We start from the raw sequence: 72,089 nt of genomic DNA on the forward strand, positions 1-72,089 counted from the left end.
TCCTAACCATGTCTAGTCAAAAGTAAGTCCTATTGAATTCAATGGAGTTTAGTCTGGGTATGTGGGATTAGCATTGCAGTTTTACTCCCAGAAAAGTGAGTATTCAATTAAAGCTTCATATTGGAAAGGTTTTCAAAACACTGCCCTCTTCAACAGCCCAGGTTTGGACTCCTGCACACAAGAGAAAAAAACCCTGAAAGCTATATACTTACTCAATTTATAAGATTTTCAGATAAAAAGGGGGGGGAACCAACCATTTTCTGGTGTTGCAGTGAGGTCTAGGCACTGTCTGGAGGTCAACAAATCACAACCCTGACTTCGCTTATTGGCTACAAACCTGAAAGGGAGGGGTTAGAGCAGCCAGTTAGGAGATCATTTCACAGAAGTTGCGGTGAGGGCAACTGACCTTTTGGCAGAGCTTGGGAAAGTTACTTTTTTGAACTAAGAGGAGAGGTCCTCTTGTGGATAAGGAATTGGTTAAGAATCAGAAAGCAGAGAGTAGGAATAAACGGACAGTTCTCCCAATGGAAGGCTGCAGAAAGTGGAGTCCCTCAAGGATCGGTATTGGGACCTGTACTTTTCAACTTGTTCATTAATGACCTAGAATTAGGAGTGAGCAGTGAGGTGGCCAAGTTTGCTGACGACACTAAATTGTTCAGGGTTGTTAAAACAAAAAGGGATTGCGAAGAGCTCCAAAAAGACCTCTCCAAACTGAGTGAATGGGCGGAAAAATGGCAAATGCAATTCAATATAAACAAGTGTAAAATTATGCATATTGGAGCAAAAAATCTTAATTTCACATATACGCTCATGGGGTCTGAACTGGCGGTGACCGACCAGGAGAGAGACCTCGGGGTTGTAGTGGACAGCACGATGAAAATGTTGACCCAGTGTGCGGCAGCTGTGAAAAAGGCAAATTCCGTGCTAGCAATAATTAGGAAAGGTATTGAAAATAAAACAGCCGATATCATAATGCCGTTGTATAAATCTATGGTGCGACCGCATTTGGAATACTGTGTACAGTTCTGGTCGCCTCATCTCAGAAAGGATATTATAGAGTTGGAAAAGGTTCAGAAGAGGGCAACCAGAATGATCAAGGGGATGGAGCGACTCCCTTACGCGGAAAGGTTGCAGCATTTGGGGCTTTTTAGTTTAGAGAAAAGGCGGGTCAGAGGAGACATGATAGAAGTGTATAAAATTATGCATGGCATTGAGAAAGTGGATAGAGAAAAGTTCTTCTCCCTCTGTCATAATACTAGAACTTGTGGACATTCAAAGAAGCTGAATGTTGGAAGATTCAGGACAGACAAAAGGAAGTACTTCTTTACTCAGCGCATAGTTAAACTATGGAATTTGCTCCCACAAGATGCAGTAATGGTCACCAGCTTGGATGGCTTTAAAAGCAGATTAGACAAGTTCATGGAGGACAGGGCTATCAATGGCTACTAGCCATGATGGCTGTGCTGTGCCACCCTAGTCAGAGGCAGCATGCTTCTGAAAACCAGTTGCCGGAAGCCTCAGGAGGGGAGAGTGTTCTTGCACTCGGGTCCTGCTTGCGGGCTTCCCCCAGGCACCTGGTTGGCCACTGTGAGAACAGGATGCTGGACTAGATGGGCCACTGGCCTGATCCAGCAGGCTCTTCTTATGTTCTTATGTTTAACTACAACTCCCATCAGCCCCACCCAGCATGGCCACTGGATTGGGCTGATGGGAGTTGTAGTTCAAAAAAGTAACTTTTCCAAGCTCTGCCTTTTGGTGTATATCTTGTGAACCAGACCACCTAGACAGGGCCGGTTCCAAAGGGCGGCCAGGTTGCTCTAGGAACCCCTGAGGGGCCCTCTGCACCCCTTCCATGATCCCACGGATTGCAAGACGAGCTTCTGAGCCGCCCGCCATCCCCCGCGCTTCACCTACCTTTCTCTGCTGTTCGCGCAGGGTTGCCATCAATAAAGATGGTGGCCAAGGTTTCCATAAGGGACTGAAGCCTCTGCTGCCATCTTGGCTGGGGATGGCGGGGGATGGCGGGCGGTTCGTCTTGCGATCCGCGGGATCGCAGAAGGGAAGCAGAGGGACCCGGGGCAGGCTAATGCCCAAGGCCCCCCGCATTCCTGGAGCCGGCCCTGTTTGACCTAGAAACTTAATTTTTTAAAAAAACTAAAGCAGAGAGTCTGGAGATTAAGGTGACTCACTCGGAGACCCAGAGAGGACCCCCAAAAGCCAGAGTATCCATCTGAAAACAAGATACCTGGTAACCCTAGAGCAAAGCATGTTTTGTACTGTCTCTTGGACTATAATAATTCTGATGGAGAAAATAGATTTTGGAAAAGAAATAAATATCTGGAAAGACACAGAGGGTTCATTAATGTGAAAAGTGGATGTTATTTAAAGTTACTCTGAAAGTGGAATGTTAAATTAAATCCCAATGGAAAACATTAGGTAAGAATACTGGACTGGAGGTCAAAGCAAGGTGAAAATAGAAATGTAGGGTTTTTTGTCTAGAACACTATAGCAATGTTATGCTTTGTCACTCTCTTTTAGAAATCTTTTACATTTTTTTTAAAAAATAGAAAATAACAAACATCAGTTGAAGCTACTGAGATGGAGGAGACCTCAAGACTGGCACTGTTTTGTGGGAGGGAGTCAAGTGGACACCAGAACTTTAGGTTTGCTCAGTTAAAATAGATTAAACGGCTCTGTTGCCTTGCACAACAAATCCACTTTAAAAAATAATCAATGTTTGTGGTTTGGGAAATGATGGAGAAACACATTGAAAAGTGTGGGATGGATGAATTAAGAGGAAGACTAAACATCCCTGCATGCAAAATCAGGATGAACACAAGACAAACAAAGACTGGATATAATCTAACCACCATGTAAGCTTTGTGCAAGAAAGTCAGGTTGAACAGTGAATTAACAGGTTGTCTCCCAAAACATACAGTTCCCATTTTAAAATGTAACACCATGATCAGAAAAATGGTGACATCTTTCCCCTTCATTATCTTTATTGTGAAAAAAATATTTCATTATATTTAGAAAAACCTTAATGAAGATTCAACCACACCATTACAATATCTTAGACCAGCCTCCACCAACAACCAGGATGTCCTGGCTGGGACTGATGGGAGTTGTAGTCCAAAACATCTGGAGGACACCAGGTTGGCAAGGGCTGTCATAGAGTATCTAGCATGAAAAATATTCTAGAAGGGAAGCCCTCTTAGTCTATGGAAGCAAAAGCAGCAAAGAGACTTGTGGCACTTTTAAGGCTAATACATTGATTATGTCATAAGAAAGCTTCCTTGAACCACAGTCAACTTCATCAGATGCATCAAAACACTTTTCATCAGTTTTGGAAAATATTCTAGCCCCATGCAAATGTTACTCAATGCAAAATCCAATACACATAAAACATAGCACTGTGCATTTAGCCTTGCTCCTGAAGTCTTGCTTCTGGTTCTTCCTAGTCCTTTGTATGAAAAGGTAAATTTTTGCATTGGAAAGGCTTTTGTATCTGTGGCTGTGCCATTCAGCAAATCAGGCTTCTTAACCATTCAAGGACAAAAGGATCTTCACAACAGAAGTTCACTTGATCACATGAGGGACCAGGAAGAATGCGATCTCACTAAATGCACAGCCCTATAGTTCTGTTGTATCAGTGTTGTTTCTTATGCAACCTGACATCTGAATAGAACTTCTGTTAACATATCCTTCGCTTGCTTCCTGATGTGTTCCTTGGTTGTGCCTCATCTTGTCTCTGCTCCTGTGCTTTCCCTTAGCCTTCTCATTCAGACCACCTCTGTGGAAGCAGCCTCCGCTTGTTTCCTTAACCACAATTCAGCTTCTTGCCTTCTCAGTTTGCTTACTGCAGCCTTTCCCAACCAGTGTGCCTCCAGATATTGTTGGACCACAACTCCCATCAGCCTCAGCCAGCATTGCCAATGGCTGAGGCTGATGGGAGTTGTGGTCCAACAACATCTGAAGGCACACCGGTTGGGAAAGGCTGGCTTACTGCCTTTACTCCTTACATACCAATCCTGCAAAAACTCATGCAAGAACCCTGATCCCTAAAAGAGGTAGGGTGGCCATGTCTACTATACAGAGGACAGTCCTGTGATTGAAGAGCTATCCAGTCCAAGTCTGTTTTAAAGATAATAAGGGAGAACAGAGGCCTTGAAGGCCTTGGGTCACAATGTTCCCCAATATAGTGCAATGTATTATGTTTCTATTTAAATTATAGTAATTATTTCTAAAATTACATTGCTACACATATATTAGCATATGCCAGTTTTAAGTCTTCTCTCTTTTTTTAGTGATGTTCTATTTCACATTTGTCTCAGGCTTTCCATTTTCAATAGCCTTGCCCCTTCTGAGGTGCTCATTCTTCGAGATGTTCCCTTTCAAGTTGTTTACTCAACCCTTAAAAAACAACCAAGGTTCCATAATTGCACAGTTGAGTAACTGCAAATGCAGAATTTGTTTCTCTTTAATGCAAAATATAAAGTTTGTCGAAGGGAGGGTGAGATGCAGAATTGGGGTACACAAAGTGGTTGTTTAATTATGGCAATTCTGGAGTGGATACAGTCTCTCTTTCAGGCACAGGATGGCAGTAGAATGCTTTAAAACATATGAGCTATTATTGTTTTAAAGGCAAAGAAAGGGTTTTTGTTAATCTCACTATGACGAAATCCTTCTCACCCTGTCCTTGAAAAGATACACTGATGAGTATCTTTATTGGTCACAGGAAGAAGAAAGGAATAGGTAAAATTCATTTTTGAATTTTATAGGTTGGGTTGAATAGAAAGAATTTTGGGAGGAACTGCAATATCTAACAGGATCTCACCTTCCTCAACTTATCTGTTGGCCAACTACTATTTATTAGGGATTTCAAAACTCACCTGGAGCATGTGACACAGGTCTACATGCTGTCTTTTTGACTCTGCTTTTGCTCTAATCCTCAGAGCACTTCACTTGTTTATTATACAGTATTTAAACATTCTTCTATGTAGAGCCACAAATATGTAGGGAACTCCCTGTTGGTCAGCTACTTAGATCGACATCAGAGAGGGAATTACACCTTCCATTTTCAGACCATTCTCTGATCTTTCCCCATCCCTGAACAACATCCAGAATTCTGGAAGCCCCCTCTTTCCAGGAAGTCTTTGGCACAATCTTCTAGTCCTACTGTAACTTGCTCTCTAACAAAACCTAAACTCATGTAACAGTTGTGTATTATATCTCTTGATTTCTTCTGTTGCTTCTTTTTTAGATTGTAAGCTCCTTCAGACAGAGAACTGTGCCTTATACTCTGTAATGTGCCGTGCACATTGATGGTGCTATATGAACAAACGAATGAGTACTTAACGTTGCAAGGACTGTTTTATATTATAAATAGTTAATAATTTATACATATCACACAACCTTCCACACTGGGAAGAAGCCATTTGTGATAATGAAATTTTATCCAAAGCCTGATTGATGTTCAAAAGTTAAAAAAACCCTTAAAATATTTAACAATAGATGGCAGTGTTGCATTTCTCAAAGTACTGGTTTAGTGGGAAAAATAAGGTACATTGTTATTCATAGAGGTAGATAGGCCTCAGTAATTAATGCTATCTGTAGCACATTGTAATTAAAATATATGTAGATTATGAAGTGACGTGATGTAATATTCATCATACATTTTTTTCTAATGCGTATTAAAAGTTGAAAACAAAAAGGCTGACAAAATCTAGCAGTCAGCTGTTGAAGGACCGGGTGCAGAATGCAACTGATTTCTTGTTGAGAGAGGGAACAGTCCTGGCTGTCAGAAAAGAGGCAGTAGTGAGAACTCCCTGGACTTTGAAGATGTTAATAATTATCTTCCCGTTGCAGATATTTCATTCTTGGGCCAAATGATTGAGCAGTGGGTGGCTGGACAACTGTAAGCATTCCTGAAGGAGACTGTTTATGTAGACCCATTTCAGCCTGGCTTCAGGTCTGCTTTTAGCACAGAAACTGCTTTGCTTGGAGACAGACATGATAATTCTCCTGCTTCCCTCTTGGTTTTCTTCTGGATAGGCTGTCCAGGTTGGGAGTTGGAAGTATAGGTTTCTAGTAGTTCCATTCCTACATAGAGGCCAATTCCAGACAATGATGTTGAGGGATTGCTGCACAGCCTCTTGGCATTTATGTTACGAGGTTCTGCATGGTTGCATCTTGTCTTTCATGGTCTTTAATGTCTACAGGAAAACACCAGGGAGAGTTGTGGTGTGTATGTAGATTGTCTACTAATTTTGCATTTTCATCTAAGTCAGTGGAAGTGCTCAGCTGATATCTAGAATCAGTGATAGTCTGGATGAGGGGCAATCGGGTGTAGTTGTCCAGGGTCACTGTGGGTCATACGCCCCTTACTTTTTTGGGAGCAGGTTCCCAGAAGGGTCCTTGTGTAGGAGCCAATTAGCATGAAAGGGAGCATGTTAGCCACTGAGAAGAGTCTTCTCACTCGGTTAACAATGTGTTTTCTTGTCCTTTTGTGCTGATTGGAGCCAATCAAAGTGAAAGGAGGTGAGTCAGTCACTGAGAAGACTCTTCTCAGTAGCTAACACACACTTTCCCTTTCATGATGATTGGCTCCTAGGGTAAGTAAGAAGTGAGGTTCATGGCGAAGTACCTTGGTTTTCCAAATCCAATCCAATCCAAAACAATACAATACAATACAATACAAGAAATAAAAGAAGCAATAAAAATACATTTAAAAATCACACAGTATCTTGCACAGCACATTACAATTGCCACAACAAGCAGAAAAAGAATTAAGTGGTCTGCCAAGACGATCAGCAGTTTTCAAGTGGTCCATGGGGGGAAATGTTTGGGAACATGACAGAAGCCTTTTTTGGTGGTGGCTCTCCATTTATGGAATTCCCTCCTTAAAGAGGATCATCTGGCACCTAGGTCACCAGTGAAGATCTTTTGGCACTAGTTTTTGGCACTATCTTTTATTATTATTTTTATTCTCCAAGGCTTGTTAAGTTTTGAGCTTTTGTTGTTTTGATCTGCTAGTGTACTGAGTTTTACTGATTGTGTTTGATGTTGTACTGATTTTATCATTTTGTCTTATTACAAACTACCTTGAAACCATTTGGTTGAAAAGGCATAGAAATACATAAAATGAATGATTGAATAAAAATCTCCTGTATCCTTCCTGACATAACATGTCTTCTCACACAAGTAAGCAGATTTAAGTAAATAATGTGAGAAAATGCTGCTCACTTTATCGAGAGTTGTAAATGAGTAACAAAGGCTACGTTTTTCTAAGCTGACCTCTTTCATTCACTTGCTGTATGTGTGCATATGTGTATGTATCACAGAAGAGTGTTCCCCTAGGACCAGCTATCTAGTTTCTTTATTCAAAGAATTTCTCAATTCTAAAGGTGACAAAGGAGTGAACTTCACTTTTATAGGTCAGTATCCTGTTAGAAGCCTCAAATATATTGGCTGCCCTTCAAAGTGGGGTTCTTAAACATGGGTTTGGGATTATGACATTTTGCTACCTAAAACTTCCCTGAGTAAGTGTTGAATATTTAGCAGTCATCCTCTGCATAGTATCTTGATTTGGCCAGGAGATGGTGTCAACTTAACCTTTCTTTATTGCAAAGCAGGAGGTTATATACTTTTGTCTGATGATATTCAGTATGGGTAACTCTTGGTTCTATAGCTTTCTAATTCCAAAACATTAAAGTATATGAGCTCAAATGTCACCACTTACCTCTAATGATGATGGGGGATAGCAAAGTCATGTATACCATCTATTTTTTGTTTTGTCCAAGGGCCAAACTACACTTTACATGGGTGGATCATGATTGGATCTCCTGTCCTGACATTGTTTTCCTCAATGCAGTTAATGTAGTTGTTTCAATCTGCTCTTTAAAGGTTTCATGAAGATCATAGAAAAGAATAGCTCTGACAATATGTGCTACCTAGCAACTCAGGGCTAAGTACTAACCAGATATTTATTCACTAGGAGTATGAGCATCTCCTCGTATGGACAAATGAAGAGTCTGCAGCGCTCAGCTCTTCTCAGTGATAGGGCAGAGAGCTGATGAGCTAGGCCTTTCATAATCTATGTATAATTACAAACATTTCCTTCACAAACATTGGGTAGCAAATATGGTTCCTTTCAGGACTACAGTTCCCATCATACGTGGACATTGGGCTGTGTGCACACCATACACAGGAACATAGGAATCTGCTTTATACTGAATTAGACCATTGGCGCATCTAGCTCAGTGTTGTCCAATCCACTTCCTGTGTAGCTTGGAAGAATTTGGTAACATGTGCCTCTGAGCATATGACGAGTGGTGGCAACACCTGCAATCAGCCCAAATAACAGAAACAAGACATGTGCTCTGCTGATCTTGTCTTACCAGGGAGGAAGCAACTATATTAAAGCAGTTGATATTGTTCATATGTTTGATTTACTTTGCAATTTTAGTGAAGTTTCCTATAGTAAATCATTCTTTTTTGCTTCTGTTTCTGTGAATATGTGAAGTACAGCAACACTTTGCAACACTAGAAAAAGCTCCAAAAACAATTCTGGAATAATAGCACTGACTGTTCTGCAGAATAGTTTCCAATGGACATGAGGTGTGTCTCAGTTTGCACCAGATAAAACAGTGGGAGGTGAAATATATTATAGCAAAATTCTAGGTGTGCTCTATGTTTTTACTTGACCATGCCCACCCTTCTTTAAGTGGAGTAGTTTAAGCATAGCAGGCTGAAAACATGCCTCTTGGGCAGGCCAAGTTTATTTTTTCCAACAACTAGAGTCACTGCTTAAGTAGCTACATGTTGTAATCAATCTGATTCTACATCACACTGCAGTTTCAGATTCAACTGTTAATGCGCCCAAATTACAAATAGAATATAACCTCCAGTTTGAAACACAAAAGGCTGTCTTCACCATCATATGAGATCAGCCAATAACAAGGCTTTGAAATGAATAAAAATAAATTTGACACAGATTTCTACAATGAATAATGAGAGAAATATAATTTTCTAGGTTAGATTCTCTGTAGAAACAGTAGTAATACAGAAAAGAAGCAAAGTAAGAACACCAACGAACACACAAAAATGTAATTCTTTATCTTTGGAGATGGCAGGTGTTGCCACCACTCACCATATGCTCAGAGGCACATGTTACCAAATTCTTCCAAGCCACACAGCAAGTGGATTGGACTGTGAAAGACCAACCCAAATGGTGTTTGCATTTTCACAACTTTGTAGGGCAGTCCAATATCTCAGAGAGAAGTTCAGGTCTCCTGCTCCCCTGGTGCATTCAATTTCCCTGCTTTTAAAAGTTTGATAGAAATATCTGTTGGCTATAGGTATGTTCTTAAACTGCAAGGTTTTTTGCCTATTAGTGATGTCTCATCAATTTCAATGGGTTTACTCTAAACATAATTAAGTCCGGATCCAACCCCGATTCAATTCCTTGTTTACTTATGAGGTGAATTCACAGTGTTGTCTTGGGCAAACAGCTATTCTAGTTCTAACATAGCATTCCTGATCTCCAAACATGCCATGGGGTCACATGGTTCCTCCTCCTTCCCTATATATGATTTTCCTTCTCTCATCCAGTTTCCTGTAGCATGACCATGCCATTCCCTGTCTTGAAACATCTGTCTTGAAACATCAAAACCAGACCACTGTCTCTGATCCTGACACATTTCACAAAGTTGTTGTGAGGCTAAATGAGAAATGTGTTATAAAGCACAATTTAGAGTAAGAAATGCAATAGTAATGATTATGACAGTAACCAATGAATTTGTATTGATGAAGGTCTAAAGAAGAGAAACCAGACTTGCCCAGTTAAGACATTCTTTGCTTGGCAAATATTGTGCAACTGATGTGCTTTAACAAAGTGTGTACCTACCATATTTGAAGCACTTTTAAAGCACATGACTTCCATCAAAGAATCTTGGGAACTGTAGTTCACCCCTCACAGAGTTACAATACCCACCACCCTTAACAAATTACAGATCCCAGGATCCTTTGAAGGAAGTCATGTACTTGAAGTGTACAGTGTGTACACAGCCCGAATTTTCCAATAGTCATATTGGGCAGTGATGGCTAACCCTTGCAGCACAAGGGCTACGTGCCAGTGGTGGGTGTGACCAAAAGTGGGTTTGGCCACCCCATGCTCTGGAATACACATACACATCACATATACTGTATAAAGGACGTACACACATACAGGACAAACAGCACTATTTTCCACTCATCAAATGATCAATTGGATGACTGTAAATGTAAACGTACTGCCGATTCCAACATATGGCGACCCTATGAATAGGGTTTTCATGAGGCTGAGAGGCAGGGACTGGCCCAAGGTGAGCTTCATGGCTAGGTGGGGATTCAAACCCTGGTCTCCCAGGTTGTAGTCCAACAACTTAACCACTACACCACACTGGCTCCCGTGGATGACTGTAGAAGAGTGTAGAAGAGGCAATTTGCATCCCCATTGGTTTAAACCTCTCCCTCACCCATCCTGCCAGTGTTGTGTCTTTTTAATTGTTTTCTTTTCGCTGCCATTGCAAAAATTGGTAAGGTCTTGGTGGAGGAGGTAGAAATATTTGCTTGGAGATGGTTAGCACCAGTGATCTAGGGAATCTAGGCTATCCACCCCACTCCTGACCTGTGCTGGTTAAGTTGGCAGACAAGATAAACATTGGGGGAAATAGGTTGCATTTACAACCATGGTATGTAAGTCATACAGTCAATTTACTTTGAGTAAGAGCAACATACTTAACTTTAAAAAAGCACAATAATTCTCAGGAATGACACTATGTGTAGGCAATGGAAGCATTATAGACCTTATCTAGCTTTTTAATAACCCAATCCTAGACAGGTGTACTCAGATGTAAGCCTCACCCAGTCCAAGGGGATTCATTCCCAAATGGATGTGTATAGGGTTGCAGCCTGTTTTACTGTGTTGTTTATTCATTTAATTTGCATCCCGAAGCAATTTACAATATAACATATATAAAACAATTACATTTGTAAGTATGGCCCCATGTGCAATATACATGGCTTTTCTCAAGGAGTCCCGGGAACTGTAGTTTGTTAAGGATGCTGAGATTTGTTAGGAGACTCTGAGTCCCCTCACAGAGCTGCAATTTCTGGAGTTCTCTGGGAAGAGGGATTGATTGTTATACTACTCAGGAAATTGTAGCTCTGTGAGGGGAATAGGGGTCTCCTAACAACTCTCAGCACCCTTAACAAACTACAGTTCCCAGGATTCTTTGGGGGAAGCCAGGCCTGTTTAAAATGGTGTAATCTTGCTTTAAATGTATAGTGTAGATGGGGCTTATAAAAAGAATTTAAAGCAACAGCAGCATACACATAAGATCAATTAAAATCCAATATAGAAACCAACTGGGATAAAGATTTTAGAAGGTCTGTTGAAAGAGAAACGTCTTTAGAAGGTGCTGAAATTACAATAGGAAGGTGCCTGGCTGATATGCAATGGGAGGGATTTCCAAAGGATAGATGTCCCTACATTAAAGGGCTGATTCAGACATCATATAGAATGGTCCTTGTGATTGTATGGTATCTAGGGTTGCCAGGTTCAGGGGCTGAGACTGTTCCTGTATCTTTAGGAGAAGGGATAGTCAGCCAAGTGCAGGTGTTCTTGCAACACCGTAATGGGAAAAACCACAAGGTGGAATTCTCCCTTCCCCCTGCACAACTTTTAAAGATACAGAAGACCTCTTGGAGGCCGAGCCTGGCAATCAAAAGGTCTTCTGTATCTTTAAAAGTTGTGGAGAGGGAAGGGAGAATTCCACCTTGTGGTTTTTCCCATTACAGTGTTGCAAGAACACCTGCACTTGGCTGACTTTCTCTTCTCCTAAAGATACAGGATCAGTCTCAGGCCCTGAGCCTGGCAACCCTAATATCTGCAGGATGCCCTCTCCTGCACAATGCAGTGATCGGTTGGTTATGTAGGGGGTAAGATAATCTTTAGGGCTTTGTACGCCAGTACCAGTACCTTGAACTTAGCCCAGTAGCTAATTGGCAACCAGTGCAATTCTTTCAGTAGTGAAGTCATATGATGGCAATATTCCTTCAAGAGTTGCAGCAGGGATGGAATGTCTCTTTCCGGTCTATGTCAGTTTTGCACACATTCCTTCATAAGTCCATGCCATCCCATTTACATCAATCTTTTTTTAAAAAAAACAGATTTTTTTAGCCCTCCCCCCCAAAATACACATTTTATGCAAACATATACATTCTTATATGCATTTTAATCTAAAGCACACATTTTTATATGCCTATTGCTATTGTTTTTGAGCTGAGAACTGTACCACAAAATCTGGAGGAATGCAAAAACCAAATGATAACTGAGTTCTGATCCATGTATTAGTGTGGAAAGTATGAATCAAGTCCACTTACAAATGAGGGCCGAATGAACTCTTCAGCCATTCCTCCAGATACAGTCATGGGGTTTTTCTTTCCTATGTCTGGATTTCACCAATGCCCCTTCTACTGCAGCATTTTACCATCCAACAGTGACAAACCAGATGTTTCAGAGAGGTTCACATGCAGGGCATGTTTGTGTTATCTATCCTTTCTTGTTAATCCTCAACATCTGGTTGTCAGGAGTAACCTGTCTCTGAAATTGTTCATTACCTGTCCAGTTGAGAAAGTGACTGCCATTCAGAAATGCATTCTGCCCACAGATAGTGATTCTAAACAGATTACATGGATGCAAGAGTCATGAAAAACTATGGGACCTCCTTCCGGTAATCTGCTGGTTAGGATGGAATCATTTGGTCTGTGGTACCTCTTTCTTCAAAACTTGAGCTTGTAATTTCTTTGAAGACTAGGGGGAAATCAGCTTGCTTTCTCTATTACTTCCCATTTGTTTTCCCTTTCTTACATATGAGTCAGAAGTATAATGTGTGTCAATTTCTGTCCAACATTTGTTTCGGTGTCACAAAAGCATTAGTGTGTGTCTTTTTCTTGACACCCCTGATTTCTATTACCTCCGCTTCAATCACTCTGGACTCAGTCTGGAGAAAATTAGGTATCCTATTTCTGTTGAAAACTACTTACTTTCAGACAGGGTTCACTCCTTCTCAAGTGGTCATTTCATGGAGCCACATTGCATCTTTTCTGTTTTGTACCGTTGTATTAGTCAGTAATAATTTACCTTCTGAGGACTGTTACTGTGCCAGACCCCTTGAAATGTTGAGTTTGACATGGGTGATTAAAAGTGCTCTGTAGCGAGATAATATCCGTGCTTATTTAGCTGTCTTCAAAACAGAAAGACCCAAAGGTCTCTACCACTTCTGAAAAAAAGTCTTTGAAGTTGGATAATTAAAAGAAAGCTGATAAGACTAGAGGGTGATCCAAGCTGGCACTCAGCAGTAACTAAAAGATATCAGAGATTTTACACAAGAAACGTCTGACATACCCCCCCTTGCTTTTCTTGCACTGTTAGCATAAAAATTAGAGTAAAACCAAGGTTGTCTCTTTGCTTGTCAGCCTCCCCCTGCTAATATTTTTCAAGCCATAGCACTTGTGGATTTGCCTTTATAACAGTTTGTTTCATTACAAAGGAAATTGAAGGACTGTGCTTTAGGTTTGCAAGCCGCAGGAATGGGTTATGAAGTGACTTTAAAAGTATGGTTTCCACTCTGCAACAGTGATTTCTTAGGAATCAGAGATGGCTAGACAGCAAGAAGAGAGAACTTGAGTTAGATCTTTTAGGTTGGATGCAGTTTTCTTCTTGCTTAGAGTAAATCTTCTGAAGACAATGGAACTTTGGTTAGCCATACAACAGGAACATGCCTTATACAGAGTTAGACTATTGGTCCATCTAGCTCAGTATTGTCTACACTGACTGGCAGCAGTTCTCCAGGGTTTCAAATGAGGTATTTCTGGTCCTCCCTGGAGATGCCAGGGATTCAACCTGGGACCTTCTGCATGCAAAGTAGATCTTCTGCAATACTTGAGTCTACTCTAAACATGACTATGTCTGGATCCAACCCATATGGGCAATAGCTTTCCAACGTCCCAGGGAGAGGTATGCCTGGCCCTGATCCTTTGAACTGGAGATGCAGAGTTTGTATCTGCAACCTTTTGTATACCAGCATGTGTTCTACCACTGACTAGCCCTTCCCCAAGTGACTTGAGTCACTTGGAGATACTACTCTGCAGGCACATTGGTGTGGTGCCCTGTGTTCGTGCCTTTGGCACTCTGTGGTCCCAGTTAACTGGATAAATCTGAAAGAGGTTATCCCTCCAAACCATTGCCTTCAGTTCTTCTGAATTAGCTGTATAATTACTTCTGTAGCATGACCCTTCACAATTAGTAACTATTGCTGTTTAGAAAGTTGGTACTGTAACAGTGCTTTCTCCCATCACCTACCAAGTAGCAGTATCGCTTACTACATTTGCTTGGGTAATGCGTCATGGCATGTAGAAGTACCACAGCAGAAGGAATCGGTGAGGAAGAGCAAAGAACAAAACTGTGAGGTAGAATGAACCAGTGAATCTGCAGTAAGAACATGAGGAGAGCCCTGCTGGATCAGACCAAAGATTCATCTATTCTGGTGTCTTCTTTCCCACAGTTGTCAACCAGATGCCGATGGGAAGTCCACAAGCAGGACATGAAGATAACATATCTTCCCTGCTGTTGCTCCCCAGCAAATGGCATTCAGAGGCATACTGTTTCTGAATCTGGAGCTATCGTGACTAATAGCCACTGGCAAACACATACTCCATATATTTTTCTAATGCCCCCTTTAAAGGCATCTAACCTAATGGCAGTAGTTATGTATGATAATGCACATATATATGCACACATCTAATAATTCAGTGCAGAACTGAGGAGCTGCCAAGATAACGTTGGTTCACTTGTCCTAATTCGGCTAGCAGGGATACTACCTTGCTAGTAGCTAAATATATTTTTGCGGCCCAATCAGCTCGGAGCGTATCTCTCCCTTCAGATGTTCCCACTACTCCATAGTTTTATAACTGTTTTATTGTTACATAGTTTTTACTGTTTTATTATGATTGTTCCGCTATTCCATGTAACTGTTTTATTGTTCCATAGTTTTCTACTGTTTTATTTACTACGGTTGTGTTTTTGTACTTTTGTTGTAATTGTTCATGGCTTTATACATGGACGTTCTGGTCTACGACCGTAGCAATAAAGACTAGACTAGACAAACAACAAACTCAAATACCAGCCTGTTAGGTCGATGGAATCCTTTCAAATTGGGACTGGCCAATGGATCCCATCCCTAGCAGTCTTCACATTAATTCTTCTGTTTCATGGCTCTGTAACATGCAGCAATCTCCTCCTTGGCAAAGGAGGAACCAGAAGGGATCAGAACCTGACTCCCAGGAAGGAGCTGTCATGCTGGGAAGGCAATAAATGGAAACAAATAATAAATATAATGTTGAAAATTATAGGAGTGAGATTATCTGAGTCTTTATCTGACCTTTGGGAGTCTCCCCACAGCCCTCACTGGCTCTGCTCTATATTCTCCTCGAGTGCGATTTGCCTGGCTATTATTATTTTTAGTAATAGGAGTAGGAAAACAGCTATGGCCATTCACGGGTTGAGATAGGCTAACCACTGTCATCCATGTGCTGGTAATCTCCAGAATGGATAACTGCAATGCGGGGCTGCCTTTGAGACTGACCCGGAAGCTGCAGCTAGTGCAAAATGTAGTGGTTTAACTGTTCACTGGGGCAGAATATCACCATCACATTATGCCCCTGTTGAAAGGATTGCACTGGCTGCCGATTAACTACTGGGCTAGGTTCAAGGTGCTGATACCTGTGTATGAAGTGCTATACAGCTTGGGAACAGGATAACGAAGAGATTGCTTCAGCCCTTAAATATTGTTTTGTAGGAGGGGGCATCCTGCAGATATTGTTCTAGCGGGAGGTCCATTCCTCATGATGTTGTAACTGGGTCTTTAGTGTGATGGCACCTACCCTTTCTAAAATCTTTATCCCAGTTGGCATCTGTCTTGTCCTAATAAATCTTAATAATTTAGAGGGCCTTAGTAATCATAATAACATTCCTGCAATTTGTGGGGGCGGGTTTGCCGCCACCCTATTTCTGGGAAGACTCGGGAAGGTTCGAGAAAAATTTGTAATAGGTCAGGTGGGGTACTTTGACCAATAGGGAGAGGGATGGAGCAGCTATATATAGCCTGCTCCTCCCTAAAAACGTGCCTTTTTTGCCTTGCGGCACGCTGTGAAACTACTCTATGACCTAGATTCTTCTGCTCATTGTGCTTAACCTTGCTTCTGAATCGTCACTGGTGATTGTATTATACACGGTTTCTTTGCTTTCCCACGCTTGGTTACCTGTACTTGTTTAGGTGTGCCGGAGTGGGTGGGGGGGTTTCCCTTCCCCCTCCCCTCCTTCCCCTCCCCCCCTTTTTTCTTTCATTCACGCATTATCTGGGGATCAGGGGTCGGGTGGCTTGCTCCCTGCCTTCCGGCATTGTAATAGATTGAGGCACAATCCCTATTATTAAGGGCTTACTCTGCAATCTGGGCAGTGGCTGCTCCTTTTCACGTTTGGGATCGTTACCGCGGGTCAGCTGTGAAGTGTGGGTAAGGCCGTATTTTCGGCTAGCTTGATCCCCAGTGCAGGGCAGTGCCGCGTGTGATTGCGGCGGCCTGTGATGATTGTTGTTTCCCAGCCAGGCGGTGCGTGTGGGGTGGCTTTTCTGGTTTGCCTGCTGCCGCTATAGTCGCGGTGTGGGGCCTGCCCTCCTGGCTTTGTTTTGATCAGCGGCCCCGGTGTCAGTGGTTTTCGCTCAGCATTGGGCCTGCCTCTGGTAATTCTGTTTAAATTTCCCGCCTTTCTGTATTGGTATCCTGCGTTATAGAATCAGCCGGTAGTTTGCGAGTTTGGAGTGAGGCAGGGGGCAAATTGCTCCCTGTTGTTTTCATTTCTTTAATAAGTTAGCCCCATCCACCCTCATTTGATATATAAAAATTAATTGGTTTATAATTGATTGGTAATTTTGAAATAAATAAATAAATAAAATTTAAAAAATCAAATTTAATTTAGGTTTGAATATAATCCACAATTCCCTTCTCTTTTAATTAGTTAATTAGTTAGGCCATATATATATTTAATTATAATTAAGTGAAATTGTTCCAACATATAAATAAATAAATTTGGTTTATAGATACATATATATAAGTATAAATAGATTGAATTGATTCGCCTTCACCCTTACCCCCCCATTTTAATTTCCTTGTGGCTTATTGATTTGGCCAATTGGGTTGTGCCTGTGCTTAATTTCTTCACATTTGAGGTTGCTGTCGACTCAGTTTCTAGGTTATTTTCATAAAGGCGTTTAGTTTGCATCGCATATTGCTAATAATTGTTGTTGTTGTTGTTGTTAATATTGTTAAGTTTAGCTGGAATTCAACATGTCAGCAAAGAAGGTTCAGCAAAAGAGAGGGGTTCGAGTGGTGAAGCAGGCGACTAAGTGCCCCTCGAGGCAAGAGTGCCTGTCCTCGGATGATGAAGACGATATGGGGACAATTTGTGCTTTGGTTGCAAGGGTTGAGGCCCTTGAGGGAGAGCGCAGGCACCCATCAGAGCCTGGGGCTGGGCCTAGCACCGCCCCTTCAGGTAAGAAGTCGGCCCGCTTGGCTGCTAAGGCAACTAAATCAGGTATTCTTTCTGATTTGGTCGCCAGAATTGGTATTCTTGAAGCGGCAGCGCCCAGAGATGAGTCTACTGATGCTGCGGTACAAGCCTGCCCATCTGTGGCATCTTTGGCATCCACTTCCTCCCAATTTCCAGTCTCCATGGGCACTGGTCTTCCCCAGGAACAACTTCATCCTGTCCAACCTGGCATTCAAGCTCTTCCTACTGTTCCTTCTGGGGTGGCCACACCTGCAGTGGTTGCGTCTCCAGCTGCTTATATGGGTGAGTGGTGCAGAGCTTGGAAGTAACTCGTTATTTTTAACGAGTTACTTGTAATTAGTTACAATTTTAAATAACGAGTGGGTAATTCCATTACATTTGGCAAGTAAAGGAACGACTAGTAATTTCCCTACTTTTCAGCTGCAACTTTAACATTTCCACGTTAGGTTGGACGTTACTTGGGGGTGGGAACAAGGGGAAGTCAGCTCCTGGCTGTGATTGGTTAACACAAGACATGTGCCTCACACTGATTGGACCTCTGTGCAGACTCTCTCTTCCCTCGTGATCTGTGTTAGGAGGCACGAGGGAAGAGGTGAATAGGCAGGGCCTGCTGCTAGCGTCTGAGAGGACAAAATGGACGCCGGAGGAAAAAGCCAGTTGAAGGACAACGGAGAAGGCAGCAGCAGAATGGAGAAGAGCTGTGGAGGTGAGTGACGATGATTTGTGTGTGTGTGTGTGCCCCGGTGTGTGTGTTTTTGGCTGGAGTCTCTGGTTTTGGGGGGGCATCCGGCTCTCTGGCTACCACTCCTTACTCTCCGGACTCTCAGCTTCAATTTTTTTAAAAAAGTAAGTTTCTAGGTGGTCTAATTCCCGAGATATACACCAAAACGTAAACCCCCACACACAACTTTTTTTTAAACAGATCCATGCTCTAGCTACAACTCCCATCAGCCCAATCCAGTGGCCATGCTGGCTGGGGCTGATGGGAGTTGTAGTTTAAAGAAGTAACTTTTCAAAGCTCTGGCTGTAACCCCGCCCTTTCATGATTGTAGCCAATGACGCCGGAGTTGTGACTTGTTGATCCAGGCATGCCTAGGCTGAACGTCAGAATATGGTGGCTTTGAGTTTTTTGCAGTTTGTGTAAGTAATATGGCTTAATGTTTTTTTTCCTCTTCTGTCCAAGAGTCAGACCCTGGGCTATGAAATATGAAAGTATTTAATCCAATATCTGCTTTTCTGGGAGTAAAGCCATTTCTGGGAGTAAAGCATGTACCTGGAGTAAACCCCATTGAACTCCATTAGGACTTGCTTTTGAGTAGACATGGTTAGGATTGTGCTGTAAATTAATGGGACTTGTGAGTAAACATAGTGCAGACTTGTGTTTGTGTTGTAAATCTCTCTCCCTCCAACCCTATTTTTAAAGAAATTAGGCAGGGTTTATCACAGTTTTTATTATGTAGGAAACTAATACTCATTTTTTAAAAAAATGAATGAAGTTTATTTATTTATTTATTTTTATTATTTGATTTATATCCCACCCTTCCTCCCAGTAGGAGCCCAGGGCAGCAAACAAAAGCACTAAAAACACTTTAAAAATCATAAAAACAGACTTTAAAATATATTAAAACAAAACATCTTTAAAAACATTTTTAAAAGCTTTAAAAACATTTTTTTTAAGAAAAAGTTTAAAAACATATTAAAAAGCAATTTCAACACAGACGCAGTCTGGGATAAGGTCTCAACTTAAAGGACTTGTTAAAAGAACAAGTTCCTTATCACTTGAGGCTGCAGTTTTCCCTGGTTGAGTAAGCCCCATTGAATACATTGGGACTTGCTTCTGAGTAAACAAACATAGGATTGCACTATAAATATCTTTACAGGTTATATAAATAAACATATTTGATAGTCATGCTTATATAAATATTTTCATAGAATCATAGAATAGTAGAGTTGGAAGGGGTCTATAAGGCCATCAAGTCCAACCCCCTGCTCAATGCAGGAATCCAAATCAAAGCATTCCCGACAGATGGCTGTCCAGCTGCCTCTTGAATGCCTCCAGTGTCAGAGATCCCACTACCTCTCTAGTAATTAGTTCCATTGTTGTATGGCTCTAACAGTTAGGAAGCTTTTCCTGATGTCCAGTCGAAATCTGGCTTCTTGCAACTTGAGCCCATTATTCTGTGTCCTGCACTCTGGGAACATCGAGAAGAGATCCCGGCCCTCCTCTGTGTGGCAACCTTTCAAGTACTTGAAGAGTGCTATCATATCTCCCCTCAGTCTTCTCTTCTCCAGGTTAAATATGCCCAGTTCCTTCAGTCTTTCCTCATAGGGCGTTGTTTCCAGTCCCCTGATCATCCTTGTTGCCCTCTTTTGAACCTGTTCCAGTTTGTCTGCATCCTTCTTGAAGTGCAGAGACCGGAACTGGACATAGCACTCAAGATGAGGCCTAACCAGTGCTGAATAGAGGGGAACTAATACTTCACATGATTTGGAAACTATACTTCTGTTAATGCAGCCTGATATAGCATTTACCTTTTTTGCAGCCACATCACACTGTGGGCTCATATTCAGCTTGTGATCAACAAACAATTCCAAGATCCTTCTTGCATGTCGTACTGCTGAGCCAAGTATCCCCCATCTTATAACTGTGCATTTGGTTTCTTTTTCCTAAGTGTAGAACTTTGCATTTATCCCTGTTGAATTTTATTCTGTTGTTTTCAGCCCAATGCTCCAGCCTATCAAGGTCCCTTTGAACTTTCTTTCTGTCTTCTACGGTATTAGCTATGCCCCCCAATTTTGTATCATCTGCAGATTTGATAAGCATGCTCTATACCTCCTCATCCAAGTAGTTAATAAAAATGTTGAAGAGGACTGGGCCCAGGACTGAGCCCTGTGGTACCCCACTCATTACTTCCACCCAGTTTTGTCATGCTGTGTCCCTATAAGTATCCAATTGCATACTATGGTTGTACAATACTTCCTTTACATTTTAAGTATGCCTTGGGGTAGTCATGGTTCTCCATTGTTTTCATCCTGAGGGGCAGATAGGCTGAGAAATGGTGAGTAGCCCATGGTCACCCACTACACTTTATAGCTTATTTCCATTTTGAAAAATTAATTAAAACAATTTACATGCAGGCAAAATTTATTAAGTGGATTCACACAATATGTGTAAAGCACATCCAACTCGCATTTAAAGTGCATGACTTCCCCTAAAGAATTCTGGGAAGTGTCATTTCCCCCTCACAGTTATAGTTCTCACCACTCTTAACAAACTGCAGTTCCCATGATTCTGTGGTGGGATTCATGTGCTTCAAATGGGTGTTGAATGTGCTTTAAAGGAATGGTGTGGATCTGCCCTAGGTATGATGTTCATTCAAGAGTGAATTGAAAAGAACAATTTTAAAAGATACTCTTACTCGTTTTTCAGACCTCTTTCTGAAGTAAAGGGTCAAATCTGTAAAAACATTTGGAGCAGCCACATTAAAGATAAGGGCAGGGTATTCCAGGCAGGGGGTTGCCAACCCTGCTTGGATATGGATGTCTTTGCAGAAGAACCCTAGTCAAGGTTTACCAACAGCACAGTCCAAACTATATCTACTTAGAAGTCAGTCCTGTTGAGTTCTATGGGGCTTAATCCCTTAGTAAGTGTGTTTAGAATTGCAGCCTTCAGGAGCCTCCATCTTTACTCCCCAAAGCTCCCATCTAACATCTCCACAACACTAGGCTCCTTTGTCTCTGCTGTGGCCTTCTGGTGAGTCCCCTAGCCTGAAGGCACTTAACCCTTCTTGCTGAAAGCAAGTAGGCTAGATTAAATGTTCCCTACCCAGGCTCATATATATAAAATATAAAAGATAAAAGATAAATGGCATTTTGTCAAAAGTATTTTTGTCTACATTTTATACCTCATCCTTGGTTTTCCAAGCTTGGCATGGAATGCTTCTCATACAGAATTAATTTGAAATGCTGCATATTTATTATCATAATCATCATATTCAAAATAAAAAAATATATGTACCGCCTTCAAGTTGATTCCAACTTATGGTGACCCTATGAATAGGGTTTTCATGAGGCTGAGAGGCAGTGACTGGCCCAAGGTCACTCAGTGAGCTTCATGGCTATGTGGGGATTTGAACCCTAGTCTCATTTTGTTCTCACAACAACCCTGTGAGATAGTAGGTTAGACTGGCCCAGGCAGGGTTATTTAGTGAGCAAAAATTATGCAAATAGGATCTCTTTTAATTGTGCTATCGACCTGCTTACTTCCACTCTGACTGGGGGATCTTGCAGCATGGGGAAGAGATGGGGGCACATCACAGCTGAAGTTCACCCATATAGGAGCATTATCTCTTGTTTATTACAGAGACGCCTGTTGCAGGTTTTGCTGCTGAGAGCAGCAGTCAGTTAGTGCGGCCACTTGAGTCACAGCTTGTTGATCCTGAGGAGGCAAAACTAGAAAGTGAGGTTCAGAAAGGAGGCCCTGTGCACGAGGAGGAGGAGGGCATGAAGCAGTGCCAGTTGCCCACAGCCACATCTGCAGAACAGCAAGTACCATGGTTTGGCTTTGAGAAAGCTTGTACATTTGTGAGCCAGAGTGGGAAAAATGTTGTTGTACGATGCAATTACTGCCTTCCAAGGATCAAAAATCTGAGATCAGCTGTTTCCTCCTCATCCAATGTGAAGAAACATTTTGAGGTAAGCCTTTGTCATGCTGGTCCTCAAAGAGTGACCATTGTCTATTTATGTTTAAATTGTGAAGTTCCTCTTCCATTTTTTCTTGGATTCATGCTTTGTTCTTCTTCCTCAGAGGGCACACCCTGAGAAGCTGAGAGCAATTGAAGAAGCAATAAAGGCAAGGAGACGTGGCCTTCCTGAACCAATGCATGACACCCCTCCTCCCAAAATGCTGAAGCAGCAGCAGACAACCCTTGAGAGGTGGGGATCTGGCAGGGAGCCTGTCACCCAGAGCAGTCTCGACAGGAGAATCATTGATTTCATTGTAGAGGAGACATTACCACTTCAGACTGTGGACAAACCATCATTCATTAATCTGGTTCGCATTGGACTCCCCAAAGATCTCACCATCATATGTGCCAAGACTCTGAGAGACAGAATTGAGAAGAGAGCATGCCACATGAGAGAAACTCTTGCAAACCGAATGGGTGCTGTGGCATATATAGCAACCACTGCAGATTGTTGGACCAATGGCAAGAAGAGTTACTTTGGGGTAACAGCCCACTGGATCAACCCAACTACCCTGAAACGTGAGGTCGGGGCCTTGGCTTGTAAGCGTCTGAAGGGGTGCCATACATACGATGTCCTTTCAAAAGCACTGCATGATGTACATGTGCAGTACAGGATCCACAACAAAGTTATGTGCACTACTACAGACAATGGCTCCAACTTTGTGAAAGCGTTCAGAGTTTTCATGGCCAAAGAACCAGTGGAAGCTGCAGGCACCAGTGACGATGATGGTGATAACCAGGAAGAGGAGGCTGAGGTGGAGTTTGTGCCTATCTGTGAGATCCTGGACACAGGACCTGAGGCAGAGGAAGAAGCTGCAGACTCAGGAGAGGATTTTGTTTTACCACCACACCAGAGATGTGCTAGCCACACCCTCAACCTTGTGGCAACACAAGACATAGAGGCCATGCTTTCTGACTCCTCCAAAAGTAGTCTTCTTGGTTCTTTCAAGAAACAGTTTCGTTCCTTGATGGGAAAGTGCAGCAAGTTGTGGTCCAAGCAGAACCAGTCAGCCCAGATTGCTGAGTATATCCGTGCGCAATGTGGTGTGTATCTGAAGGTACCGAATAAGACCAGGTGGAATTCCACCTTTGATGCGTTGAAGCAACTACATGAGCTCCTGTCAACTGTGCCACTAAAAATGCATGCCATAATGGACCGCTGCTCCTTGTCCAGGATCACAGCTGCTGAGATTGAAGTGGTACAGGAATACACAGAGATTATGGAGCCACTAGCCCAGTCTCTAGATATCCTGCAACGGGAGAACGGCATGTTCATGGGGTATTTGCTACCAACACTCTGCAATCTGGACCGCAAGTTAGAAGGACTGGAAAACAAACCTGAGAGGTACACATACTGTTTTCAGCTGCTGAGAGGTGTGCGCGAAGCCCTAAGAAAGTGGTTTGGAGCTATCTGGGAGGACAAGAGGCTTCTTCTGGCAGCCTGCCTACACCCTCGCTTCAAACTGGATTGGCTGGAATCGTGTCAGGCCGCCACCCATACCAACAAGTAAGAACATTAGGGAAGCCCTTTGGGTGGATTACTCCAAGGGAAATGTTGTCTCAAGGGAGGCATCAGAGGCCTTAAGGTGGTAGGCAGGGGCTGGGCCTTTTCTTCCTGGGGCTCCTCATCACAACCTTGGGTTGCTGCAGGTAATCCTTAAGGGTCTGCTGTGCTGCCCCATGAGTGTGGTGACTTGGTCACCTTCCTACCTTCCATGTCATCATCCACAGGCTCAGGCTGGACCCTGAACCAGGGGACATGACAAGCATCAGGAAATGAAGAGCAGATGATGGTTTCCTAACATATATGTGTTAACATATCCTCTCTCTTTCTTAGATACACAATGGAAGCCTTGCTGAAAGCTGAAATAAAGATGGGTGTACTTAATGAGGACAGTGATCAGTCTTCAGATAAAGACCAGGAAGGAGATGACTTAGAAGATGACTTCTTTAACTTTCTGCCCCAGGGCAAGAAGTCAGCAGTGGACACTGCTGAGGAGGAACTGGTGAGGTACCTGAGGTCTCCCAGCAGGGAAGTGTCATCACTCCATGGCTTTCCATGTGTGCTGCGGTGTTTTTTGCAGCACAACACAGGCATGCCTTCAAGCGCCGCAGTAGAACGCCTGTTCAGTACTGGTGGCAACGTAATGACTGTAAAAAGACATTCCTTGTCTGACATGCTCTTTGAGCATCTTGTTCTTTTGAGACATAATAATAATAATAATAATAAATTTAATTTCTTCGTCGCCTATCTGGCCAATGGCCACTCTAGGCGACTTACAAAATTGTTAAAATACAATTGATAAAATACAGTAATACAATATAAAAACAACACATCTGCAGCAACAATATTAAAACTGGGCAGGAGGCATTTCAGTTATAACAATTAACCCTCCCCAGATACCCCGAAGGCCTGCTGAAAGAGCCAGGTCTTTAAGGCTTTCCGAAACACATTTAAAGAAGAGGCGTGCCGGAGATCTTGTGGGAGGGAGTTCCAAAGAGTGGGGGCCGCCACTGAGAATGCCCTCTCTCTTGTACCCGCCAATCTGGCTGTTTTTGTTGGCGGGATTGAGAGAAGGCCCTGTGTGGCCGATCTTGTCGGGCGGCATAATTGGGGGCGTTGAAGGTGCTCCGTGAGATAAACTGGGCCGGAACCGTGTAGGGATTTAAAGGTCAATACCAACACCTTGAATTGGGCTCGGAAAACAACTGGTAGCCAGTGTAGGTCGAACAACACTGGTGTGATGTGATCTCGGCATAACAGAAACATATTATAAAAGCATTTCAAGTGTAAAATTTGATTTCAAGAGTTGGGGTATCTTCATTGCTTGGGGGGATGTGAGATTCTGTTATGCCATTATGTTAATCTTATGGATAAAATTTTTTATTCTACTACCCCGTGTGTGTGTGTGTTTATTTTTAATATTGTTTTAGGCTTCTTAGATGTGCAGCAGCCAAGGCCAGCACCTTGTAGGAGTTTTTTTTAAAAAGTAACTGAAATGTAATTGTAGTGATTACTTTTGAGAAAAAGTAAAGTAATCAGTTACTTTCAGAGCAATTGTAATTGTAACGGTAATTACTACTTTTTTGGGCCAAATAATTGTAACTGTAATTTATTACTTTTTAAAAGTAATCTTCCAAGCTCAGGAGTGGTGTGTACCATCATATTCTTCTGGTACGCAGGTTCAGCAGACACAGCAGTATTCTGCAGCTCCTCAGGCGCTAGGTGGAGCACAACAATCCCTAGTTTATATGGGAGGTGTATTAGTTCCACAGCAGCCTGAGCTTCCTTGGCCCACTGCGGCAATAACGCCGTGGCAGCCATCCATGGCTTCCGCTAGTGCGACTGCTCTTCTGCTGCCTCTTCCCTCTGGTGTCTATCCACAGGGTGATACTTCCCTGCCATTGGGTGATCACTTACTGTCTTCCACTAAGGAAAAGATTTGGCGGGGTGAATATATTGATATATTCACACTCCTTTTTCGGGAATCTGAAATAAAGCCTAAAGAGGGTTCTGATCCTGATGAGCGTGAGGTAGCGATAAGAAAGAAAGTTGATCGCATTTGGTCTAATTGGCTTAATGCGTTTACTGTGTATATGGGTGTGATGACTCAGGTTTATCCATCCAGGGCCATGTCCCTGATTAAATATCAGGACATCATTCATAGGGCCTTTAGGGAATTCTCTGGTACTGCTTGGTTGCGGTACGATGAGAATTTTAGGCAAAGGGCAGCCTTGGACCCCACGCTTCATTGGGATGTTGAACATCCTGGTCTTTGGCTGCATTCTATGACTTCAGCCAGACCCTCATTGGGGGACAGAGCCGATAGTGGGCATCTGTTGGTGTGTGCACAGACTTCAGCTTCCAGTTCCGGCCAGGGCTGGCAGTGGGCTCAACCCCCTCAGGTCTGTTGGACCTTCAATAGTACTGGACGCTGTTACAGACGCCTGTGTAGGTTTAGGCACGCATGTGGACTCTGCGGTGGCTCTCACCCAAGTTCCACCTGCCAGAGAGCACGTCTGGTTCACCGGGGATCAGGGGAACATCAACAACCTAAATGTGGATCCGGCAACAGCGGCAGTACATCTCAAGGCCAGTAGCCCTATTAGGTTGCTTCCCCTAGCGAGATTATTAAATAGCTATCCCAACAAATATGCGGCTAGATGCCTTTGGTACGGTTTTTCAGAGGATTTTCATATTCCTTTCGAAGGCCCAAGGGTTCCCACTTCCCCTGCCAACCAGCCTTCTGTTTTGGCTATGGCTCCTGTGGTTATAAAAAAAATTAAATAAAGAAATAGCAGCTGATAGGATTTCCGGCCCTTTTACTTATCCTCCCTTGCCAAATTTGAAGATTTCTCCTATTGGGATAGTTCCCAAAAAGCAGCCAGGTGAATATCGCCTTATTCATAATTTGTCTTTCCCAAAAGGTGCCTCTGTTAATGATGGTATTTCATCATTATATATGTCAGTTCGATATACTTCCTTTGATGAGGCTGTTAAGGTAGTCAGGAAGGCTGGAAAGGGTGCATTGATAACCAAGTGTGACATAAAGTCCTCATTTCGATTGCTCCCAGTGCACCCGGGTGATGTTGACTTATTAGGCTTTAGGTTCCAAGGCTAGTATTATGTAGACAGGGCAATGCCTATGGGATGCTCCGTGTCCTGTGCTGCATTTGAGACTTTTAGCACATTCCTCGAGTGGGCCTTACAGACAAGGGCTGGTTCTTCCTTGTCTGCTCACTATCTGGATGATTTTTTGTTTGTTGGCCCTGCAGGCACTTCTCGTTGTCTGCATTTGATGCGAACTTTTGAGGAGTTAACTGAGGAACTGGGTGTTCCTTTAGCTCCTGAAAAGTCGGAGGGCCCTTCTACTTCCCTTTCATTTTGGGGGATTCGTTTGGATACACAGTCCCAGTCTTCCAGTCTGCCTCAGGATAAGCTGCTCACATTGAGGCAGAGATTGCGCTCAGTTTTGACTTTGAAAAAGGTTACACTTGCTCAGTTACAAGAGCTTCTGGGTCATTTGGTTTTCGCTTCTGAAGTCATTTCGCCAGGTAGAGCATTCCTTCGTCGTCTCTGTGACGCCATGAAGGGAGTTCGTTCTCGTTTTTATCTTATTAGGGTCACGTTAGGAATGAGAGAGGATTTTAAAATGTGGCTTACTTTCTTGGATAATTATAACGGCCTCTCCTTCTGGCGCGAGGACTTATTACTGGAAGCTGAGCTACAAGTACATTCCGATGCTGCAGGTGGCATTGGTTTTGGTGTAATTTTTAGATCTCAATGGTGCGCTGAGAAATGGCCTTCAGAGTGGATAGCTTCTGGGCTCACTTCAAATATGACCTTTTTGGAATTCTTCCCAATTGTGGTGTCAGTCTATATCTGGCCTTTAGCATTCCAGAATCGCACAGTGCGTTTATGGTGTGATAATTTGTCCACAGTGTGTGTGGTCAATACCCAGACTTCAAAATCTCCTCAGGTGATGCGCCTGGTGCGGGCCTTTGTATTGCAATGCTTGCGTTTTAATATATTATTTGTTGCTCGCCACGTTCTGGGCTTGCAGAATTGTGTTGCTGATGCTCTCTCCCGCTTACAGATGGCGTGTTTCCGGGAACTGGCACCAGGAGCAGCTCAGGATTCGGTTCCAGTCCTGTTATTCCTGTGGAGCCTTGGGAATTAGAAGTTGGAGCCGCCATAGCCTCTGCCCTTGCTCCAAATACTCAGAGAGCGTATCAGCGTGCTCTTGGAACATTCCAGGCTTTTCGTGCCAGTAGTGCTTTGCTGTCTGCTTGGCCTATTCCTGTATCACATTCGCTGCAGTTTATGTTATATTTAAAAGGGCAAAATAATTCTGTTTCTACCATTGCCAGACACCTCTCTGTGCTGGCCTGCATTTCCAAGGCAAGAGGATTGCAGGATCATTCTGTAGATTTTAGGGTCAGAAAGGTCCTTCAGGGTTGGTCGCGTTCCGCCCACAGGCCCGCTGACCGAAGGAGGCCAATCATGCCCAATGTTCTCCTTCAGATCCTGCCTTTATTTAGGTCTATGTGCTCATTGCCGTATGAGTCGCACCTGTTCGCCACAGTAACTCTGACGATGTTCTATGATGCCTTTCGCCCTAGTGAAGTATTGGCTTCCTCGAAGCATGATGTGTCCTACAGAGCCTTCTGCTTTGGCGATTGCACATTAGGTGCTGATATAGTTAGGCTTTCCCTTCGAGTCTCTAAGACTGATCAAAAGGGCCGTGGCAGCATTATTTCATTGAATGTGTGCCAGGTTCCTGAATTATGCCCAGTTGCTGCAGTGCATTTATTTTTGTCCAGCAGGCCAGCGGGCCACTGTTACTTCTTTATACATGCGGACGGTTCTGCCCTGACTCAATTTCAATTTTGGGCCGTTGTTCAGCGGGCCTTGTTGGCCAGTGGTCGCGATGCAGGAGTCTATGGGCTGCATTCCTTTCGGATTGGGGTGGCTACAGCCGCTGCCCTCGTAGGCATGAGCGTTGAGGATATTCAGGCGATAGGAAGGTGGCGTTCTTCCGCTTTTAAGTCTTATATCAGGTTTTGATTCTCATGTGTTGTTTCTTTTCTTTTCCTAGGTGTGCTGAGCCTTCCAGTACCTGCGAGGGTTGTCCTGTGTGGCCACTCGATTTTGTTTTGGGCCCATCAGAGGGCCTTCTCTTCCCTTGCCGGGACGCAGCTGCAGCTTTCTGTGAGAGCAACAGTTAGCTGGGAGGCTCAGAGGGGTATGCTGTGGGATGCATTAATGGCATTGGTGTGCCGTATTATGTCATCGACTGATCGGCCCCATGTTCTGGTGGTTCATTTGGGTGAAAATGACTTGGTGCAGTGGCCAGGTATGGATCTGCTGCTCAAGATCACGCGGGATTTCACAGGCCTCATCCAGTCATATCCAGATCTTGTTCTAGTGTGGTCCGATATGCTGGTGAGGCATGTTTGGAGGGGTGCGCAGCACCCTAACAGGATTGACAGATCCAGAAAGTGGGTGAATAGGAAGGTTAGGAATTTGGTTTTGTCATTAGGTGGGGCTTATATCCCGCACGACAGGATTCGCTTTCATTCCCCACATTTGTTTCGGGATGATGGTGTCCATCTCTCGGAGAGTGGGTGTGATTTATTATTAGAGGATTATAGGTTGGGTTTGGGGGCTCTGTTTTCTTTGGGTTGAGAGGACCAAGCTTCAGCTGATCCCCTCTCGTGGTGTCGAATTCGGGCAGGTGAGGTAATTGGGGTTAAAATTGAGGCGGTTGAGGCATTTTGGTAAAGGGCACCCCCTGGTGAAACATCAAGGCGTAATGTCTGGTGTGGATCTGGGGAGTGTCCACGTGGGACCAGCTTGTGCATCATGGTGAATGTCTGTACGGCGGGGCCAGGATGCGGAGGTTGGAACCACATGACTGACTTGCCTCCTGGTTTGGAGGGTCTATACCCTCACAGATAGGTTGAGCCTCACCTGCCCGAAGTATTTGATATTCATTAACTGGCTGATTTGAATTTGATTCGTTATGTGTTATATTTTAATAAATATAACATTTCTCCATATATGTGTCACGAGTCTTCTTTGGTGTGGTGGCAAAGAATTTTGGCCCAATTGCTCTCCAATTTAACGTTATGTAGACATGTTCACATAAAATAATCTAACACTATTTCCAGGATGTTTTAAAATCCAAGTGGTTAATTGTATATAAATGCATTTCAATATACCATTTTGAACTTACAGCACAGTTATAAGAAAAGTGATAGCCAACTTTCAAAAGTGTACTTTAAAACTGGGTTGGGGGAGCTCTGGTGGTAGTGAAATGGATGCATAAGTCAACCTTCCTTCTTTAGTTTCCAGCCACTTTTGGAATAAATGACTTTTGTATGAGTAACAAAGTTGAGAGTAACATCAAATCTAGCAGCCTTTAATGTTTTGCATTAACTGCCACTAGGACACATTAGTTCTCTAGAGAAATATGTCATTGAAAATAGCTGATACCAACTATTGCTCACTCAAAGAACAGAGTTTTCAAGAACGTTGAAATGTGTGGAATGGAATATATATAATTTGGTCCCTTACCCTTTTGAAATGGATTCCCTCTCCAACTTTCATAAATATTTCAATTCATCTAGCCATCTGAAGGGCCTATTTAAGTTCCAGTCCTTTAAGGTTACAGTAATTACTTTAATTGAATCAAGAAAGCTTGAAGAAACAAATGCCATTGCACACCAGAACAATATGTTGGCTTGAGAAGATTCAAAATACTAACTGTTCATTCAATAGATTTTCAAGGTTCTTTCCTTGTGGCAAATCAGTAAGTCAGCAACTAGCTGGTAGAGGGGGATATCTGCCCTAATTTGAATGTATAGGGGAATAAACTGCAGGTACAATTATTTTTCTCTCTCGTTACTATCTTCTACCCATAGTTCATAGTCCCATCTTGCCTAGTCAAGGAAAAACATGGTTCTTTCCAAATTACAGCAGCACATAATTTCCATCTTCTGAGAGTGTTTCCTTTTTCTTTTGATATTTCCCCTCTCACCCTTCTTCGGAAATGGCCTTGGATTCAGGCAGTGTTTCACAAACATTTTGACTTTTATCCCTCTTCTGTTCTATAGTCCCCTCAAGTGTTGTGTGCATACAACCTGATGCTTTTGTGCAAAGTCCTGTGTATCAGGGTCCTAACCCAACACTGGCGGTAGAAAGGAGGATAGAATAAGCCATCTCTGACCTCTCCTAAAATCCAGACCAGGTTGAAGCTTGGGGCAAGGGGAAAGCAGTTAGCCCCCAGAAATCCAATGTAAATTAATGACAGTCTGTTGCTACTTGGTGCCAACCGACCCATATCTTGGCTGGTGAGGGAAGGAAGTCTCCATCTGTCTCAGGATCTTATCCCTCTTTAAAATATCCTTCCTCTTTCCTTCCAGGTGCTCTGCACTTTCCTTGCAAGAGAGGCCTCCATGAAATTTGAGAACTGCCAGCTTGTGGCCCCCGTTAGTATGGTTGCCATCTACTATTATCCTTGGCTGACACCCTGATTTTTTTAGGTTTTTATGGCAACCATTGCCTTTCATTTTGTAAAAAACTCAGGTCAGGTTTTTAGTGAAGGATATGTAAATGTCCTATTTGAATGTTGAATTATCTCATGCAATTAGAATAATGTAAATAAGGGTGGGGGACAAGCTGCACATTTCTGCCCCCTCCATCACATCCCCATTCCAGGCTCCCCCACCTCCATATGTTGTCGAGCAAACATCTGCAGCAGGGAGCCAGATGCCCGTATGGAGGCTCCCCAGCAGTTTCGAAAGCTGCATGCTCAGGGTTCTAAATTGTGTGGGTCATCAACATGAGTACAGCAGGCTCCATCCTGTAGATGTTTTGTGTTTAAACATTGGATGGAACGGCACAGAGATGCAATGGAGGGACCAAGCTAGAGATCACATCGCCAGTCTCATGCGATTCAAATTGAGTGAACAAATTGAATGCCCACATAGCTGCATGTTTTGTGTTTCTGATGTTGTATTTCCAGGAAGAGCATGCACCAGATTTTAATAACTCTTACATAGGGACCATAATATTATTAGGAAATTTTTACCCCAATAATACATGTATTGCATCTTCAGAGTCGATTCTATGACTTTGCCAGAAAAACAAAAATAAATCTAAAATAAATCTGCCCTAGATTGGTGGACTGCATTATTTCTTTCATTGCCCACATGTTTCCATATATATCTCTACATTAAACAGAATTGGAAGATGAAAACCAAATATGGTTTTGACTTGACCATTCAATTACCAAAAGTACATACACAACTGCAAATGTCTCAGAACGGAGGGTAGTTACTGCAGCTGGAGTAGAGGAACCTTACACAAGGGACCTGCTTTTTCCACCTTACAGAAAACAAGGTAAGATAATTTTGCTATGCTCTGTAATCCTGTCACCACTTCCAGACTAATGCCATATTTCTGAATTGTCTCAGTGTCTGGGCACATGAATAATATTCTTCGTTTATGGTCTCTATTTCTTTGTCAATAAAAGTCCTGAAAGAAAACATCTCCCAAGATGAAGCCAACAGTTCCAGGCTGTCTCATGACGAAGAAAGACAAGGAAAAGGTGGATGCATAAAATAGGTAGTAATTAATTATCATAATTGTATTGTATTGGTTTATTATGGTCAAAAACCCAAGAAATATAAAAGTTCACCAGTAATACAGCAACTATAAAAACATTATAAATCATTAGTACACATATACACTTTAAAACAAGGGAGATTTTCTTAGCCTCTGCACTAGATTAAAAAATTTGGCAACAGATTGTGTCGATATCTTATCAACGTCTGACATGAGGTAATGCAAATACCAGTTGGAGGACCTACCGGGGAAGCGGTTAATAATAAGAAAGATAATTATCCTTGCTTAATGGATGCAAGATTTAGGGATGTTTCTTACGACATGGCTGCCATGTAGATGCCACTGGAAATTGCCTCTGTGTGGCAGTGTCCCCACTTGATGAGCCGTTCATATGTATTTGCTCGCCACGCAAATCAGCTTCCAATGTGTTATGCGCTTTATCTCCACTGTGCCACAAGCTGTCATCAGGAACATTTGGTAGATAAAAAGTAACAGTCATGCACAATGGGGTAAGTTACCACTTGGTACAAGTTGTCATGCATGGAGACAAATCATACAGGGGGACTAATCTGTATGGCCAGCAGCTTCCATGAGCAACTTGCCATATGGTGCACGTGTCATGCAGAGACAGTTCAAGTAGTTATATCAAGAAAAATGGCTTATGCAGATACAAAGGTTTGAACAAGTCTCACACAATCTTATTCTACAGTTCTCCCTCAGCAGTGGATGGGATGGTGGGGCTGTGCTGCTCTGGCTGAGCTGCTGCTGCATACTGGGGCAAAGACGGGGGAGTGAGGCATTGGCGAGGTTGGTGCTGTGCAAACATGCAGACAGAGCCAATTTGGTGCTTCTGCAAGCATGTTTGCACTGCGCTGATCTTGCCACTGCCTTGCCCCCCACCCCCGCAGCCAGAGAGAGGTCAGGAGGGTAGCACAGCCCCACCACGCTATCTGCAACTGCTCTCCATGGCAGAGTTTTCTATAGTCAACATATGTTACCGTGATGGTCATCCAGCAGATATCTTATTTTCTTTGACTGTGCAATGACATTATCTGAGTTTTTTAAAAAATGATTCCTTTCAGCATGCCATATTCACCTCCAGTTTTTCAAAACCTACTTCAGTGTAGCTGAAATAAACAGTTGCCATTTCATATTGCTTATTGCATTCGTTCTTTTTTTAAAGAAGTCTCTCCAATGTTAGTACTAATTGTACACCTCAAACTTTCTAGTTTCCTACCTTAAGCTCGACCTTTTTCATATGAACACAACAGTATTCTGGAAAATTCTGCATTTACCCCCTTCTATATGCAGTTTGCTTTTTCTTTTTCTTTTAGAATCAGAGATGCAGAATCATAGCTTAAATTCACTAATAGGCAAAAAACCTTGCAGTTTAAGAACATAGCTATAACCAACAGATATTTCTATCATATTTAAAAAGCAGGGAAATTGGGCAGCTATAGTGAATGCACCAGGGGAGCAGGAAACCTGACCTCCTCTCTGAGATATTGTACTGCCCTACAAATTGGTCAAAATGCAAACACCATTTGGGTTGGTCTTTCACAGTCCAATCCACTTGCTGTGTGGCTTGGAAGAATTTGGTAACATGTGCCTCTGAGCATATGGTGAGTGGTGGCAACACCTGCCATCTCCAAAAATAAAGAATTACATTTTTGTTTTTTGTTTTTGTGTTCTTACTTTGCTTCTTTCCTGTGTTACTACTGTTTCTACAGAGAATCTAACCTAGAAAATTATATTTCTCTCATTATTCATCGTAGAAATCTGTGTCAAATTTATTTTTATTAATTTCAAACCCTTTTTATTGGTTGATCTCATATGATGGTGAAGACAGCCTTTTGTGTTTCAAACTGGAGGTTATGCTCTATTTCTATTTCGGGCGCATTAACAGTTGAATCTGAAACTGCATTTTGGTGTAAAATCAGACTGATTACAGTACATTGCTACTTAAGCAATGACTCTAGCTGTTGGAAAAAATAAACTTGGCCTGCCCAAGAGGCATGTTTTCAGCCTGCTATCTTAAACTACTCACTGAAGGAAAGGTGGGTATAGTCAGTTAAAAACATAGATCACACCTAGAATTTTGCTAGAATATATTTCACCTCCCACTGTTTTATCTTGTGCAAACTGAGACACTCCTCATGTCCATTGGAAACTATTCTGCAGAACAGTCAGTGCTATTATTCCAGAATTGTTTTTGGAGCTTTTTCAAGTGTTGCGAAGTGTTGCTGTACTTCACATATTCACAGAAACAGAAGCAAAAAAGAATGATTTACTATAGGAAACTTCACTAAAATTGCAAAGTAAATCAAACATATGAACAATATCAACTGCTTTAATATAGTTGCTTCCTCCCTGGTAAGACAAGATCAGCAGAGCACATGTCTTGTTTCTGTTATTTGGGCTGGTTGCAGGTTTTGCCACCACTCACCATATGCTCAGAGGCACATTACCAAATTCTTCCAAGTTACACAGGAAGCGGATTGGATTATGAAAGACCAACCCAAATGGTGTTTGCATTTCAACAGATTTGTGGGGCAGTACAATATCTCAGAGAGAAGTTCAGGTCTCCTGCTTCCCTGGTGCATTCACTATAGCTGCCCAATTTCCCTGCTTTTAAAAGTTTGATAGAAATATCTGTTGGCTAAAAGTACGTTCTTAAACCACAAGGTTTTTTGCCTTTTAGTGAATTTCTCTGGTTTTTTAATCCGGGAGGTAAACAATGGGATCCTGTACAAGTTTGCTGAGAATGGATTGATCATTTGCATGCTTATTGAGTTCAGTGGGATTTACCTATCCCCTGCAATCATGCTTAGGATAGGTGAAACTGACCACAGGGGAGGAGGAGGGGGGATTGGAAGGCAGTGGAGAGGGGAAGGGAGGGGTGAAAGAAGGGGCAAGAGGGAGGCGATTGGAGAGAGGAGGGGAGGGCAGGTTTGATCATTTGCACGATCATTTGCATGATCATTTGCATGCATTTGCATGAGGGAGGATATTGGGTGGGGGTACTGGGCAGAGGGGAAGTCCCTTTCCTTTCTAAAAGGAAAACATTGTGAACAGTGTCATTCTTTTTCAGCATTTCCCCCACCTTTTTATTCTACAGCAGGCAGATGTAACCTCCCACCCAAATTTAAACCAAAGCTGCCCCTGGCCACATCCACACCAGACCTTTATTTCACTTTAGACATTCATGGCTTCTTCCAAAGAATCCTGGGAAGTGTAGTTAGTGAAGCTGCTAATAGTTGCTAGGAGATGCCCTGTCCCCCTCACAGAGCGGCTGACTATTAAACCACTCTGGCCACTGGAGCTCTGTCAGGGGAATAGGAGTCTCCTCTCAGCACCCTTCACCAACTACACTTCCCAAGATTCTCTGGGGAAAGCCATGACTGTCTCAAGTGAACTCAAAGTCTGGTGTGGGTGTGGCCCCCAGATTAGGCAAGCCCAGCAGCTGTGAGTCTGGCTTTTCACACACTGACAGTTGTTTTTTACTGAGCATGCCCGACATTATCATTGAGTTCAAGCCAAAATGTCTTAAATTAATTAAAAATCAGCCAGGCATTTTTTAAACCTTTAAACTGCAGAAGATGAAGGTCAGAGTACAGGGCAAGGTTAGTAATAGGATTACAGGTACTCTGTGAACATGGCTGATTTTTAATGAATTTCAACAGATAATGAGAACTCCGACAGAAAACAGTCCAAAAGAATTCTGTTTTTCTCTCTCTCCTTTTAGACTTTGAACTCTCTATTCTCTCTGACTGTTTTGTGTATTGTGGTGAAAATTTAGAAGGTTGTTAAGCAAGCGTTTGAGTTCAGGACTATAAGTTATGTAAGGTTTTGTTTTGAAATGAGCTTATGGGAAGCATCAGAATGGCATGGGGGATATTTTCAATTTAACATTGCAGAATGTGAAAAATCCACACTGGCTATAGTATACAGCCACTCTTATGACTGTATAATACCCTTATATTACAAACAGTAATACCCTTGCATTGCAACCAATAAACATCTGTTTAAAAAACAAGGGGGTGACACTGCTGCCTCCCAGCATCTGCCTCCTGAGGCAGTTGCCTCATTCTGCCTAATGGCAGGGCCAGCTGTTTGTGTGAACTCTCCCATTGTTTAGCTGGCAGCAGATGTATAGTCGTTTCCTTAGAGCCACAGCATTATATTTTTTCTTCTTCACTTATTATTAGAATGTTATGCTAACTGTTCTTATCCCACTGCTTTCTTGACAAGATGCAGTGAACCCATTTTTGAGTCTCTAACAGTTTGCATTACATTTTTTTTCTTGGTTAATGAGAAATCATAGTCCAAATAAAGTTGGTTGTCCTATAAAAATGTTGGTCATCCGCCTACTCAGTGTTGAAATAACCGAATATTTCTGGACATGCATCCCATTTGTCAGCCTTACCTGAGGTGAGCAAACAGTTTCCATCTTACTTGGTTGCCACTTATTTGCTGAAAATAAAATTTGTAGGTTTAAGCAGCCGCTCCTCCATCAACCACTAAAATTCCAAATACATTTTTAAAGGCCTATTTGTTACTAAATGTTTTTCTGTCGTAAAGGGAAGTACATATCAGTATCATATATTTACAAATGTGAGAGTTGTGGTTGTGAGATCTCCTGAATGTGTTTTCTGTGATTCCAATCTACGGGGGCAGCCATATACTTTAAAGGCTGATATGGGGAGTTGGCAATGATCATCCATTCTTCTAACAAACTCTCACAGAATATGTTTTTGGGTTATCCAGGGGATAAGGAAGTTCACTGTCATTTTTCTGTCTGAAAAGGTCTTCTCGTCTCACAGTCACATAGAAGCTGTTATGTGGAATATTCATATAACCAAATATTTGCTCTCAGAGACCACAGTTCTGCCAAAGCTATGCATTTGAAGGCCAGATAGCCTTCGATGGGAAAAATAAATAAGTTCCCAGATCATGCCCAGGTAGAATAGAATACTATGTCAAATATTCACTCCAAACCTACAGTTAATTTTGAATACTTTGCAACAATGACATATATTGGCAATCTATTCGCTTTTAACATTTGAACTTGTGTCCACCTTTTGCTTTTTAAGCAAATACGTTCTTCTAAGATTAAAGGTTGTCACATTCATGTGTTGGAGAATATTATATTTCTCCTGTGGGTTCTTTGCTGGGGTCCCTTAAATAATAATCTCTGACACAGGCTTAAAGCAAAAATGTAGGCCTTTATTAAAAAAAAAATAAACAAGCATATGCAGGGTCAGTCCCCTAGAATACCGAGTATCCAAGAGGAGTCTGCCAAGAGGCACTGTGTGCAAAGGCTCCTTTTATAAAGTACAATTTCAGCATGTGACAATCATTTCACCAATCCTCCTCCAAGTTCCTCCCCTTGTGACATAACAGTTTCTTCCCTCTTGAAATATTTCCAACCAACCAGATAACTTTATTAAAATGAATGCATGTATATTCATAATCAAGCATCTCCATTGTATTCATTGATGTCAATCTGTCCCCTTGGCTGATATTACCACTATTCTGCTGTCATAATTACTGATGATCTTGTACTGTTCTGAAACCAATATGTACCATTTACATTCCATTCTATCATGTTTCCTGATCATTCAAGCTGGTCAAGGAACATCCCTAGGACATAATGGCATGTTCCTTGCCATGATGTCAAAGCCAAGTTTTGGTTCACATAGAGTGACTGGAAGTTCCATGTGAGAATTCCTCTTACTACCTTGCTATAAAAGAAAGTTTAATTTAAATCACCATATTATAACCAAAAGCCACATAATATAAAGAATATAATATAAAGAATGATTAGGGAACACAGAAAAAAGAAAAAGGGTAAATCTGAGCCAGTCACTTTTCATCAAACATAGAGAAATGCAGAAAGGCAGCCATCTCAAAATACCCCTTACCTCAAGAACACACTTAATGATTTTATGGAATACATCAAGCCATTATAAAATCAGTATCAAGCTAAAATTTCTGTCTACTTAGATTTTCCTTTATAAAGATTTCATTTAGCTGAAGCCTTTTCCTTCTCAATAGGAGAGCTCAGAAACCTCGGTTTCCAAGATCAAATAGTAAAAGTATATTAATCTTAAACAATACTAAATTAATGATGTTCTGTCACACTTCTAGCCCTCCTTGGCACGGAAGGGTGCTCAGGAATTTTGCAGAGAGATGAGCTTGACATCTCTGCTTTTCCCTACACACAGGCTTTGCTTTTAATGCCTACTGTGTGTGAATAAGGGGAAAGAAAATCCATTTTTTCCTTTATTAATTTTTAAGGGCCCATATTGCCTGGGGCCAGGACCCCTTAGGGGTTCTCCATCACATGAAGGTAGTCTTTTCACTCTGTCTACCCACAAATAGCTTATATACACAAATTAAAACTTGCATGTAAACACAATTGGACTCTGATGTATCTGTGTCCCCATTCATTTCACTGGAGACGGCAGTTGGTTCTAGGGTTGCCAGGTCAAAAGCATCCCAAACCCTGAGATTTCAGGGGTGGATCCTAGTAATGTCATAGGGGGTGTGACCTAGTGATCTAGTGATGTCACAGGGGTGGGCCCTAGTGATGTCATTAAGCATGATACATTAAGCATCAACCACACTTGCTTGGAGCATATCACTTAAACAAAAAAAAATTATCAGATTGGAAATTAAGATAGATGTCTTAGCTAAATGAGGGTGTTTCCAGGTCTAGCTGAAGTGACAGGATCATTCCTTCTTACTTGCTTAGAGATCCTGGGTACAGAACATTTAATCTAGCCTACTTGCTTCTGGCAAGAAAGGTTTAAGTGCCCTCAGGCCAGCCAGTCACCAAAAGGCCATTGGAGGAAGAAAGCCTACAGTTGTGGATATATTAGATGGGAGCACTCAGGAATAAAGATGGATGCCCCTGAAGGCTGCAATTCTAAACACAATAAACCCCATACAACTCAACAGAACTTACTTCTCAGTAGATATGGTTAGGATTGTGCTGTTGGTAAGGCTTGACTAGGAATCCTCTGCAACAATATCCATATCAAAGCAGGCTTGGCAACCCCCTGCCTGGAATGCCCTGCCTGCCTTTTAATGTGGCTGCTCCAAACTTCTTTACAGTCTTGACCCTTCACTACAGAGAGAGGTTTGAGAAGTGAGTAAGAGTTGAGAAGATTCTCTACTCTTTCCTGCCTAGTCTGTGGGCTGCTATAAACCCATTTTAACAGCCAACCCAATTCCAGTGAGTAATAACTGGCACAGAGAAAACACACATGATTTGGTCTACCTTCACAGGCAGTAGATTGGGAACAACAGCAATTGAAGCCACACTTCCCAGTATGTGAATTCTCTTCTACCACTATTGAGCAAGAAACAAACCATCATGCAGATAACAAGGTGCATCATCAGTGGGTTTAAGGGGGTTGAGCTGAGCACATGGAGCCACTGTTGTTGCTTCTATGGATGTAAGGGAGTAAGGTCAGAGGTAAATGAAATGCAAACAGAAAAACAAAAACAAAAGACAGTGATGATTTCCTAAATGCAATAACATAACAACACAAGATTCCTATGAGTAAGACAGAAAACTCAGCATCCCACAACCAGTCAGAGTTCCTAATGAAAACTAAAAAAAATCCTGGCAACCAGTCAGCCAAGGTCACAGAAATCCCCATGCAACACAACCAGACCCCCAAGCTGCTGGTAATGCAGAATGCTGTGGCACAATTACTGACATGAGTGAGATCCTATCAGCACATAATACATCTGCTCTGAAATCTGCACTGGTTGTCATTTGCTACCAGGCCAAGTTCAAGGTGTGCTTTCCATGTTATGGGTTTCATATAGTACTTGTTCTGCTCTTGTAAGAGATCAATCCTTTAATGTGGCAGTATCTACGCTTTGGAACTCCCTGCCTATTGACATTAGGTAGGCACTTTCACTGTACTCATTTTGGCACCTCCTAAAAACATTTTTGTTTAGGCAAGCCTACCCAGGCATGTAGAAGATACTATGTTTTCTTCTGTTTTTAACTCATTGTTGGTTTTATTATTTTGAATGTTGTTAAATACCTGTCTTTAACTGTTTTTGCCAATAATTTTATTGTTTTAATTCCTTCTATAAACCGCTTTGATGTTTTTTTTTACAATAAAACAGTATATAAATGTAGTAAATAAACTATATAAATTTCTGAGTCACTGTGGACCTTGGGTCTCTTTCCTCTTTTATACTGAGTCAGACCATTTGGTACCATCTAGGTCAGTACTGCTGACATGGACTAGCATTGGCTCTCCAGGATTCCTGGCAATAGTTTCTTCCAGAGATTGAGCCCTACCCCTGAGCTACAGCCCTGTTAAAAAAAGTGTCTTTTAAAGTTGTTCTTTCCATTTCAATAATGAATGCATAGCATACTAGGACAGATCCACATAATACAGTTAAAGCACATGAATCCCACCGCAGAATCCTGGAAACTGTAGTTTGTTAAGGGTGGTGGGAACTATAACTGTAAGGGGGAAACTACACTTCCCAGGATTCTTTGGGGGAAGTCATGCACTTTATATGTGGGTTGGATGTGCTTTAAATGCATTATGTGGATCTGCATTAGTTCATAAACTTTGCCTGCATATGGATAATTTAATCAAATTTTAAAATGGAAATAAGATACACAGTGTACTGGGTGACCATGGGCTATGCACCATCTCTCAGCCTAATCTGCACCTCAGGGTGAAAACAACAGTGGGAAACCATGACCACCCCACGGTGCAATCCTATTCATGTTTACTCAGAAGCAAGTCCCAATGTATTCAATGGGGCTTACTCAGACAGGGAAGAATGCACAGGACTGCAATTCAGTGATAAGGAACTTCACTCACCCAATCTAAAATTCAGAATCATGCCACTTTAACCTGTTTTTGCAGCTGTTTTATACTTGTTTTATAGTTTTTGGAATGTAAATGGCTTTATTTCTTGTGAGCTGCCTTGGTTTCCAACCCTACCTCACAGGGTTGTTGGAAAGACTCTACACACACACACACACACACACAGAGAGAGAGAGAGAGAGAGAGAGAGAGAGAGAGAGAGACAGAGACAGAGACAGAGACAGAGACAGAGACAGAGAGAGAGAGAGAGAGAGAGAGAGAGAGAGAGAGAGAGAGAGAGAGAGAGAGAGAGAGAGAGAGAGAGAGAGAGAGAGAGAGAGAGAGAGAGAGAGAGAGAGAGAGAGAGAGAGAGAGAGAGAGAGAGAGAGAGAGAGAGAGATGTAAAAATACATACACCCCATATAATAGCTTATTGTTAAAACCAGTTGCCCATTGCAGAACATTTTTTAAAAGAAAAGTTTCCTGCCAAATAAAAGCAGTGACACCTAAGTAAGCTCTGCCTAACTGCTTAAAAAAAGGATCAGAGGGGGAGAGATTTACAACACAATCCTTTTCTATGTTCACTTAAAAATCCCACTGATTTTCAGTACAATCCTAACCACGTCTGCTCAAAAGTAAGTCGTACTGTATTCAATGGAGTTAGCTCCCAGGTATGTGTAATGAGCATTGCAGCTTTACTCCCAGAAAAGCTTCATATTGGGAAGGTTTTCAAAGCAAGTTATGAATGAAACAAATAAACTGCTCTCTTCCAGTAAAATTTAAACTTGTTTGACTCCTTAATTAGAAAAGTATAACACTGCAGCATGTACACTTTTTAAAACTTCTGTTCAAAAATTATTTGAAAGATAAAATGTATAATATGCCATTTTTGCAAGTAATTAAAAAACCTTGCTTGTACACTTTTATGCCTACCAAGATCCAGCTGTGATCTTCTGTTTTAGTGCAATCGTATGCATGTTTACTCAGAAGCAAGTCCCAATCCTAAACAGAGAATGTACTCTTTATACTGCTGAAAGCTACATATTTACTGAATTCCTGATGTGAGACAAGCAGAAAAAGGAAACTGTGGGTTTAGGTATTGCCTGGGGGGGTCAACAAATCTTGTCAATCACAGCCCTGACTTCACTTATTGGCTAAAAACCTGAAAGGGCAGGGATTAGAGCAGCCGATAGTAACAGAAGTTATGAGGGGTGGCTGACATTTTGGTTTATATCTTTTGAACCAGACCACTTAGAAACTTAATTTTTTAAAAAAATGAAAGCTGAGAGTCCAGAGAATAAAGTGAGTCACCAAGTGACCTGGAGTGGACCCCCAAAATTGGTGTCTCCAGGCAAAAGCTAGACACCTGGCAACCCTGGATGGTTCCAGTTACACTTGCTTATACTGAGATTTCTGTAGAGGCTGAATTAATTGTTATGATAGTTCCAATGGTTAATTCTTAGATCCTCATGCCTCTGACAGTAGCCTGACTACAAGGGTCTCTGTAGTAAGGGATGTAGTTTAGGAATAGGGTTGCCAGGTCCATGGCCTGAGACTGATCCTGTATCTTTAGGAGAAGAAAAGTCAGCTAAGTGCAGGTGTTCTTGCAACTCTGTAATGGGAAAACCCACAAGGTGGAATTCTCCCTTCCCCCTCCACAACTTTTAAAGATACAGGAGACCTCTTGGAGGCCTGACCTGCAACCAAGAGGTCTCCTGTATCTTTAAAAGTTGTGCAGGAAGGAGGGAGAATTCCACCTTGTGGGTTTTCCCATTACAGAGTTGCAAGAACACCTGCACTTGGCTGACTTTCTCTTCTCCTAAAGATACAGGATCAGTCTCAGGCCAAGAACCTGGCAACCCTATTTAGGAAGGAAGGCAGGCAGGCAGGAAGCAAATGCATTGGTAGAGGTCATGCAAGCCCTGGACTGATGCCTGGACTTGGTGGTGGGCTCGATGAGGGACAATAAACTGACTCCTAGTAAGATGGAGGCCCTGTGGGTTGGTGGTTCCCAAGTTCAGATAATTGGTTGGTTGCCTGCTTTGGATGGGGTCATACTCCATCTGAAAGAGCAGGTTCCTAGTCTGGGGTGCTCCTGGATCCATCTTTGTTGTTAGAGACCCAGGTGACCTCAGTGGCTAGGAGTGCCTTTTACCAGCTTCAGCTCATAAGACAGCTGTGGCTGTTTCTGGACTGGGATAGCCTGACTACTGTTGTCCACACACTGGCAACCTCCAGGCTGGATTACTATAATGCGCTCTATGTGGGGCTGTCTTTGAGGTTGGTCTGGAAGCTGCAGCTGGTGCAAAATGCAGAAGTGTGACTGCTTTCTGGGGCAGGGTATCACCAGCATGTTACCCCCTGCTGCTGAAAGAATTGCACTGGCTGCTCATTAGGTTCCGGGCTAATTTCAAGGTTCTGGTTTTGGTGTACAAAGCCCTATACAGAGTGGGACCAGGATACCTGAAAGATCGTCTTGCCCCTTATATACCCAGTTGATCACTGTGCTCTGCAGGTGAGGGCCTCCTGCAGATACCATCTTATCAAGAGGTCCGTTCCACACAACATAGGAAACAGACCTTTAGTGTGGCGGCACCTACCCTGTGGAATTCTCTCCCCTTAAATATTAGGCACCATCTCTTGTTCCTCTTTCAACAAGTGTTTTTAGTAGAGACCTTATACCTGCTGGTCTGCTTCTGTGTTGGAATTACTTTTAAAGATGTTTTTAAAGCTTTTTTAAAGATGTGTTTAAATACTTTTTGTTTTAATACGTTTTAAAGTCTGTTTAGAGTGTTTTTAATTTTTTTTTGACACCCTGGGCTCTTTCTGGGAGGAAGGGCAATATATAGATTAAATAAATAAATAAATAAATAAATAAATACATACATAAATAAATAAAAGATTACTTATTTAATATTGATAGGGAGGCATTAATCATTTGATACTATAATTCTGTTATTAAAAAGGCCCACTGACTGTGTCGAGACAAAGAACTTCTTTCCATAGTGTTTTCATTATTCTGATAACAACTGTTTGACATTTTCACATTGGCTTGGTTAATCTTTTTCCAATATACTTTCTGCCAGAAGGGGAAAAAAATATTCGTAATTCTCTCCCTCCCCCAACCCATTTTTAAATCTCATACTGGAAAAAATGCAATTTTCTCTGATGATTATGGAATGCACATGCTGAATAAACAGCTTCAAATGTATGAACTATGATATATAAACCAGAGCCATAGTGGCAACTACAATGACCCATCATTAGACAGACAAACATTTTGAGGCCTCTGAGGAAGCACAATAAGCAAGAGACTTCAAACTACACTGGCTGAAGGAGGACAGGATTGGTACTGAATCCTTTATGGCCTAGTAACTCCAAGTTACAATGGTGGAAAGAAGTTACAGGATAGACAAAAGAAAGTACTTCTTCATGCAGTGTATAGTTAAACTATGGAATTCGCTCCCACAAGAGGTAGTGATGGTCACCAATTTGGATGGCTTTAAAAGAGGATTAGACAAATTCATGGAGGATAAAGCTATCAATGGCTACTAGCTGTGATAGCTGTGTTCTGCCGCCATAGTCGCATCTGAAACAATTGCCGGAAGCCACAGAAGGTGAGAGTGCTCTTGCACTCAGCTCCTGCTTGCGGGCTTCCCATGGGCATCTGGTTGGCCACTGTGAGAACAGGATTCTGGACTAGGTGGGCCACTGGCCTGATCCAGCAGGCTCTGCTTATGTTCTTATAGCTTGGTTATGATGGCATTGTAGCTAATCTAGCTAATGGAGAGAAAATGGATGGTTCCAGAGGTGTGGTAGGCAAAGATCAGGGAAGTGGACAGGCAAATTGAGATCCTGTCCTCCCTGCTGACTTGCTTTCCTCTACAAACATAAAGTTATGACACAAAAGAGCTAACTAGTTAAATTATTATTGTTGTTGTTGCACACCATCCCAATCTCCGAGTGGTGAGAGATTTCCCTGCACTTGTTCAGGGTTTGGTTTCCTTGGGAAGAAGATCAACAGAGTCTATGGTGTCTTTATGACATATGTTTTATTTACATACATTCACAGCCTGAGCATAAGGGTTCAAAGCATCAGTGGTTCAACAGATCTTGCTTTTCCATCAGGCTGATGTCATTGTGCAAGCCTCTGCATGTCTCTTGTTCCCAGCCTTTTCTGTGACTAGCTAAAAACACAAGCCTTTCTTTGGCCCCAGGAAGGGGGGGGGCTCTCCTGGAGCGTTTCAGTAACAATAGGATCTTTCTGACCCATTCACCACTTAATGAGCACTTGACAGGCCCATTAGCCCACCTGGCCACAAAGAAGACTCAGCTGACCAGTGGAGCAGGCTTATCAACTGCAGAGTCTACCTCCAGGTGCTGGGTTCCAAATAAGAGGCTATCATCTATCTCAACCCCCAAACTCATAGGAATTATTATTATTATTATTATTATTATTATTATTATTATTATTATTATTATTATTATTATTATTATTATTATTATTATTATTATTATTATTCCCATATGAGCCCAGGGTGGCAAACACATCAATAATAAAACAATTTTGTACAAAGCATTCTAAAAGCAGTTAAAAACATTCTAAAAACAGTTCTCTCAAGGTTGGCAGGAACAGTGTTTTTAGCCATCAAATGCCTGGGTAAACAGGAGTATTTTTAAATTCTTTCTGAAAGTCAATAATGAGGGAGACAGACGTGCCTCACCAAGGGAGGGCATCCCACAAATGGGGAATTACTGCTGAAAAGACTGCCATGGGTCACTGCCAACAGGGCAGCCCGCCACTATGAAATATGCACTCATTAACTAAAAGGAGATCTAGTCTCTTGTCCCCTTTGTGTCCCTTCAATTTTTCTTAGCAAAAGGTTGTTGTGCTGCCGGGGACTTTAAGCTCCTCTCTGAAGATACAGGTTGCTCCTACTTTCACAGGATGAGCTATAGCATCTAGTGTGGTAGTGGGGGATACTGTGAACTCTTATACCTTGCCTGTGTTAACTGATGTTCTCCAGGAGTTGCCATCATTTCTGCTTGTCAGTTGGCTCCTTCTGTTATTGGGCAATATGGCGACATTGTCCAGAACATAACTCTGATTGTAGCAATGGTGTTACAGGCTCTGTAGAAGTGGCCAAAATTGTTGTGCTAGCTTTCTGTTCTATTGCATTTGTCATTGCCACTGGAAGAGCGTAAGGATACTAATTGGTGATGTTGGTATAAAGTCTAGCATTGTTACAGACATTTCTGGCCACTCCATAGGCTCATCCTGTAACTCTCAATGAAAGTATTGGAATGGGACTTATGTTACTATTTTTGTTTGGCTGTGTCCAGTGAGTACACATAAGTGGCAGTGGCAAGTGTTCTTGCACTCAGGTCCTGCTTGCGGGCTTCCCCCAGGCACCTGGATAGCCACTGTGAGAACAGGATGCTGGACTAGATGGGCCACTGGCCTGATCCAGCAGGCTATTCTTATGTTCTTATGGGGGTGAATTTGGGGAAATGCCACATAATTATAAGAACAGCTTCACTGAAAAAAAAGAACATTCCAATTTGTGGAATACCCTGCTAGAAGATGCTTTGAAATTTAGATACATTCGTGATGGACAATATTAGCCAAGATAGCTCAACGGAATACTGAAGACTGCAGGTTAGGGATAAACTATAAGATACAGGTCATCATTGTATTTTTGGATTACAGCTCTCATAATCCCTGACCATTGGCCTTTCTGGTTCTGTATGTTGGGAGTTGTAGTTCAGCAAAAATATGTAAAGCACTGTGTTGGCTATCCATGTTATACAGGATTGTTGTCCCCATGATGCTTGTGACCTCCCAGAGGCATTTGGCGGAGTAAGTAGTCTGATCCAGCAAGACAGTCCTATGTGTTGTTAAAATGTGGTAGGAAGCACGTTTTCAATTCTGTGGGTTTGAATTCAAATAATCAAAGGTTATGAGAACAATATATAAGGTAGAGGCCACGTTAGTCCTTGCTTAAGTTAGGGTCGGGGAACCTTTTTCAGCCTAAGGCAGCCTTTCCCAACCAGTGTGCCTCCAGATGTTGTTGGACCACAATTCCCATCTTTCCTGACCATTGGCAATGCTGGCTGAGGCTGATGGGAGTTGTGGTCCAACAACATCTGGAGGCACACTGGTTGGGAAAGGCTGGCCTAAGGGCTCATTTCCTTCTGGGCAATGCTCTGGGGGCCATATGCCAGTGGTGAGCAGGGCCAGAGGCAAGAGTGGGAGGAGCAGTGAATATTAATGTTACTTTTGTACAGTTGGTGGGTTTCTACACACTCACATGCCTCTCCCTATCCTCCATCCAGGCAAACAAGAGGCATTATCCGAGTTCAAGGACACAGTTCAGCCAGACAAACACACTCAAGAGGATATGAAGCCTGGGGAAAGAGAATGTAGTTGGGGAGGGATTGCAGGCTGGGAAAAGTCCCAAGAGTCAGATAGAGAGGCCCGGAGGGCTGTATTTGGCCCCCTGGCCTGAAGTTTCATACTCCTGGCTTCATTTTCAGTTAAGCAGCCACAGATTTCTGAAGCTTTGCTTGAGCGGAGACCTTCACAACTTATGATCCACCAAGAGATGGATGGGTTCACTGACTCACCCAAATCTTGTGGGTGTTCACATACCACCTTTGGGGAAGAAGAGGGCTCTCTGTATCTTTTTAACAGTTCCACTTTTGTTCCTCTAAACAGCAGATCTGCAAAGCTCGACCTTTACTGAACATTTGTGGGAGGAATAAATACCAAGGCTTTCTGGGCTCTTGTTCAGAATGGCAGTTTTATCTCAGCTCATGGCTCAGGTCTCTGATCGGCTTTCGTCAGAGAACCAGGAATGGAGGCTCCTTTGGGGCATACTATCTTTGAATCGGTGAAAGGATGAAAAAGAAAAGTTATCTTAATGATGGTAATTCTTCAGCTTCTCTCAACTACCAGCATAATATATCAGTGCTGGAAAATTGGCCTAGTGTGTTTCACTAAATCTGGCTCTGGAAAAGAGTGAGGAAGAGGGAGAGAGAGAAATAGAAATAGGATTAAAGGGACCCATTAATTTGATAATTGCCATATTCCTTAACTCAGAGGCAAAATCTTCCCACTTGGTTATCAACAAAGGAGCTTTATATAACTATAACTTTTTTTTGTATCTGGAAAAGAAAAGGGAGAGATCTAAACAACCTTCCAGTCATGATTAGCAATACTTGTTTGTTCATCCTGGATTTAATAAGTAGCTTGAGGAGGACCCACTTGGCTGCTTGATCTTCCTGTGCATTCTCAGATCTCACATGGTCTTTCCAACATTTCACCGATGAAATATAGGGACATTCCTGTGCCTGAGTGTCATGCCAGCTACACCTGCTGAACTTTCCTCTTCTACAACAACAATAAAAGGTGCAGGAGCCCTCACCTTTTTCCCCCCCCATGGGGCCACCCTAATGTATAACCACAGGGTCTTTAAAGAGGCTGTTGAGCTTCTTGAAACATTTTAACAATATCAGATGGACTCTTAAAGTAATTGAGGCCATCCCTGTCTCCAACTTTAAGTGCACAGTAGGGATGCCTGGGGAGAGAGTCAAATTTTTCCTTAGAAAGTTATTTTGGACTGTTTCCAGCTGGGCAAGCACCTTCTCATTCCATCTCCAAATTTCAGCTCCATACAGGAGCTGTGTAATTACTTTGCTCAGATATATTTTGAGTGCAGAGGCTATTAACTTAGAAAACCTTAGATTAACTTAACTTAGAAAAGATAAGTTTTAAAATAGCCCCCACTGATTGATGAGCTGCTTTAAGATGTACCTTCCAAGACAAGGACTCCTTAAATAAAATACCCAGGTATTTAAAGAAGGGATATTGCTCTATTTGTCAAGCATTAATTGACCATCTGTGGTTGGTTCTGCTATTGCCATAAATCAATGGTAGTTGGTGAGCAATATAAGAGTATGAAAAATGGTGCATGAGGAACATTTTTTTCTGCATTCGGACACACTCTCCCTTTTGAAGTCATTATTTGGCTTCTTATTTAATTCTCTTACCATCAGAAATGTTGAAGGACTAATAGACATGTCACTTCTACAATTGTCATCTCTTTTCTTTCACACACACGCATACCCACTATTTATGTGGGCAGTGTGCTACGAGAGCCAAGAGTTCTTCCAGTGCAACATTGAGCCGAAGAGATCATAGCGTTCTGACTCACACATCACACTGTTGAGATGAGGAGATCAGTCATGTGAGAAAAAAGAAGATACGACAGAAAATAGCCCACCAATGGGATGCCCAGAAAGGAAACAAAAGTCAAAGCTCCTGCCTGCTGGAACATTTCATATAACAGGTAGGGTTGGAAAAAAATAATAATGTGCCTTCTGCTTAATGTCAGTGAAGAAAGGATAATGCTTCAAAGTTTCTATGGAGAACACAGCTTGTCCTTTTAGCTGGTGATGACGAGAGAACACCTCCAATACTGGCAGAAAACAAGATGGGAAGACTGCATTGACATGTATTAGTGGTATTGTCAGATGACACTTCATCACAAGCAATTCATGCTATGCCAGAAAAATTAGAAATAAAGTGTAGTTCAGGAAAGCAAATGGGTTTGCCTGATCATCTAAAAAAAGTCTTCCATACCACCCCAAACTGAACCCCCTAATATCCCCAAACCCAACACAATTTCAAATATTCTCAAAATTAAGAACATAAGAACATAAGAACATAAGAAGAGCCTGCTGGATCAGGCCAGTGGCCCATCTAGTCCAGCATCCTGTTCTCACAGTGGCCAAAGCCCGCAAGCAGGACCTGAGTGCAAGAACACTCTCCCCTCCTGACGCTTCCGGCAACTGGTTTTCAGAAGCATGCTGCCTCTGACTAGGGTGGCAGAGCACAGCCATCATGGCTAGTAGCCATTGATAGCCCTGTCCTCCATGAATTTGTCTAATCTTCTTTTAAAGCCGTCCAAGTTGGTGGCCATTACTGCATCTTGTGGGAGCAAATTCCATAGTTTAACTATGCGCTGAGTAAAGAAGTACTTCCTTTTGTCTGTCCTGAATCTTCCAACATTCAGCTTCTTTGAATGTCCACGAGTTCTAGTATTATGAGAGAGGGAGAAGAACTTTTCTCTATCCACTTTCTCAATGCCATGCATAATTTTATACACTTCTATCATGTCTCCTCTGACCCGCCTTTTCTCTAAACTAAAAAGCCCCAAATGCTGCAACCTTTCCTCGTAAGGGAGTCGCTCCATCCCCTTGATCATTCTGGTTGCCCTCTTCTGAACCTTTTCCAACTCTATAATATCCTTTTTGAGATGAGGCGACCAGAACTATACACAGTATTCCAAATGCGGCCGCACCATAGATTTATACAACGGCATTATGATATCGGCTGTTTTATTTTCAATACCTTTCCTAATTATCGCTAGCATGGAATTTGCCTTTTTCACAGCTGCCGCACACTGGGTCGACATTTTCATCGTGCTGTCCACTACAACCCCGAGGTCTCTCTCCTGGTCGGTCACCGCCCGTTCAGACCCCATGAGCGTATATGTGAAATTAAGATTTTTTGCTCCAATATGCATAATTTTACACTTGTTTATATTGAATTGCATTTGCCATTTTTCTGCCCATTCACTCAGTTTGGAGAGGTCTTTTTGGAGCTCTTCGCAATCCCTTTTTGTTTTAACAACCCTGAACAATTTAGTGTCATCAGCAAACTTGGCCACTTCACTGCTCACTCCTAATTCTAGGTCATTAATGAACAAGTTGAAAAGTACAGGTCCCAATACCGATCCTTGAGGGACTCCACTTTCTACAGCCCTCCATTGGGAGAACTGTCCGTTTATTCCTACTCTCTGCTTTCTGCTTCTTAACCAATTCCTTATCCACAAGAGGACCTCTCCTCTTATTCCATGACTGCTAAGCTTCCTCAGAAGCCTTTGGTGAGGTACCTTGTCAAACGCTTTTTGAAAGTCTAAGTACACTATGTCCACTGGATCACCTCTATCTATATGCTTGTTGACACTCTCAAAGAATTCTAATAGGTTACTGAGACAGGACTTTCCCTTGCAGAAGCCATGCTGGCTCTGCTTCAGCAAGGCTTGTTCTTCTATGTGCTTAGTTAATCTAGCTTTAATCATACTTTCTACCAGTTTTCCAAGGACAGAAGTTAAGCTAACTGGCCTGTAATTTCCGGGATCCCCTCTGGATCCCTTTTTGAAGATTGGCATTACATTTGCCACTTTCCAGTCCTCAGGCATGGAGGAGGACCCGAGGGACAAGTTACATATTTTAGTTAGCAGATCAGCAATTTCACATTTGAGTTCTTTGAGAACTCTCGGGTGGATGCCATCCGGGCCTGGTGATTTGTCAGTTTTTATATTGTCCATTAAGCTTAGAACTTCCTCTCTCGTTACCACTATTTGTCTCAGTTCCTCAGAATCCCTTCCTGCAAAAGTTAGTTCAGGTTCAGGGATCTGCCCTATATCTTCCACTGTGAAGACAGATGCAAAGAATTCATTTAGCTTCTCTGCAATCTCCTTATCGTTCTTTAGTACACCTTTGACTCCCTTATCATCCAAGGGTCCAATCGTCTCCCTAGATGGTCTCCTGCTTTGAATGTATTTATAGAATTTTTTGTTGTTGGTTTTTATGTTCTTAGCAATGTGCTCCTCAAATTCTTTTTTAGCATCCCTTATTGTCTTCTTGCATTTCTTTTGCCAGAGTTTGTGTTCTTTTTTATTTTCTTCATTCGGACAAGACTTCCATTTTTTGAAGGAAGACATTTTGCCTCTAAGAGCTTCCTTGACTTTGCTCGTTAACCATGCTGGCATCTTTTTGGCCCTGGCGGTACCTTTTCTGATCTGCGGTATGCACTCCAGTTGAGCTTCTAATATAGTGTTTTTAAACAACTTCCAAGCATTTTCGAGTGATGTGACCCTCTGGACTTTGTTTTTCAGCTTTCTTTTTACCAATTTTTGTGAAGTTTCCTCTTATGAAGTCAAATGTGACCGTGTTGGATTTTCTTGGCAATTGGCCAGTTACATGTATGTTTAATTTAATAGCACTGTGGTCACTGCTCCCAATCGGTTCAACAACACTTACGTCTCGCACCAGGTCCCGGTCCCCACTGAGGATTAAGTCCAGGGTTGCCGTCCCTCTGGTTGGTTCCATGACCAACTGGTCTAGGGAATAGTCATTTAGAATATCTAGAAACTTTGCTTCTTTGTCATGACTGGAACACATATGCAGCCAGTCTATGTCCGGGTAGTTGAAGTCACCCATTACTACCACATTTCCTAGTTTGGATGCTTCCTCAATTTCATATCTCATCTCAAGGTCTCCCTGAGCATTTTGATCAGGGGGACGATAGATCGTTCCCAGTATTAAGTCCCTCCTGGGGCATGGTATCACCACCCACAACGATTCTGTGGAGGAGTCTGCCTCTTTTGGGGTTTCGAGCTTGCTGGATTCAATGCCTTCTTTCACATATAGAGCGACTCCGCCACCAATACGTCCTTCCCTGTCCTTCCGATATAGTTTATATCCAGGGATAACCGTATCCCACTGGTTTTCTCCATTCCACCAGGTCTCCGTTATGCTCACTATATCAATGCTCTCCTCTAAGACCAAGCACTCCAGTTCTCCCATCTTGGTTCGGAGGCTCCTAGCATTAGCGTACAGGCACTTGTAAGCAGTGTCTCTCTTCAAGTGTCTTTGGCACTTGTGGTTAGGCCTGTGGTAATTTTGCTCTTCTGAATTTATATCCTGTGCCCCTGCTCTCACAATGCCTACTTCTAGGCCTACCCCTTTTAAAATTTCATCATTTCTTTGGATTTTATCCCAGGGGGGAGGTTTATTCCGAACTGGACCTTTCTCAGCTCCTGTCAGGTTTCCCCCCTCAGTCAGTTTAAAAGCTGCTCTGCCACCTTTTTAATTTTAAGTGCCAGCAAAATTAATTTTTAAACACTCTCACTTTATTTTCCAGTACATTCTCACTATGAAAATTTTCTCTGCTCATCCAAGCAAAATAGTAGTTATTCATTTCCCACTAAAGCACGTTTGTCAATGAAAAACGACGTGCTATGGATCTGACACCTGAATGAAATGCAGGTAATCAGATAACACAAAGCAGATAGCATATCAGTTGTGCCTCTCTGTGAGTAAGCAACTATGTAACAGGATTGTGTCAGACCTGCAGGTGTTATTCACATGAAAAATACAGTTCTGCTGTGATGAAACATTCCACAACTACTCTCCCCTAGACCCTTACAAGATTTTTTTCTCTTTTTGCTACAACAGGGGTCTGTTCTTCATATGCCCTTACTGTAGGATTCTTCCACTGTCTGGCTTACAACCGTAATTGGCCTTTGAAGTAGGCAGAAAGTTCTACTCACTAGAGCATTGGTGGGCTACTTCCAGGCCATGGACTTACTGTATTTATTTAATTTATATTCCTCCCAGAAAGAGCCCAGGGCAGCAAACAAAAACACTAAAAGCACTTTAAAACATCTTAAAAACAAAATACGTTAAAACATATTAAAATAAAGCATCTTAAAAATATGTAAAAACAACCTTCTCCCACAACAGGAGCCAATCAGTGTGAAAAGGGAGTGTCCTTTCACTCTAATTGGCTCCAACTAGCAGGAAATGACAAGAAAGCAATTTAGAAGATTCTTCTCAGTGACTAACACACTTCCCTGCAATGCTGATTGGCTCTTGGGTCACTGGAGACATAGGAACCTGGCTGGGACCCTGATCCCCAAAAAGACCCTGGATGGCTAAACCCCTGTGGACAGGTCAAAACTTTTATTTGCCCAGGCTTTTAGTGAAACAATAAGATGAGTATTTTGCAGATGTTATTTGTTTTCCGTTTTTATTGATCATGCATCATAATGATATTGTTGGGATTACAGTGTCATCATCATTATTATATGTTTATGCTGGAAACCATTAGTTTCTGCTGAAGAAGTCAGCAGCTTATCTCTATAAATTGTCACAAGTGTGTTCTACAGAACTCTTCACCAGGTAAGATATTACATAACGCAAGGGATGAAGGGGAGAAGAGCCCTTTGCTCAAAATGAAGAAGTCCTGTACTTCTCCTGAAGAAATTCCTCTTTGCTCAAAATGCATTGGGAATGAGATTTTTATATCTGGGATATACCTCATTTCAGGCTCAGCAGCCAAGCTCTGAAGTTTTTCCTTTGGTTGAATATTGCGGCGTTAGCCCTACACCCGGGGAAGTAACTGCCCTCTCAAGAAAATGCACTGAGTCTCCGTACCAGTTAAGGATGAGACCGATGTGGAGCCCTGCTGCTGGATGACCAACCAGCAGCACCGTGATGCCGAGGAGGCGCTAGACATCTTCGAGGTGCCCGACCTCATCACCGGCAAGCCACCCCCCAAACCCAACAATGACAATGAGCTGGCCGCCAAGCACCTGGGCATCGAGTACGTGGGTGCCATCGGTGCCTCCTCCTCCTCCGCTGCCAATGGCTCCCCCCTCAACGGCAAGGGCGGCTGATGCAAGAGGCTCCAGCCACAATTGTGGGCAGTCTTCAAGGACCCCTGCTTTTCCTGAGCCACCAGGGCTTCTGATACTCTGATACCCTAAGAAGCAGCTTACTTAGCTTGTGCGTAAATCCAACACTGGCCATCCGTTACCCCATATCTTACTATCCGAGCAACACCGAGCTCTTCGCTGAGTACCTCCTCTCGAGCAGTACCGAGCCGCCGCCGTGGAAGAGAGAGGAGACATTTTTTCCTCTGTCCTTGTTGCATTGTTCTTCTTGTATTGTATTTGCATTGTTTTTGTTGCATTGTATTTTTACTGTATATTTTTTACTGGTTATTTCTTATGTAATTTTTTTTGGTAATATGTTTTATGTTTTGTTCACCACTTTGGGGGCCTGAACCTGCTGGATTCCTCAGTTGTTTATGCTGGAAGCTGAATTGAAAATATTTTGAACTGAAAGGTGGACTATACCTTCTTTATCAGTGCAATCCACTCTATATGTCTATTAAGAAGTAAGCCCCATTGAATTCAGTGGGACTTAGTCCAAGGGGAGTGAATACAGGATTGCAGCCAGAGTCAGTCAATGCAAATAAGTAGCCAATGCGGCAGATATCCAAACTTGCATGACTGGGGTTGCAAGTTGTTGGCCAATATACTAAGATGTACCATTTCAGAATCTTCTTTTTCTTAAGAACATAAGAACATAAGAAGAGCCTGCTGGATCAGGCCAGTGGCCCATCTAGTCCAGCATCCTGTTCTCACAGTGGCCAACCAGGTGCCTGGGGGAAGCCCGCAAGCAGGACCCGAGTGCAAGAACACTCTCCCCTCCTGAGGCTTCCGGCAACTGGTTCTTGGCAGCTCTCTTTATCTGAGGTCTGCTTATGTCTCTTCATTTCAATGATATAAATTGCAGAAGTTCTCTTGGGTGTAACATTTCAGTAACAATAAAACTGAATGGCATGGTAGGCAACTTTACATACACTATATTTTCTGCTAAGTATTTTCAGTTGCTTAGTATTTTCTTTGGCATTAAGGATGTGAATATATAATATGCTTAACTAGAATCCATATGTTTAAAAAAGAGTAGTGTTTGCAAATTGTAGAAGATTGTTTATATTATCAGAAAGAGAATATAAAACCAATAAAACCAACCATAAAATATTATATTAGATTTTGAACATATTGACATCCCCCCCCGCAGAACAATAGTCTAGTCATGCTCCAAAGTAGCAGGGAAGCAAGAATCCACTACTAATAAATCGCTTTTTTCTTGAACATGGATGGTCTCACTTACAGCTCACAAAGATAGTAATTCTGAAACCACTTACAAGAAAAAGTGTTGTGCCAATGAAAGAAGTGGACATGCAATGTAATAATGTCCTATATATTCAAGGCAAACACATTTTCCAATCCTCATGTAGCCAAAATGGTTTGCACAAGTTACAGAAAATCTTTAGGGGGGAAAAATCCTAAGTAGTGGTGTTGGTGGGAACCCAAGATCAGCTCAGTAGGAAGGAACCGGATGCCTACCAACTGTGGGGGAGGAGACCCAAAAGATGGGGAGGGGAGGAATGAACTATCCTGTAAAAGGGCATAGCTGTAGAGAAATGAAAGGGAAATTTAAACAAAGAGTAGGGATGCTGAATAATCAATAGGGAAACACACTGACTGACAGATAAAAGGAAGATGGAAGCAATACACTGAAGAACTATATAAAAGAGATGCAAGGATGACAGATTCATTCACAGAGGAACTGTATGATGAAGAACCAGAAATTTTAGAATGTGAAATGAAAGCTGCTCTTAAAATACTTGGAGGAAACAAATCACCAGGACCAGATGGCATACCAATAGAGTTGCTACAAGTTACTGAGACTGAATCTGTCCAAATTTTGCCAAAATTTGTCAACAAATATGAAAAATAAAACAATGGCCCACAGACAGGAAGCCAGGGCTGGCCCCAGGCATGCTGAGGCCCTTGGGCACCAGCTTGCCCAGGGCCCTGGCATGTGCACTCACACATGCATGTGCAGCTGCACGTGTGCCCCATCTACCTGTCTCCTGTCGTTTGCAGTTATATGGGCTGTGCGCGCAGCACTACCATTAACCAAGATGGCAGCCAAGGTTTCCCTAAGGGGCTGAAGCCTCCGCTGCCATCTTGATGGCACTCATGCGTGCTATGCACGTGCATCTCTGCCATCAACAAAGATGGTGGCAGGAGCATCAGCAACTTAGGGAAACCTCAGCCGCCATCTTGGTTAATGGCAGCCACAAATGAAGTCAGCAGAGAAAGGTAGGTGGAGCGAGGGAATGGCGGCTAGCTTGGAAGCTCTGTGGATCACCAAAGCGAAGTGGAGGGGCACCTTGGGGCCCTTGTAGCCCCAGGGGCCCTCGGCGGGGACCCCACCTAGCTGCCCTTTAGAGCCAGCCCTGCTGGAAGCATTAAATATACATCCCAATTCCAAAGAAAGGGGATCCCAGGGAATGCAGTAATTATCAAACTATTACCTTAATATCCCAGGCAAGTAAAGTAATCCTCAAGATTCTACAACAAAGGCTCTTACCATATATGGAGCAAGAAATGCCAGATATTCAAGCTGGATTTAGAAAGGGAAGAGGTACCAGAGATCATATTGCAAACATGCGCTGGATAATGGAACTGACCAAGAAATTTCAGAAGAAAATCACGCTGTGCTTTATAGATTACAGCAAAGCCTTTGATTGTTTAGATCATGAAAAACTATGGAATGCTTGAAAAGAAATGGGGATACCACAACGTCTGATTATCCTGATGCACAACCTATACTCTGGACAAGAGGCTACTATAAGGACAGAATATGGAGAAACTGATTGGTTCCCCATTGGAAAGGGTGTGAGATAGGAATATGTTTTATCACCCTATTTGTTTAATCTATATGCAGAACATATCATATGGAAAGCAGGATTGGACCAAGATGAAGGAGGTGTGAAAACTGGAGGGAGAAATATCAATAATTTAAGATATGTAGACAATACCATACTACTAGCAGAAACCAGTAATGATTTGAAATGAATGCTGATGAAAATTAAAGAAGAAAGGACAAAAGCAGTACTACAGCTGAATGTCAAGAAGACTAAAGTAATGACAACAAAAGATTTATGTAACTTTAAAGTTGACAATGAGGACATTGAACTTGTCAAGGATTAGCAATACCTTCACATAGTCCTTAACCAAAAGGGAGAGAATAGTCAAGAAATCAGAAGAAGGCTAGGACTGGGGAGGGCAGCTATGAGAGAACTAGAAAAGGTCCTCAAATGCAAAGATGTATCACTGAACACTAAAGTCAGGATCATTCAGACGATGGTATTCCTGATCTTTATGTATGAATGTGAAAGTTGGACAGTGAAAAAAGCAGATAAGAGAAAAATCAACTCATTTGAAATGTGGTGTTGGAGGAGAGCTTTGCGGATTACATGGACTGCGAAAAAGACAAATTGGGTGTCAGAACAAATTAAACCAGAACTATCACTAGAAGCTAAAATGATGAAACTGAGGTTATCATACTTTGGACACATCATGAGAAGACCTGATTCACTAGAAAAGACCATAATGCTTGGAAAAACAGAAGGGAGTAGAAAAAGAGGAAGGCCAAACAAGAGATGGATTGATTCCATAAAGGAAGTCACAGACCTGAACTTACAAGATCTGAAAATAAAATGTAAATGTACTGCCTTCAAGTCGATTCCGACTTATGGTGACCCTATGAATAGGGTTTTCATGACGCTGAGAGGCAGTGACTGGCCCAAGGTCACCCAGTGGGCTTCATGGCTATGTGGGGATTCAAACCCTGGTCTCCCAGGTCATAGTCCAACACCTTAACCACTACACCACACTGGCTCTCTACAAGATCTGAACAGGGTGGTTTATAACAGATGCTATTGGATGTCACTGATTCACAGGGTCACCATAAGTCGGAATCAACTTGAAGGCACATAACAACAACCATTGCTGGGTCACTGCTGCTGATTGACTAAGTGCTTTCTGCTTGGGAGAACTTGGTTTCCTGCCCTGCATAATCTTCCATTCAGATAGTACTGAAGCCAGTGGGTGAGACAAGAGGCGGTAAGAATGTCAGAATGTAGTCCGCTTGATCAGTAGTGAAAACTGGAGAGGAAAGTATGTCATTCTGAATGGTAATTCAGCTCTTTGGAAACGGAGGATAATTTTATTCTGTAGGGGAAAAATAGGTTTCCTTTATACAAAACTGGCCATTTCTATTTGTCTGTTTCCATTGGGTTACTGTGAGAGACTTGCCCAGTCTTTCCTGCTGCTCTTACAAGCCAGTAGCTCGTCAAAATCCTCCCACAGAAATCTTAATCTCTCAATGTCCCATTCTCACCTCCTCTCTTAACAGTTGTTGAGTAACTTCCTCATAGTCCCCCATCTCTTAATTTCATATCTGAACCCCGTGCCATTATACAAATCTATGTGAGCCTGCACTTGGAGTACTGTATACAGTTCTGGTTGCCTCCCCTCAAAAAGAATATTGTAGAGTTGGAAAGGTTCAGAAAAGGGCAGTCAAAATGATCATGGGACTGGAGCAAGTTCCCTATGAGGCAAGGTTACAGCATTTGGGACTTTTTAGTTTAGAGAAAAAGTAGGTAAGAGGAGACATCATAGAAGTGCATAAAATTATGCATGGCATTGAGAAAGTGGATAGAGAAAAGTTCTTCTCCCTTTCTCATAACACTAGAACTCATGGACATTCAAAGAAGCTGAATGTTGGAAGATTCAGGACAGACAGAACAAAATACTTCTTCACACAGCACATAGTTAAACTATGGAATTTGCTTCCATGAGAAGCAGTGATGGATACCAACTTGGATGGTTTTAAAAAAAGATTAGACAAACTCATGGAGGATAAGGCTATAAGGATGATGGCTATGTTCTACCTCTGCTCCTGGAGGCTGAATGCTGTTGCTCTCAGGTCCTGCTTGCAGGCTTCTCATAGGCATCTCATTGGCCACTGTGAGAACAGGGTGCTTGACTAGATGGGACTTTGGCATGATCCATCAGGGCTCTTCTTATTTTCTTATATTCTACAGCAACTAAATTTGTAAAGGTGGGAACTGGAGATGGGCTGAATTTCTGCAGGCTTTTCCAGAATACCCTTGAGTTCTCATGTACCACTTTGTAAACCCTACTAGAAACAGAATGATTGACTATTTACCCCAGTGTGAGTAGAACCATTTGATAGGCTGGGCATCTGTATTGTCCTGCCAAGAAACAGTGAGGAAAGCTTTTGTACTTGATCAGAAATCCAGGCCATCACGATAGTAATAATATTTTCTTCACCACTTTGCAGAACAATGCAGGCAACTGCCTTATCGTTTCCATACATATCACCTGATAAATAGTCCTCTGTATTCACCCAGAGTGTCAAGTTTCATGAGAAATTCATCACATTTCCAGTGGCAGTGTTTTGACATCTGCTACTTCTAGAATTTGGTACAAATCTATGATTACAAATTATTTGCCTTTGCCTATCATTTACTCCAAGAGATGGATTGATTCCATAAAGGAAGCCACAGACCTGAACTTACAAGATCTGAACAGAGTGGTTCATGACAGATGCTCTTGGAGATCACTGATTCATAGGGTTGCCATAAGTCGTAGTCGACTTGGAGACACATAACAACAACAACAACAATCATTTACTCCTCTCCTTGTTTGTCTTGATCCCAGCCATTACAGAAATATAGGGATCTGCCTTATATCAGGCCAGTTTATTTGTCCACTTAACTCAGTATTGTCCTTTTTTATTGGCAACAGTTCTCCAGGATCTCAGACAAAGTATTTCCCATTATCCGCTACCTGGTCCTTTTATAACAGGAGATGCCTGAAGATTGAATTTGGGATCGTCTGCATGCAAAACATGTAGCCTACTACTGAGCTGTGGCCCCTTCTCATATCATAGTCAAAGGCACATGATGCAGCAACCTTTGTGAGGTTAACCAAGCCTGGGTCTGGTCAGTGCCTGATGGGAGACTGCTTTTGGAACTCTGGGTGCAACATCTTGTGTTCCATGACAGAAGAAAAGTGGAATATAAATATGAGGTAAAGAGATACCCAGAACATTAAATAGAAATATATCTGAGACATAGGAGAGGTGAAGTTTCCCTCCTTTTTGCAGCCCCCACCACCATGTTTTTCTTTTGTGTAATATTGCATGCAGATTCTGCTGTTCATTCTTTGTGTGTTGCGATGAGAAAAATCCTCAAAGAATCGTGCACATTCAGAAATGTCACAAACATGTGCTTGTGGTATTGTAGTGGTATGCTTTCTCCAACATATATGAAATCAGGAAATACTGGGAATTTCTGAAACAGCCTCCTTTCATGATGCTTCCAGACAGAAGATCTTCAGCCAAGGTTCCAACACAAATCTAGAGTTGTGCGTGCTTTTGCTGGACTCATCCAGACCTCTGAACATTTTGAGGTTCACACATACTTGAAAACAAAACTAAGAAGAGAGGAATGAATTAGCTATTACTTAATTGAGAAGCTTGCCACATACCATAAAATACCACAACCATGTCTTACATTGTGTCTATATTCTTTTGGGCTTGGTTTCAGTATTTTAATAAATACGTTAATCAGCCTGAAGCAATACAGATTCAAAAGCCAAAGTATTTGTCATCGAGTAAAAGTGAAGTGGAAAAAAGAAATCCACAAAGTTCCATCCATCTCGGTATATGATATTAGGAAGTTGATCAGGAGTTTGAGCACTCTGCTATTTACACCTGGTTTTATTTCCAGGTCTTGGAGGTCACCACAACATCTGTTCTGCAATGAAAACTCAGCATGCATCACTAATGAATTCTTATAGAACATTTACAGTTCCTGCAAGGTTATATCACCCTCTTGCTCTCCCTTACAGCATTTTCCAAACACTATTACTTTTTATTATTTTGTAGGTAGGGCTGGTGCCATCTTCTGGCTCATAAGAGTTTCCCAGCATGCCAGAGGTTAGAAGCCACTTGATGTAATTTTAGGACTCTTCAAGGAGAAGGTCAAAAGGTTAGTTTTTATGTTAGAATATATCATATGTTCCTGCTCAGGAGTCATGTAAACCCCTCTGGTGGGAAAACTATACAATGATCTACGAGATTGTTGTTGGATAAATATGCATCGGCTAGTAAGCAATCTTTGCTAAAATGCATTTGGAGAATTAAAGCACTCCTAAACAGCATGATGTAACACAAGTAATAAAAACTTCTGTTAGTCCATTTTGTTGTAAAATACAGTCCATCAAAATATTTATGTAATTAAGTATTTACATAGTTAAGCAAAATATTTAAACATTTTTATTTGGAAAGGATTTCCATGGTGTTCCATGAGGCTACGCTAGCTTCCTGGGAGGTAGGTTGTAGAGTTGGGTGAGAAATTCAATTCAGTTCGCATTTCAAGACGAATCTATCAAATTCGCACTTTCCAAAACAATATGAGAACCAAAACACAGACATCCTTTGAAATACGTACTTATTTGAGTTTGCAGTGCAGTTCACCAAACAAACAATGTTTACAAAAATGCATACATTCGGGAGAGATGTTCATAAAAATGAATATATGAGTGAAAATAACATACAAAATGGCATTATATGATGGGAAATTGCTTACAAAAATGTGTACAGTAGTCAAAATTGCCTACAAAAACGTGTTTATTGGGAGAAATTTGCACTAAAATGCTGAAGAATTTTCTTGTGGATTTAAAAAACCCCCTGCAAATTCCTGCAGAAATGTAAAGAACTGAATGTAAGGCTGAAAAAATGAGAAACTGAGAGAACCAAAATTAACAGATCTTTCCATCCCTACTAGGTTGCTATTGCTTACTGGGAGGGAAAGCAGAGAGGCAGTGGGAAGGTCAGCATGGAGTAAACACACCGGCAGGAGTGCTAGATTGGTTCCACCAGTGGGTTTGTATTGCTTTGACTTCCCAGCTACCTTGCCTTGCCCCCCTCCTTATGTTAAGCAACAGTGACCCAATTCCTGGGAAGTTAGCATAGCAGCTCTACCCTGCCCCACCTCACCTCACCCCCATGAGCTGCTTCTGTTACCCAATAAGTGGCTTTAGGATTTCACCCTTAATATAAGTATGTATATTACTTATATACATACTTATATATACACCAGGGCTCCTACTGGGAGAAAAAGTGGGATATAAATCTAATAATAAATAAATAAATGTACACCAGTGGTCTTCAGCTTGTCAAAAACCATGACCCACCTGGAAGCCAAACTTGCAACATGGAACAGGGTGGATTAAGTAGATGTGATCTCTAAATGGGACCTATGTCCAAGAGCTTATGCACCTGGGGCCATAGCTCACCGGGGGGGGGGGAATTATGCTAATATGTTTTGTACTTCCATGTGCTTCAATGTCTTCTGTCACCAAGCAATATAGTCATACCAGGCTAACACAGATGTTGCTTACACAAGCCAGATATCAGTTGTATCACAAGCACAAAGGATGTTACATATATACATACACAATATCAATGGATATGGATATGTACAGCTTAAAAGTGACACACAAAAATGTTTTTTGTTTCCAATTATATAAAAAAGGTGTTCTGGATTTTTGATAGTTTTGTTAAGCTCTTTTAATTTTTTTTGCATAGTTTTGATATTTGTTTTTATGTTTTTCATGTAGTCTGAGCAAATAATGTTTTAATTGCTTTTAGCCTCCTGTGCCTGAATGCTGTGTAAGTTTAGAAGTTGCATTAATTTATTATACTGTGTTTATGTATATATTTATGTATATAGATATTGTTTATGTATTTCGCTTTGTAAATTAATTTGATATTTTTTAATTGTGCCTTGTGTATTCTATTGTAAACCACTTTGGGATCTTTTAGATAGTAAGCAGTCTATAAACGGAAATAATGATGATGATGATGATGATGATGAAATTAAGCATGATATCATTCTGGTAAACAATGTACCTATTTTACGATTGGGAAACACTGAGGCCAAGAATATGAGTCCAAAGGACAATATGTGAGTGCATGGAAGAGAATTCAAAACTCATGCAGAGCAAACACTCAAGTAAATGAGCCAAGCCACAACTCTAAAAAAACCTCTGCCTCCACTGTGTCAATGTGCAAATAACTTTCCACCCCAACCCTCTGCAGAACGAAGCCTACCTAACTCTACATGGGCTGCAACCCTTACCTTACATAGTCATATGATCCCTTTTTTGATATCCATTTAGTAAATTACTGCCCTTATGATTCTGAGTCCAGTGGATCTTTACTGGATGTGGAAATAGGATGACTCTGTATCAAACCCCCAAAGCGTCATGGATGCTTTTATTGACAACTGGTACTTTTATGGAGAGCTGCTGGGACTTGCTCCCAAAGGCTTCTATCTGGTTATCAAAATAGCCCCTTCCAGTAACAGGAGATTCCCCCCATCATCTCTTCTGCTTTCTTGCATGCAAGCAGAGATATGGGCAAAGGGCTCCTTAACCCCTTCCCCTGGGGATTAAGTGATAGCGTCTGCTTTGCTTGCAGAAAGTCCCCAGTGCAATCCTCAACATCTCTGGGTAGAGCAGGGAGAGGCCGCTGTCTGGAATCCTGGAAAGATGTCACCAGTCCCTGAAGACAGTACTGAAGTAGATGGACAAATAATCTGACTTGGTATAAGACAGCTTCCGATGTTCCTATTCATAGCCAGGAAGAATGGTTAAGAATCCTGTTGACTTTGTTTGGGAGGGAATGTCTTTAGTAACTAATGGAATGCTCTGTAAATGGGATTTTAAAAAGACTCCCTCTTCTATACCTCACCACATGCAGGAGGCTATAGGCAGGACCAGGGTTTATGGTCCTTCAAAAATATGGCTGATGTTAAATATGATTACCAACCATAATTTCAAACCCACCATTTTAACTAACATAATGAAGCTACAAACAGCACATATTCAAACTATAGGCAGCAGTTATGCTGTAAAATAATCCTAATGTTATTTTAATCACAGATATAAAATCGACTTGTAACACAGTTCATTGCTTGTCCTTTTGATTTCAAGCAGGCAGAGAGAAATGTTGCACGCATATAATATTTCTATTAATTGCCCATCTAAAATGCACCTGCACCTTACCAGAGAGTTTCATGATCCCAATTTGGATCAAGATTTCTGGATATCCATGGACTGACTTGTGAGGATTGGACTTTGTGATACAACTGTTGGTTGCGTGATGTTGACAATTTAACTGACCAATTTTTAAAAAACATTATTTCTTGTTAATGATGAGTTAAAGAACATCCTCTTCCTTCCCAGTTTTAATCATTTGCAGATCATAAAGAATCACATTTGTCAAAGTTGAAGGCACAGCATTTCTTTAACTACACATGCAATACCGCTTATGAAATGCTCTCCTCCAAAGAGGGTCAGTTGGCACTTACATTAACACCTTTTTGGCACCAGGAGAAGACATCTCTCTTCTTTCAAGCCTTCAATTGTTACAACTTATTAATGCTTTCCCCCCCTTTATTGACTATTTTTAGTGGTGGTCATGCTTAGATTGTTGGGGGAGATGGTTTCTTGATTATTGTGTGATCACTTGTTGTGATGTAGCTGACTTCTCTATGTCCTTTATAGTTTTACATATAATTTACTGTTGCATGTTATTGTCCATCATTAATAGTAAGTCACCTTGAGTTTTTGGTATAAGGCGATGAATAAGAAATAATAGTAATGATGACGAAGAATAATCGTACTACTAACAATACCACTGTAATTGATTCTGTGTCCCAAAGGCACAGCTACAAAAAACACTCTTGTCTCTCTGTACTAGATACTCTTGGTTTTCTCTAAAGGGTGGACCTTATTTGCTCTCCTATCAAACTCTATCCTTCATGAGTCAGAAGAACTGACAACTATGGCAATATTCAGAGGGTCTCCGGGACCATTATCATGGCATCCCACTGATTTCAGTGGGATGGATATTACAGTCATACCAGAATGAGCCTCATATATGTAAAGTATTCAGTTTTTAATAATTGTTTATTTTCTGTATGGTTTATTTCTATGTACACCGCTAGTGATTAAGCGGTATATTTCTTAAATAAATGCATAAATAAACAAAGTAGTAGTTTATTATTTTAATTGTATTGTGTTTTATATGCTGTAACCAGCCCTGGGACCTTTTGGTGGTGGATAAGAGATACTACTACTACTACTACTACTACTACTGATGATGATGATGATGATGATGTAACAATAGAAGGAAACATCAGGTTTCAGCCCTGCCCAAACCTGGAAACTGGGGGTCTCCTCAAAGAAGCAGGGGAAGCAAGAATTCCCCCCAGCAGATTTCCATACTACTAGTGTCCTTAAGGAACCATTGGATCCAGACATCTCCACCCTAGGACCAGAGGTCTCCCTGCCACCTGCCTGAGTTCCTGGCTAGCTCTCAAACTGCCAGGGCCACAGTTCCTGGCTAAACACCCAGGTAGCTGCATGTGAGGCTGCTCGGGAGGACCTGAGTAAGCACCTGCCTGGATCAGGGCTTATTTGAGTATCAACTCCCATATAAGCAGTCTAGGAAAGCAACAACTTCCTTAGGGCTTCAAGCTCCAGTGAAAAGTGTTCCTGAACTGGGGAAATTGATGGGGGGGCATCCTCTTTTTCTTTCTCTACCTCACACCTCTTAACCATTATTGCCCTTCTTTTTCATACTGTGGTTAGCTGCTCCAGAATGATATAATATTCTTGTCTGTAGCAGATGCAAAGTTCCTTCAGTCCTTTTTGTTCATTTGCATTTTCTCACAAGAAGTCTGAAGTAAGTAATGATGATAAACTCATTTTTCTGTCCTTCCACATGCTCCTAGACTGCTGACCTACTGAAAGCCCATGAAGATGACAGACTGGGTAGTGGCTAGGGTTGCCAGGTGTCTGGTCTTTGCCTGGAGACTCTATTTTTGGGGGGTCCTCTCTGGGTCTCTGAGTGACTCACCTTAATCTGTAGACTCTTAGGTTTCATTTTTTTTTCTTAAAAAAAGTTTCTAGGTGGTCTGGTTCAAAAGATGTAAACCAAAATGTCAGCCCCCCCAACTTCTGTTACTACCAGCTGCTCTAATCCCTGCCCTTTCAGGTTTTTAGCCAATAAGTGAAGTCAGAGTTGTGATTGACAAGATTTGTTGACCCCCAGGCAATACCTAAACCCACAGTTTCCCGGAGCTTGGAAGATTACTTTTAAAAAGTAATAAATTACAGTTACAATTACATGGACCAAAAAAGTAGTAATTACCGTTACAATTAAAATTGCTCTGAAAGTAACTGATTACTTTGCTTTTTCTCAAAAGTAATCACTAGAATTACATTTCAGTTACTTTAAAAAAAATGCCTACAAGGTGCTGGCCTTGGCTGCTGCACATCTAAGTAGCCTAAAACAACATTAAAAATAAACACACACAGACAGAGGTATCCATAAGATAGAAATGGTGGTCTCTCTGCTGATAAGGGAGGTGGGGAGGGAGGCAGAGGCCACTACTCAGATCTTTGCATGTCAAACCAAGTGCAACCCCCCAGGACCGGTTCTAAAGGGCGGACAGGTGGGGCACTGGCCCGAGGGCCCCTGGAGCTACAGGGTAACAAGGGGGCCCTCAGCAGCCCCTCCGCTACCCTTCTGTGATCCGCGGCGATCTGCCCCCCCCACACCTCCTACTTACCTGTCACCTGCCTTTTAGTATTGCCCTTAATGAAGATGGTGGCCGCAGTTTCTCTAAAGTACTGAAGCCCCTGCCGCCATCTTAGTTGATGGCAGAGATGCGTGCGTGTAGCATGCACACGTGCCATCAACAAAGATGGCGATGGAGGCTTCATCCCCTTAGGCAAATTGTGGCCGCCATCTTGGTTAATGGCAATAGTAAAAAACAGGAGAAAGGTAGGTGGGGTTGTGGGGGTGCGCGAACGCACGAGCATGAACGTGCACACATGCCGGGGCCCAGGGCAAGCTGATGCCCAAGGCCCCGGCATGTCTGGAGCCAGCCCTGCAACCCCCCCCCTCAGCCAGCAAGCATAATCTCTCTCATTTAACCACCTCCTGGACCCTGCCCTACCACCAACTAGGGGACACTTACCGAAGCAAACATTTTCCCCTGAGATGCAAAAAAGTTAAAATAGTGCAAATGCAGCACAGTAGCCAGAGGGGGTGGTGGAGGCCACTTTGTGTGCCAAGTGCAAACACAGTAGTCACACATACACACACTGTCATCTTTCACCTCCACAGTTGTTTATCTCCATTCTGCTGCTGCCTCCTTCTCCTCCTTTATCCATGTTCTTGGCCTCCAGCTCCTTTTCCCTCCACTTCATTCTTCACCACCACCATCCATTTTTTAAACAATTGTTTTCTCCACTCCACCCCGTCTCACTCTACACCTCCTCCCTTGTCACCTCCTACCCACCCACAGAGCATGAGGGAAGAGAGAAGCTGCACAGAAGCCCAGTTTGAGACACATGATTTTCATCTACAAATCAGAGGAGCAGAAGACTTCCCCTGCTCCACCCCCCCAAGTAATGCCCTAAAGTAATGCTGGAAACATTACAAAATGTAAAGGAATAACCCACTCATTCCTCAAAAAAGTAATGAATTACAAGTAATTCGTGACTTATAACGAATTACTTCCAAGCTCTGCAGTTACCTTTTCCTGCTTGTCTCACATCAGGAATTCAGTAAATATATAGCTTTCAGCAGCATAATGAATACCTTCTCTGTACAGGATTGGGACTTGCTTCTGAGTAAACATGCATAGGATCTACAACAGAATATCACAGTAGGATCTTGGTAGGCATAAAAGTGTACATGCAGGGTTTTCTTAATTGCAAAAATGGCATATTATACATTTTTTATCTTTCAAATAATTTTTGAACAGAAGTTTTAAAAAGTGTACATGCTGCAGCTTTTTAAAACAGGGCTGTAGCTCAGGGGTAGGGCACATGCTTTGCATGCAAAGGTACAAAATTCAATCTCTGGAAGAGCCTATTTCCTGGAATCCTGGAGAGCCAATGCTAGACCATGTCATCAGTACTGGGCTAGATGGTACCAAACGGCCTGGCTCGGTACAAAAGGGGAAAGAGACCCAAGGGCCACAGTGACTCTGAAATTTATATATTTTATACATTAATATATTTTATATATTTTTACAACATTTATATACTGCTTTATTGTAAAAAACTACAAAGTAGTTTATAGAAGGAATTAAAACAATAAAATTATTGGCAAAAACAGTTAAAGATGGGTATTTAAAAACATTTAGAATAACAAACCAACAATGAGTTAAAAACAAAAAAAAAATCTAAAAGCTTCTACATGCCTAGGCAGACTTGCCTACACAAAAATGTTTTTAGCAGGTGCCAAAATGAGTACAATGAAGGCCCCTGCCTAATGGGCAGGGAGTTCCAAAGCGTAGATACTGCCACACTAAGTGATCAATTTCTTACAAGAGCAGAACAAGTACTATGTGGAACCCGTAACATGGAAAGCACACCTTGAACTTGGCCTGGTAGCAAAACAGCAACCAGTGTAGATTTCAGAGCACAGGTATTATGTGCTGTTAGGATCTCACTCATGTCAGCAATTGTGCCACAGTATTCTGCACTAACTGCAGCCCCAGGGTCAAGTTGTGCTGCATGGGGAAGTCTGTGACCTTGCCTGACTGGCTGCCAGGATTTTTTTAGTTTTGGTTAGGAACCCTGACTGGTTGTGGGATGATAAGTTTTCTGTCTTACTCATAGACATCTTGTGTTTGGTATGGTATTGCATTTCAGAAAGCATCACCGTCTTTTTCTTTTTCTATTTGCATTTCATTTACCTCTGACCTTACTCCCTTACATCCATAGAAGCAACAACAGAGGTTCCATGTGGTCAGCTCAACCCCCTTAAACCCACTGATGATGCACCTTGTTATTTGCATGATGGTTTGTTTCTTGCCCAGTAGTAGAGAATTCACATACTGGGAAGTGTGGTTTCAATTTGTTTGTTTGAGTGGTATGCTCCAAGCAAGTTTGGTTGATGGTTAATATATCATGCTTAATGACATAACTAGGGCCCATTCCCCTATGACATCACCAGGGCACACCCCTATGACATCAGTAGGATCCGCCCCTGAAATCTCATGGTTTGGGATGCTTCTGATGTGACAACCCTAGTAGTGGCTCCTTGGTTTTCCCAATCTATATCAATTATGAAATGAAATTTTTCAAGACAGAAATATACATTTGATCCTAGATTAGAAAACAGGGGGGGGATCATTAGCATTTCAAAGGGTTGTGCCACAGTCTTGAATTCCAAGCATGAAAGTGATAATACTTATTGCAACAATGAAATGGAAATGGACTGCCTGCAAGTCGATCCCGACTTATTTATTTATTTATTTATTGCACTTGCTAAAATGCCTGGGAGAAGAGGAAAGTCTTGACCTGGCGCCGAAAAGATAACAGTGTTGGTGCCAGGCGCACCTCATCAAAAAGATCATTCCATAATTTGGGGGCCGCCACTGAGAAGGCCCTCTCCCTTTTTGCCACCCTCCGAGCTTCCCTTGGAGTAGGCACCCGGAAGAGGGCCTTTGATCTTGAATCTTAGTGTACGGGTGGGTTCGTATTGGGAGAGGCATTCCATCAGGTATTGTGGTCCCAAGCCGTGTAAGGCTTTATAGGTCAAAACCAGCACCTTGAATTGAGCTTGGAAACATACAGGCAGCCAATGCAAGCAGGCCAGAATCGGTTTTATATGTTCGGACCGTCTGGTCCCTGTTACCAATCTGGCCGCTGCATTTTGCATGAGCTGCAGTTTCCAAACCGTCTTCAAAGGCAGCCCCACATAGAGTGCATTGCAGTAATCTAATTTGGAGGTTACCAGAGCATGGACAACTGAAGCCAGGTTATCCCTGTCCAGACAGGGACGTAGTTGGGCCACCAACCGAAGTTGGTAGAAGGCAGTCTGTCCCACTGAGGTTACCTGAGCCTCAAGTAACAGAGATGGTTCTAGGAGAACCCTCAAGCTACGAACCTGCTCCTTCAGGGGGAGTGCAACCCCATGCAGAACAGGTTGGACATCCACCATCTGTTCAGAAGAACCACCTACTAACAGCATCTCAGTCTTGTCTGGATTGAGCCTCAGTTTATTAGCCCTCATCCAGTCCATTGTCGCAGCCAGGCACCGGTTCAGCACATTGACAGCCTCACCTAAAGAAGATGAAAAGGAGAAATACTGCATACTGCATACTGATGGCAACACACTCCAAAGCTCCGGATGACCACACCCAACGGTTTCATGTAGATGTTGAACAGCATGGGGGACAGAACTGACCTCTGCGGAACCCCATACTGGAGAGTCCAGGGTGCTGAGTAATGTTCCCCAAGCACCACCTTCTGGAGGCGACCTGCCAAGCAGGCGTGGAACCACCGCAATGCAGTACCTCCCACTCCCAACTCAGCTAGTCTCCCCAGAAGGATACTATGGTCGATGGCATCAAAAGCCACTGAGAGATCAAGGAGAATCAACAGAGTCACACTCCCCCTGTCTCTCTCCCAACAGAGGTCATCATACAGGGCGACCAAGGCTGTTTCCGTGCCAAAACCAGGCCTGAAACCCGACTGAAATGGATCCAGATAATCAGTCTCATCCAAGAGTGCCTGGAGCTGGCCCACAACCACTCATTCCAGGACCTTGCCCAGGAATGGAACATTTGCCATCGGCCTATAGTTATTAAGATTTTCTGGGTTGAAGGAGGGTCTCTTCAGGAGTGGTCTCACTACTGCCTTTTTCAGGCAGCCAGGGACCACCCCCTCTCGCAGAGAGGCATTAATCACTTCCCTGGCCCAGCCAGCTGTTCCATCCCTGCTAGCTTTTATTAGCCAAGAAGGGCAAGGATCCGGCACAGAAGTGGTTGCATGAACCTGTCCAGGCACCTTGTCAATGTCCTCAAGCTGTACCAACTGAAACTCATCCAAGAAGTCGGGGCAAGGCTGTGCTCTGGATACCCTGCTTGATTCACCTGCTATAACACTGGAGTCTAAGTCCTGGCGGATGCTAAAGATTTTATCCTGGAAGTGCCTACCAAATTCATTACAGTGGGCCTCAGATGGTTCTACCATGTCCCTGGGGCCAGAGTGTAACAGCAC

General features: G+C 42.3%; 1 protein-coding gene across 1 annotated transcript; it reads left to right on the forward strand.

Moving 5' to 3' along the window:
• The first annotated feature begins 22,260 nt into the window (after window positions 1–22,260).
• Window positions 22,261–54,932, forward strand: LOC133386088 (uncharacterized). The gene is made up of 4 exons (XM_061629709.1): window positions 22,261–22,366; window positions 22,479–23,165; window positions 31,345–31,414; window positions 54,694–54,932. The coding sequence occupies exons 2-4, from the start codon at window positions 22,551–22,553 to the stop codon at window positions 54,930–54,932; spliced, it is 924 nt and encodes a 307-aa protein (XP_061485693.1). The 5' UTR covers window positions 22,261–22,366; window positions 22,479–22,550.
• Window positions 54,933–72,089: the final 17,157 nt, after the last annotated feature.

The sequence above is a fragment of the Rhineura floridana genome, chromosome 5, assembly GCF_030035675.1.
Source record: "Rhineura floridana isolate rRhiFlo1 chromosome 5, rRhiFlo1.hap2, whole genome shotgun sequence".
In the NCBI taxonomy this organism is placed as follows: Eukaryota; Metazoa; Chordata; class Lepidosauria; order Squamata; family Rhineuridae; genus Rhineura; species Rhineura floridana.

What these genes read in the sequence shown, in the direction of transcription:
- LOC133386088 (XM_061629709.1), top strand. Translation starts at nt 22,551, where the DNA reads ATGCATGACACCCCTCCTCCCAAAATGCTGAAGCAGCAGCAGACAACC. An exon ending in GTGATAACCAGGAAGAGGAG is followed by an intron (nt 23,166 to 31,344) that starts GCTGAGGTGGAG and finishes CTTTCCTTCCAG; the next exon opens with GTGCTCTGCACTTTCCTTGC. An exon ending in CCAGCTTGTGGCCCCCGTTA is followed by an intron (nt 31,415 to 54,693) that starts GTATGGTTGCCA and finishes TCTCCGTACCAG; the next exon opens with TTAAGGATGAGACCGATGTG.